The sequence below is a fragment of the Schistocerca americana genome, unplaced genomic scaffold (assembly GCF_021461395.2).
Source record: "Schistocerca americana isolate TAMUIC-IGC-003095 unplaced genomic scaffold, iqSchAmer2.1 HiC_scaffold_378, whole genome shotgun sequence".
Lineage (NCBI taxonomy): Eukaryota > Metazoa > Arthropoda > Insecta > Orthoptera > Acrididae > Schistocerca > Schistocerca americana.
Genome location: NW_025726102.1, coordinates 33,702 through 104,880, shown reverse-complemented (window position 1 = coordinate 104,880; position 71,179 = coordinate 33,702). Strand labels below are relative to the sequence as shown.

At 52.4% G+C, this 71,179-nt stretch overlaps 5 protein-coding genes across 5 annotated transcripts; all 5 read left to right on the top strand.

Annotated features, from left to right (window-relative positions):
• Positions 1–24,254: 24,254 nt before the first annotated feature.
• LOC124581874 (proteoglycan 4-like) lies at positions 24,255–26,545 on the top strand. The gene is made up of 3 exons (XM_047131298.1): positions 24,255–24,659; positions 24,742–25,559; positions 25,642–26,545. Exons 1-3 carry the CDS (start codon positions 24,255–24,257, stop codon positions 26,543–26,545), a joined length of 2,127 nt encoding a protein of 708 aa, XP_046987254.1.
• Positions 26,546–28,188: 1,643 nt separating this feature from the next.
• On the top strand, positions 28,189–37,649 carry LOC124581873 (mucin-5AC-like). Its single transcript, XM_047131297.1, has 10 exons — positions 28,189–28,939; positions 29,022–29,189; positions 29,245–29,538; positions 29,971–30,438; positions 30,669–31,452; positions 31,572–33,189; positions 33,372–34,702; positions 34,820–35,237; positions 35,320–36,484; positions 36,640–37,649. Exons 1-10 carry the CDS (start codon positions 28,189–28,191, stop codon positions 37,647–37,649), a joined length of 8,007 nt encoding a protein of 2,668 aa, XP_046987253.1.
• A 2,736-nt stretch (positions 37,650–40,385) lies between these two features.
• Positions 40,386–44,336, top strand: LOC124581872 (proteoglycan 4-like). The gene is made up of 5 exons (XM_047131296.1): positions 40,386–41,264; positions 41,447–41,764; positions 41,847–42,914; positions 43,004–43,816; positions 43,899–44,336. The coding sequence occupies exons 1-5, from the start codon at positions 40,386–40,388 to the stop codon at positions 44,334–44,336; spliced, it is 3,516 nt and encodes a 1,171-aa protein (XP_046987252.1).
• A 98-nt stretch (positions 44,337–44,434) lies between these two features.
• On the top strand, positions 44,435–47,082 carry LOC124581871 (mucin-6-like). The gene is made up of 3 exons (XM_047131295.1): positions 44,435–44,614; positions 44,670–45,013; positions 45,396–47,082. The coding sequence occupies exons 1-3, from the start codon at positions 44,435–44,437 to the stop codon at positions 47,080–47,082; spliced, it is 2,211 nt and encodes a 736-aa protein (XP_046987251.1).
• A 3,991-nt stretch (positions 47,083–51,073) lies between these two features.
• Positions 51,074–56,275, top strand: LOC124581870 (mucin-5AC-like). Its single transcript, XM_047131294.1, has 8 exons — positions 51,074–51,160; positions 51,285–51,660; positions 51,766–51,910; positions 52,142–53,074; positions 53,192–53,609; positions 53,834–54,509; positions 54,641–55,207; positions 55,290–56,275. Exons 1-8 carry the CDS (start codon positions 51,074–51,076, stop codon positions 56,273–56,275), a joined length of 4,188 nt encoding a protein of 1,395 aa, XP_046987250.1.
• Positions 56,276–71,179: the final 14,904 nt, after the last annotated feature.

Here is a 71,179-nt window from a genome sequence, read left to right as displayed (position 1 = left end):
TGTAATTATTTATATCATTCACATTCAGTGTAAGCTCCGAACAGATAAATTCCGTAACCTACCAATAATACAATTTGACTAATCTCTCAGTAAAATGGTGGTTCACTTATAACCATTCAGTAATTAACTGTGAATTTAAACTGCTAAATTTTGGACGTCAACAGTGCAGCGTCATGGCCCTGAATGATCATTCTAAATAAATTGAAAATTCTTACCTCAATAAGGTCGCCGGATAACGCATATATATATGCTCCTATAAGAAATTTTGTGGCACATCGCTATGCAATGCTGCCCGATAGATTTGTCGTGTATAAAAAGAAACAACTGACTTTTCTTTACAATAATCAGGATGTCCATGGATTGGAGAAATTAGTAAGTTCGTTAAATTGAGATGAATGATTATCAAAAGTTAATTTTTTATAAGGAAGATTATTATTAAGCGATTTTTTAAAAACATTTACATGGGGCTTGACATAACAATAGTAAATATGCACGAGGCTGCTTTTACCTTATACTACAACGCTCAGGCTCTGCCATCGATCCCCACGACCGGCCCAGCCAACTCCACACACACGACTGCTATCTACTACTTACTACTACTGCCACACTGCTCCTACTGCATGCAACATTGCTCTCTGGTCTGAGATTCTCTTATAGTTTACATATCGCAGGAAGCGCGTGAGCAATCCATCAAATTACATCTGCTCGAGTGCGCCAGCAACAAATTCCTTAGTCGTGGACCTCTTACAACGTGTCTTCTCGGCAAAGCAGCGGAGCGGACGCGACGGCAGCTATGAATTACTCAACATCCGATTTTAAGAAAATTATTCCGTGAAAAAATTTGATTCTTCCGCAATCTATTGCATCATATCTTTAAACGATAAAGGTGTGATTAATTTTCGTTATTCTTCATAGTTACTGTGCTGCACGAAATTGAGTACGTGGCTGCACGAAACTCTTAAGAATTTGCAAATCGCATTGTTTAGACTTCCCGTATCGTTCATTTAAGGGCATACATTATTGCATATCAAATGTAACCAATATAACTAAATTGTATTTAAAGTTGAGACTGGAATGATATATCTCTTCATTCTTGAGATATTGGTTGTTATATCCGCGGACGGGTCGCTCGCGGCGCGTCCGAACCTTTCCTGCGCTTCGGGAATCAAGTGGTCGTAAAAATTGTCGTATTCCATAAAAGGTTCAAGATTTCGAATCGACGAATTTTGGAAATGTCAGCACGCAGAAAGGGCTACTTTATCATATGATTAACACTCGATACGTTTTTGTAAACACGTGAGCAGAGCGAAAACAAGACTTCCTATAACTTACACCATGACTTTTTGTCCAAATTTTCATAGCCAAACAAAGGGAGGGGAACAGGTAAACGGGGTATCAAAGTCACCAGCATGAGGTCTAGTTTTGCATGAAAATATTTAACTGCTTGAAAGTAATCAAGGCAATTAACGAAAACTTAATTAAGAAGCTGAGGAAAAATTGGAATATTTGACGGAAAGCTGCTGTAAATAAAGTGTCAAAATTTTCATCTGTTCAAGACCTACCTATTTTGCACTTAAAAAGATACTTTGGTGCGGTATTTAAAAGTAAAAAAGGCTTCCTTCGAATCAAATGCGTTAGGAAGGTAAACGAGGAGTCAGTAAGATCATGCTTACAGAATAAAACTTGAAATTAAAAAATGAAAGAAATCAGTCAAATATTTTATGAAATGATTTGTATAAAAGAAGTAAGTAGATCAGAGAAACGGTCTATGTGCCTTCAAAGACTTTAAATCGTGAACAGAAAATGAGGTGCACCAAACGTTTCCCTAATATTTTTTATTTCATACTTTTAGATAAATCATTACAAAAAACGTTTGACTTTCTTTTAAAAAATTTTCTAAGCTTTACTTTTACAAACCATTTACAGTAATTGAAATGCTTGGCCTTCACATTGACTGCTGATGAATTACGTTCGCAACATCGAATATCAGTAACATTTCATGGTTAATTGTAATTTATTAGGAATTGAGTGTGTGTGATATACTGGGATAGCTGTGAAGATCAAGTTCTTTGGCAAGACTTTAAAAATATACTTAGCGATGCAGTGTAAACAGTATACATAAAACTTAATATGCAGAATTGTAATTGAGTCAGTAAAAATATGAGAACTCCTCGAAATCGAACCCAGGACCTCTGGCTGATACTTAATCATCAACTGCATACGCTACTCCTACATCACATCTAGATTTTGCTCAGAGGTATCAATCTGTGTACTTATGGTTGTATTTAGCGTTGTTAGCCATGTAGTAGTCATTCCTCCGCATTTATTGGCTGTTAAAAGTTGTTGATCATCTAAAAAACATTTGTATTTAATTAATTGAAGAGATAGTCGAATGCTCCTCTGCTCATTCATGTGTATTCAAAGAATTTGTCTGGTGATCTTCGTAGTTGATGATATTTATGAAATTTTCCATGGAGATTCCTCCCTTTGTAAATTTCATGCACTGCATTCCTTTTTGCTTTATTTTCTTAAGTAAACCTAATTTTGTCGCCTTACTCTCCAACTACAGTATTCTACAGGTCAGGGACGCCGTTTTATAGAAACAACTGATTGGCTCAAAGCAGCCATCTTGTAGCACGACATGGTCGTTCACACGCAGGACGTGCAAGCTTTTCGCCCGATGCTGCCACATGTCGCTGGAGTGTTGGGTATCCAGAAGTCCCTCACTGTCGCTCGCTTCTGTCGCTCATGTAGGACACGGCCTAAGGCTCATATCATCATTTGTCACAGACACCATCGGTGTGTAACGGATGGGATTCAGTCTCTTGAAACTAGATTTGAGCTTGCGGCACAAGTCACTGGCATAGAGTTTTGATCCCACCCATTATATGCTGTAGAGCAGTGTACATTATTTCCATGTGCAATTTGCTTTAACCTGGTTTCAAGAGTTTAAATCCCGTCCGTTACTTACCATAGATCGGCTTTTGCTACCAACATATGTTGTAAGCACTATTCTGGTTTCAAGAGATTCAGCCCCATCCATTTCTTACCGTAGCATTGTGTTTGTGGATATGAAATGTAGACTGGCAATAGCAATAAAATTTTCCCGAAGAAAGAGAGAATTATTTTAACATCGAATATAAAGTGAATCTTACAGAGTATCGTTTTACATGGTGTTACAACGTGGATGATAAACATTAGAAACAGGGCACAGACAAGAGTAAAACTGTAATGCATGACTATCTGGGAGACACCGAGGGGTAGGCTGAGCTGCCTGATTGGGAAATCTTTGCTCCCTTCACATGCATTGGCAACTTTCTTTCGCGAAGTGTGGAACTTGTGTGTTAAGTGTGTCTCTCGAATATAGGTGGTATGGTTTTAAAATATGTGTGTATGTAGCATTGGATCATATTTGTGTTGTATGACGACGTGTCAAAGCCTACCAAAAGCGGTTTGAGGCGCCATGTCACGGATTGTGCAGCCCCTCCTACTGAAGGTTTGATTCATCCGTTGGGCATGGGTGTGTGTGTTGTTCTTAGTATAAGTTTGTTTAAATAGTGTGTAAGGCTGGGGACCGATGACCTCAGCAGTTTGGCCCCTTAGGAATTCACACACACACAATGCCCCCATGAGACACACAGATCCCCATGAAGAGCATCACGTGCCCTTACTTCATGAGACACTGGAAATAGGTTTGCAATTTAATTCACAACACCGGCGAAAAACCTGGTCCTCAAGAACTGTACGACAACACCGGTCCTCTCTGTGCCATTGAAAACTCTTTCCGCCTAAATTTAGTACACAATGGTGCAAGGAAAAGGATGTTGGTAGATGTCCTAAATTCATATGATCCGATGCAGACTGTGTTTTTTCCAGCTGGGGTGCAGGGGAACAGTAGCACTGCCATAGACAATATTTCTATTCATTCATCATTACTAGATGGGCTTTTTGTTAGTAAAAGCCTGAATGGCCTTTCAGACTATGATGCACAAATTGTAACACTAAAAAGCTTTTGTACTCAAACCAATGTCATATTTAATTACAAACTATGTAGTAAAGTTAATCCAACAGCAACAGAAAATCTTTTAAACCTTTTCAAGGAACAAGAGTGGCAGGTTGTTTACAGTGCCGATAACATCGATGGTAAATACAATGCTTTAAAAAATGGTTCAAATGGCTCTGAGCACTATGGGACTCAACTGCTGAGGTCATTAGTCCCCAAGAACTTAGAACTAGTTAAACCTAACTAACCTAAGGACATCACAAACATCCATGCCCAAGGCAGGATTCGAACCTGCGACCGTAGCGGTCTTGCGGTTCCAGACTGCAGCGCCTTTAACCGCACGGCCACTTCGGCCGGCTACAATGCTTTCCTTACACATTTCTCATGCTTTTTCAGAGTTGCTTTCCATTAGAACATTCTAAATGGGGTACTAGCAGTAATAGGAAGCCTGGGTGGTTGACTAGTGGGATAAGGATATCTTGTAGAACAAAGCAGGAATTATATCAAAATGTTAGAAGTAGTCATAATCAAGCTACAATAGCCCATTACAAACAGTACTGTAAGGTGCTTAAAAATGTTATTAGGAAAGTAAAGAGTATGTGGTATGCAAATAGAATAGCTAATTGACAGGATAAAATTAAAACCATGTGGTAAGTTGTTGAAGGAAGTGTCTGGTTAGCAGCAGAAGGTCAGTTTGCAGGAAAAATATTTCTGCTACTGATAAATCAGATATATGTACAGTATTTAAAAATCATTTTCTGAATATTGCTGGTGAATTAAATAAAAATTCAGTTTCTACAGGAAATCATATAATTTTCTTGGCAAATGCCTTTCCGAGATTGAGGTCTGAAACACTCCTCAGTGATACGCACAGGACGGAGATTGAGTCAATAATTAAATCACTGAAGCCTAAGGACTCTCATGGTTATGATGGGGTGTCTAGCAGAATATTAAAGTACTGTGCTGCAAATGTTAGCCCTGTATTTAGCCATGTTTGTAATTTTTCCTTTAGGAAGGATCAGTTTCCTGAGTGATTTAAGTGCTCAGTAGTAAAGCTGCTTTATAAAAAGGGACAAAGGGATGATGTAAATAATTTTAGACTTATTTCTATGCCATCAGTGTTTGCAAAAGTTATTGAAAAGGCTGTGTATGTAAGGATAACTGATCATTTTAGATCACACGATTTGCTATCAAATGTACAGTTCAGCTTCAGAAGTCGTTTAACAACTGAAAATTCTATATTCTCTTTTCTCTGTGAGGTAATGGATGGGCTAAACAAAAGGTTTCGAGTGCTTGGCATAATTTTTTTATTTAACTAAGGCATTTGATTGTGTTATCACAAAATATTGCTCCAGAAGTTGGACCATTATTGAATACGGGGAGTAGCTCACAACTGGCTCACCTCTTACTTTAGCAACAGGCAGCAAAAGGTCATTATTCCCAATGTTGATAACAGCTATGATGTGGGGTCTGAGTGGGATACTGTCAAGTGGGTGTTGCCCCTGGGATCAGTGTTGGAGCCACTCCTGTTCCTTATTTATATAAATGATGTGCCCTCTAGTATTACAGGTAACTCTAAAATATTTCTGTTTGCTGATGAGACTAGCTTGGTAGTAAAGGATGGTGTATGCAACATTGGCTCGGTTTCAGATAGTGCAGCACATGGCTTAAGTTCATGGCTTGTAGAAAATAAACTAACGCTAAGTCACAGAAAGACTCAGTTTTTACAATTTCTGACACACAATTCAACAAAACCTGACGTTTTAATTTCACAGAACGGGTATATGATTAGTGAAACGGAACAGTTCAAATTTCTAGGTTTTCAGATAGATAGTAAGCTGTCATGGAAAGCACAAATTCAGGATTTTGTGCAAAGACTTAATACTGCCATTTTTACTATTCGAATAGTATCAGAAATGAGTGATCGTTTTCCATTTGCTTCTGTCGTATGGTATTATATTTTGGGGTAACTCTTCCCATTCTAAAAGGTTATTTTGAGCTCAGAAACAGGTAGTTCGGGCAATAAGTGGTGTAAGTTCATGAACACCTTGTCGACCCTTTCATTAGTCTGGGTATTTTGACATTGGCCTCTCAATATACATATTCCTTACTGTCATTTCTTGTTAACAATATTAGCTAATTCCCAAGAATATGCAGCTTTCACTCAGTTAATCCTCGGCAGAAATCAAACCTGGATTTGGATCCGACTTCCTTAACTCTTGCACAAAAAGGTTTGCAGAATACTGCTGCATCCATTTTCAATTAGTTACCACTCGAATTCAAAAATCTTAGCAGTAATCCACGCACTTTCACATCGAAACTGAAGAGGTTCCTCATGGGTCACTCCTTCTATTCTGTCGAGTAGTTTCTTGAAAAAGTTAGCTGATCCTTATTGTATTGCTGATTGCGTTTAGTTAAACTTATTGTCTGACGTTTTTGCGTTCATAAACATCTATTTTTTATCTGTTATTTCTTTTATGTTGTAATTTCATGACCTTGGAGATTTGCTCCTCTATTTGGCCCTACGGAACTTGACGTGTAAATAACTAAATAAATAAATGGTAACCATCCAAGGTTGAACACTACCGCACAGGAGTGCATAAGCGACTCAATCCACGTAGGCGAGCTGGGAGAACAGTTGACCCTGTAACATGCTGGTACAGATTACAGAAGTTTCGAGGAGTTACTTATTAATGTGTTTATGAATCGAATTGTGAGGACAGGGCTGCAGCATCAGATCTGTGACATCGGGTAAACAGTTAATCTGATAATGGAACATAGAGATGAAGGTTAGAAATAGTAGACCAACACCGCGAATTGAGTACAGTAAATTGGTTCAAATTAATGTTGAAGTAGATAAGAAATGAACTGCAGAACGTAGACTAGGTTACAGTGTAATGTCAAAGCAGTCTCGGGATCGCTGCTCACAAAAACAATGGTTTCGTTAGTTTTACTGTATATCAGTAAAATACAGATTTTTATAAGTGTAGAACTCCCATGTATAAAACAGCATCAACGTTTTTAATTACTTTACAAGTTAGTTGATGTGCTCATTATTAGGCTTTAAGCATATGAGCGAGAGAAAGTTTAGAAAATGTTTGGAATTATGTTTAAAGATGGTTGGGTGTCGCTGAGTGCTCTCATTATCAGACACTGCAAGAGTATAGTCTGGGTAATTTGCGCTCCATTTGAAGGATAAACCAGTTTTCCTCGCATCTCAGTGTTTCTCACGTGATTTCTCCTGAGCTGTGCGCCGCAAAGTGATATAATTGTGGAGCTACATTCAGTCGTATATGTGGATACTGTCTGCAAATAGAGTTTGTAGTAAATACGTAATGAACTAAAACGTCATGCCTGATGCGTCAGTCTTACAACACGAACAGCAAAAATGCAATGAGTGATAAATTTTTCTCCTGCCGTTGTTTGTGGTGGGCTCAGCCAAAATTAATTCCGCAAATGTTTGAAGTGCTGTGGTAATTGTATTGGAACGTGCCAAGTGCGTTCATGCTCATATACTGAATGAATCTATTATTGGTATTTGCTCGCGATCTGTTATGCCATCCCAAGACGAATACACTCATGTTCATAAATTAGGGATAATGCTGCTACATGGTGAAACAACAGTCTGGTGGGCAGTTTGCAATTTTAAATCACCTCGCAAATTGACCATGTGGTGAATTTGACCTGCAGTCTGAGGGGTGTTGGCTGGAAATTTTTCTGTTGTTGCCGTTCACAACACAGGCTCTCTAACTACAATGTTGGCAACCAGAAAGTGATTAGCAAAAACGTGATGCCTATAATTAAAGTTCACTGTTCCCACTCTGATGGAGAAATAGAGTTATTTGATTATTGAAGTTCATTACGCAGAGGATATAGGATTATGGCTGAGATTCATTGAAAATGCAGTTTACTATAATAATTTTTACTATACTCTGAAATCGATAAAGCATTAAGTTCCAGACAAAGGTTTACCCAACCAATGCTACTGTCGGCTCTTATAGTATCAGAGCTGTTCAGAGTCTATTGCGTGGGTCCTATTATTCCTAGACAATGAAACTGTTCAATAATCGTTATCAATGTAAATGTCCAAAGTGAATGCTCACCAAAATTTGATGTTAATAGTCATCAAACGCCACGCTAGTAATGATAGAAGGTCTATACAACATACACAAACTGAGAATAAGTAACTGAAGTCGTTCCACAATTAACACCTTACCACAATGCGAACTCATTGTTATGTGCATACCGAGAGGGCTGTTCCTTGCAACAGCACAGACGCGACGTGGCTTCCAACATGGAGTGCCCGTTGGTACGAATCTAGAAGAGAACTGGGGCCTGACTCTAGCTCGCACCGCTCTTATTTATACAGCCACGGTGCGGACCGCCGGAGGCGTAGCCGACAAAATTTGCCTTCCTGACTAGCCGCTGGGGCTAGTAGAGCACCACTTCAAGTTACTAAATAATTAATTGCCTCATTCGCTGAAGGCCAATGGAGCTCTCAATTTAATTGTGCAATCAGCACACAGGTAAGTATCTATAATAAAATTCTGATGAGGCTAGGTGAAATACTTTTGGCGAGATAATTATTTTAGTTGCACTGCATGCAATAGGTGAGCTCTGAACTTGCCCTTTGGAAAGACATATATACAGCTATAATTTTATAGCTACCTTTTGGAAACTTCTCACATCTTCGTTATTATAGCGTATCTACATTCAACATAAATCGAAACATCCTAGCCTTGTCTAATCACTTAATCTATCTTGCTTCCGTACTTTTAGGACACTAAAACAGAAAATCATGAATTTCAACCAAAATGTTATTTTGTGAGATCCAGCATGGTGTTTCCGTTAAATTACAATAAAAAAGGAATCCCAATATAAATTTTGAAGTTTCTAGCTCCTTCCTGTTGCACTGATGTTTTTTACGTAAAACATCCAAATTTCGAAATCTGTTAAAGTTACTAAACTGAAACTTAACACATTATCATTTTAGCATCACTTCTGACATGCTATTAACTTTTCAGATTATTTACTTTACTTTTAAGGTTTTGCACAGCATTTTTGACACCATAGTTAGTTACAGCGGACTTGGCTGGCACACAATGGAAATCATATGAATTCTACATGACATGGGTGGACTGCTTCCCTACAGGTCGTCGCACAGTCGCACAGTGGCACTGGGAGCAGTCCACATACGCTGAGGTGTGCTGGTGCATGCCAGAGTACGGTGCAGTGAGTATTTGTACAGAAGTTTTCAGACATGCTCATGGTGACTGTGTGTTGAAAATGGCTCAAAGAACACATATTGATGACGTTATGTGGGTTAAAATACTAGGACGACTCAAGGCTGGTCAAACAAAGCGGGTCATAGCACGAGTCCTCCGTGTGCCACAAAGTGTGATCTCAAGATTATGCCAACGATTCCAGCAGACATGAAACGTTTCCAGGCGCTACAGTACGGGATGTCCACAGTGTAGAACACCACAAGAAAACCGATATCTCACCACGAGTGCCCGCAGACGGCGACCGAGTACTGCAGGTAGCCTTGTTAGGGACCTTACTGCAGGCACTTGAACAGCTGTCTCCAGACACACAGGCTACAGACGACTGAACAGACACCTGGAGACCTACAAGGTGCATTCCACTGATTCCTGGTCACATGAGAGCCCGTAAAGCCTGGTGTCAAGAACACAGTGACATGGTCACTGGAACAGTGGTCCCAGGTTATGTTCATGGACGAGTCCAGGTATAGTCTGAAAAGTGATTCTCGCCCGGTTTTCATCTGGCGTGAACCAGGAACCAGATACCAACCCCTTAATGTCCTTGAAAGGGACCTGTATGGAGGTCGTGGTTTGATGGTGTGGGGTGGGATTATGATTGGTGCACGTACACCCCAGCATGTCTTTGACAGAGGAACTGTAGCAAGTCAGGTGTATCTGGATGTCATTTTGCACCAGTATGCCTGCCTTTTCAGAGGTGCAGTGCGTCCCACGTTCCTCCTGATGGATAATAACGCGCGGGCCCACCCAACTGCCATCGTGGAGGAGTACCTCGAAACAAAAGGTACCAGACAAATGGAGTGGCCTGCCTATTCTCCAGACCTAAACCCCATCGAGCACGTCTGGGATACTCCTGGTCGATGTATTTCTGCACGTCTTCAAACCCTTACGACACTTGAGGAGCTCCGAGAGGCACTGGTGCGAGAATGGGAGGCTATAACCCAGCAGCTGCACGATCACCTGATCCAGAGTATGCCACCCCGTTGTGCGGCCTGTGTACGTGTGCATGGTGATCATATCCCGTACTGACGTGGGGGTACATGCGCAGGAAACAGTGGTGCCTTGTAGCACATGTGTTCCGGGACGGTTTTCTCAACTTATCACCAATATTGTGGACTTACCAATCTGTGTCGTGTGTGTTGCCTTTGTGCCTATGCTATTAGCACCAGTATTTTGCTGTGCCACGTTGTGCAATTATCCTTAATTTATGAGTATGAGTGTACTTGTCTTACTGTGTTTGACCTGCAACGTAAGATTATACGTCATGACGACAAATTGTGACAACATTCAAAATTTTTAATTTCCGTCAATAATTGTATGAAACATTGAAAATCAAATTTTTGTTGGCCGTGGAAACCGTTTAATAGGATGCTTGAAACTGGGGCCGGTTTACCGTGCCCCGTGTTTGTCGATTGGTATTATACAGTACAACCGAATCAAAGGAGGGGAAGACGTTTTGGGTAACAGTTTCTTTGGTTAGCCCATGAACCTCTAAGATGTACTGCAGTACTTTGTATTGCAATTACAGTAAGTACATTTAAAAAGCTTTGAAGGTGAAACGAATTCAAAAATCTCTTTGTAGGCTATACTTATGATCTTTATGAAAGTAAGAATTACCTTTTTAGGATTACATTACATTCGTATACAATACGCTGTACGTAATACAGTAGTTTGTTGCATGCGAATCAATCATTCAAAACAGTCGGTAATTTTTGCTTGTTTCTTGGGTCTCTGCCACGTTTTCGAGCAGCAATGTCCCGCCATCGTTTCATTAGAAGGACAACAGCTGGCGTTGACACAATGCATTGTTCAACAAATCTTGGAGAAACCTGCACTAAAAACAAAACATATACCGTGATTTCTGTGTTATACTATAGCAAGTAGGTTTTTGAAAGATAAATTATTAATACAGACCTACCAGCAGTAGTCGAAAACCATCGCCGCTGTCAATCTGTCTTTCACATTATCTACTTCGCCTTTTCGATCGCGTCAGTTGTTTCACTGGAACACCGTTTTCACAATTTCTTGGTCCGTTATTTCTTGTGAATCGTCCGTCACTACCCACTCATCTACATCGCAAGTATCCATGTCTCCTTAACCACGAATTCTCCTTACAATATCTGTCAAGTTCTCAAAATTTTACGAATAATTTTCTTCATGCCAATCATACAACTTTCTACAGCACCTATGAAGAATTTCTGCTTTGACATTATCAGGCCTGCATTCACCAATAAATTATGTATTTCATATTTACTTCCCTCATCGCATCATTCTCATTGTTGTTTTGCATGTCACTAATATGCAGGATCGTTCTCACAAACAGCCCCAGGTGGCGCCATTTAAATGCTGTTATGCCTTGAGCCAGGGACAGATACAGACGTAACACTTGGGGGAAGAAAATGCACAATATCGCAACATTTTAACTCGCAATGACATGTAGGCGCATTGAGAAATCATGCGATGTCTTTGTTAAGCAGACCTTTTTCGTTACAACTTATCAACTTTCGCTACGAACTGATCACTAAACCATCTGGCAATGAGTTCATAAGTTATCCAAAAATACCGTTGATCAAGAATACCTTCCCGAAACACATTAGGGGCAGTCTACGTGTGCCGGAAGCGTTTATTTTTTCATTTTGTGTCCTGAAGCAGACGTTTCATTTGAGGGAGCTCAAAGGTTTTGGAGACAACATCTTGAAAATAACTTCCGTTTCAGGCAATTGTAAAATATAAAATCGACGTTTAGTGTAGTCTTGGGTGTAATCTCCAAATTCTGTTTTGAAAACATATCGCGTCCGGGTCTGCAAATAACTTTAGTCCACACACATTCTATTGCGGAATGCCATATGTTTCTAAACCCGATTAACCACCCACTGCTTGAAGAAAAATCTTTTCTTTCTTCGCCTAGCAACAACCAATATTTTAGCTTCTTTTTGCAGTTTCAAGACGGAAAAGGCATCTCTTTTTCTCGGAAGTGTTCACTGTTTTTCCCATTAGATTTCCCACAGATTACTCTACAAATTTAGATCACGACTTCACCCATTCTGAATCCACAGAAGCACCAACTCTGTAGTTAGCTGCAACGTTTCCAGTAAAATTCCTTTCTCAACTTCATGGGTAGTAGCTAGCTGGTCAGCGAAAGTAATCACAACATGCTCCCGTTTAGTCGCCATAGCACAAAAATGCGTACGCAATGGAAAGAAACAGCCACTCGAATGCAATATTTTTGGCATCGTAGCTTTGCTTAGCCAGGTGAGTCAGTGGGTGGGATGACAACTCCATGTCAGCGTTCACCTCTCCCTGCTAACCGCGGCGGCCCAGCACACCCTCGCCTCGAATCTCCGTCCGGTACATATTCCTTTTCTCCTTATTATTTCAAATTTTTCGGTAGTTTGCAGAGGTTTTGGTCGACTAAGATTTTACTATAAATGGCTCGTCTAGACTCGCTTTTCCTTCACGTGATCTGCTCGCAGCCCATAACCGCTGTTGATTTGCTTTCAGAAGTCTGACGCCAAGGAATGAATAACCGAACGACCAGCGCTGACGCTCAGTTCTATGCCAGCTAAAGTAACCACTAAAGTAAACCTGACACCATTTACTGTTATTTTTATCGCTTTGCTGGTGCAGTAGGCGATACAGTGACACCGTACCGCTGGACCAGATACGCCCGATCCGTGACAGTGCCCAGTGTTCAGGGTATTTAGGGACAAGATCGGACACCTGACATGAGAACGGCAGAGGAGGTTTACTGAACTATATTTGCAATGTCAGCTCGCAGCTAAAAATAGTGAGGGACCTGACCCAGAAAATTTTTAGCCTCAGTTTAGATATGATGTAAAAAGAAACGAACGTGTATAAAACAGAATTTTCAGAAACTTGATAGAATCCTAAAAGAACAGAATCAAACATTTTTACTCACTTGAACCTTAATTGTTACAGTTCTAGTCTGATCTAAGCATTTAAATGTTTCTTCTTTTTTTTTAATTTGTGCGAAAATATGAAAAATTTGTTCCTTATTATCTGGATGATGACAGCTGAGAACAACTGAAAGAGCTTTAAGCGTATTTAGTCTTTTCGAATTCATGGTGATTTTTCGTAAACTTACTATTTTTTCAGCTTTGAAAATCAACATTCTGCCTCTCATGTAGTCACGGGACTGTTAACAACACTTTCTATAAGTTTCGTAATTTCACAAACAACATCTGTAATATTTGTGAATATCAGACCCACAATAGAACACTTTTTGATCAATTTCAAGCTTTTCTTTGTCATTCTAGAGATAAGTTCAGTGGTCAGTGCTACGTCTTCTATACGTTGTTCATTCTTGAATGAAGCATTCCTTGTTGAACAATTTAGCAGCTACTGTGTGCTCAGTGGAAGAGTATTTGTCCATTATCACACACTTCCCTTGCTTTTGGCATGGGTGTATTTGAAGGATTCTCACACAACTTCGACTTTCTTAATCCTAAAATGAAACTAAACTAAAATCTGCCCAAGCAGGCCATGAAGGTCCAACCGTACCGACCAGTCGCCGTGTCATCCTCAGCTCACAGGCGTCATTGGTTACGAATATGGAGGGGCACTGGGTCAGCACACCGCTCTCCCGGACGTATGTCACTTTGCGAGACCGGAGCCGCTACTTCTAATTCAAGTAGCTCCTCAGGGCTGAGTGCACCCAGCCTGCCAACAGCGTCAGGCAGACCGGATGGTCACCCATCCGAGTGCTAGCCCAGCCCGACAGCGCTTAACTTCGGTGATGTGGCAGGAACCGACGTTACCACTGCGGAAAGGCAGTCGGCAAATCCTAAAAAAACACTTATGAAATTTGTTATATGTGCTTTACCTTTAAATACACTAATTTATTGAGAGTGCATTTGGTTGCAAATTATTTCAGCATGAGGTATAATTTCATTAGAATAACCAAAACTTGAAATTAACATCATTCAGGTATTTTAAATTACTGTTACCTCTGCAGAGGTTTGATCTGAATCTGTTACTGATGAATGACTTTTTAAAGGTTACAAATTTTCGTGAACCCTATGGTTTATAGTCACAGACATTATTTCTTGGGGATAGAGGGCCACGGTTCAAGTTTTCTTTCTCACAAAAGAATTGAAAGAAAAGTAATCGGAAAGAACAGCTGGAAACAGAGTTATAATCTCATTCTACAATTGATCACATTCAGTAAAATGAAACACCGTTTTTAAGCACAACACAGCTGGGTTAAAAAATAAGACTGCCCGTCTCCCAGCAGCAGTCACCTCGCCAGATTCGGCACTGCAGAAGCGACAGTGTTGTCTCTCCCTCTCCCCCGGGGCACCCACTCTGACAGCTTCCTGTGCGCGCATGCGCTCAACAACCGAAAACCACGCTGCTGGAAGTGTGAAGCGGAATTCCACGCAAAGTTTTTTGTATCTTTTTCAAAAATTGATGGATGTCTTCTGACATTAAGCATAATGATTACACTCTGAAGGAGAAAATATCGCAACACCAAAAAGTAATTAATGTAAAGAAATGAAATTTCGGGAATGTTTTTGTCTAGGGTAGACATTTAAGTGATCCACATTGCAAGACCACAGGTTAATGTAATTTTGAAATGTTGGTACACTAATAAACGGTGTAACCACCACAATGTGGAATGCAAGCGTGCAAACGCGCATGCGCTGTGTTGTACACGTGCCGGCCATCAGTTTGTGGGTTGGAGTCCCACGCCTGTTGCTGTCGGTCGGTCAGTACAGGAGCGGTTAATACTGTTTGTGGAAGACGCTGGAGTCGTCGCCCGATGATGTGCCACGTGTGCCGGATTGGAGACAGATCTGGTGATCGAGAAGGTCAAAGCAACGCGTCGAGACTCTGTAGAGCATGTTGGGTTGTGGGCTAGCGTTATCCTGCTGGAAACCACCAATGGAGTGCTGTACAGGAATGGCAGTACAACAACGACTCGTTGTCACAATACTGACACATGAATTTGCAGTCAGGGCGCACGGGGTAACCACAAGAGTGCTCCTGCTGTCACACGAAACCGCACCCCAGACCACAGCTCCAGGTGTAGGTCAGGTGTGTCCAGCATGCAAACAGGTTGGCTACAGGCCGTCAACTGGCTTTCCTCTAACCAACAATTGGCCGACAGTGGTTCCGAGACAGAACCAGCTTTCGTCAGGAATCACAACAGACCTCCAGCTGCCCTCCAGTGAGCTCTCGCTCGGCACCACTGGAGCCGCGAATGGCGGTGGTTTGTGGTCAGCGGGAAGGGCGCTGCAGGGCGTCCGGCTCGGAGCTGCCCTCGACGTAACTGACTCGTTACAGCTGGCTGCGTCGCTGTGGAGCCAACTGCTGCTCAGACTGCTGCTGCAGACGCAGTTCGACGCTCCAGAACGATACGCCGGGAACGCCGGTCTCCCCTCTGGGTACTGCCACGCGGTCGGCCGGAGTCCGGTCTCGTTGCGCCAGCAGTCGTTTTCAGTGGCCGCAGCCCTCGTGCAGCACTGTAGGAGGAACATCCTGCTTCTCGTGGCCTTATTACAGGACCTAGTTCACACTCAGTGCCTTTGTCGCCTAAAAGGCATTCGTGACCAACATGAGCTCACCACGTCCAGTCTGAGAGATAATTATCGCTCACCGCCGTTACGACGTGTATTTAAAGTAAAACTGATTTGCATCCTCACAGTGGAGCTACCAGCGACTCTCTTCTGCGACCGCCGCGACATCAGAGCGGACACAATCTTCCAGATGCACCAACACGCCTACCAGCTTTCGTTTACATCTGACAACTCCTTCTTGCTGTTGCAAGTTTTGCTGTCTGTGTACATTGTACAAATGTAAATAAAGAATTCGTTGTATTAAACACTATTGATTATATAAAGTGGAAGAAAATAGCAGGTGCTACATTTCCACAGTGCCTACACGCAAGCCGCCACTGAATGCCTGCAGAGTTGCTGTTGACTATGTGTCAAACTGATACTCTGCCAGTTTGTAAGTACATCATGATTCTTAGACAAAGAAGCCCAGTGAACGAAATACGAAGCAGGCAGTCCATACCAAGTTCACCTCAGATCGTTGCCGGTGGCTTGATGTGAATTGCCTTTATGTAAATGTTTAATACGGTTATGCTAACTATCACTTACCGCAGAAATTTATTTGCATTTTATGTTTGAGTATTCTCAATGACAACAATTAAAAATCACAAATACCCGTTTTCCCATTTTCACAATTTCGTTCCAATTTCGGGCGAGCTGGCTGCACTGATGTATGTGTTCTACATTCGTATAGGTAATGACTACAACAATCTTAAAGAAAAAGGATCATAAAGAGTGCGCATTTGATGAACTGGAAAGAGATACGTTGGTGTGACGATGTATGAATGTGATGCTGATGGTAATTTAGAGGCGTAATGCTGATGATGTTACTGACACTGAAGCTGCTGTAGCTCGACTGGAGATCAACGACAAGCTCGGGCTAAGAAATTCCGATGGAAAGGGAATGAACCGTAGGAAAAGATAATGTACAAGTTGTATTCCTGTCAGAGGCGCACAGCTGGATTGGGAGTGTGGGTTGAAGAAGTAAATGTTTCAGTAAGGCATTGCAAGAACTGTGCTTGTGATGGGTTATGACTACACAACGATAGCTGATATCGTGCAGGTTGGGGTGGGGCTGGAATTAGACCAGGGTATATGCCACAAGGTTACGCATTTCCAGTTTGTTTGTAAATGAGAAATACTAGAATGTAATATCACAAACAAACAAATTACCTGTATAATTATGTTACTTCTTTCACATTTCTATCCTACAAATCACGAATGTAAATAGCACTTGTAGCTGAAGAGAATTTCCTGATTTCGGTTGCTTCATAAACCACACAAATCTAGGAACTGTCGCTGCAACTAAATACCTAGGATTATAGTTACGAACAACTTAACATGGAACGATCAAGTAGCAAATGTTGTGCGGAAGACGAACAAAAAATTGCGCTGTATTAGCAAAACACATGGAAAATACGACAGATCTATTAAAGAAACAGCCTAACAACACTTCTCAGTCTTCTTCTACCTGGTATGGCCACACATAATACCATTGCTGATGACGGACATCACCTCCAAACGGAGTCTTAGTTTAATCATTCAATGGCCGTTATGTGACGAACATCTCCACAAAGTGTGATTCATGTCGACTGTTGCTTCAAGGAGCTAGACTTCCCATTTTCGTCACCGTGTTTGGTACGTAGTTCAGCGGTTATGTATATACAAGACAGGAAACATGACGAGTTACACATCCAGTGCTGGTGTCATTCCGTGTCGCCGCCAGCTTGCGTTCGCTGCAGGTAACTGTTATTGATGGCTGATCGCATTTAACGGAAATCAGGCGGCGAAATGACGTTCGCTTAGCGACGGATGGCGACTGCCGATGAGAGAGCGGGATTTATCGGCACGCAGACCCGCGAGCGTCAGACAAGCCGGCCGACCGCACACGCCTCCCTGCGGATTCGCTTGTTATATTAGGCGCATACGTAGAAATAATTATGCAGTGAGTGCGCTTCTACGAACTGCCCATCGGCTACCCTCTCGTACAAAATGGTTGTGTAAATATCTCATGTTTGATTTGCCGTGCAGCCTTGGGTGGCCGTATTTTTACGAGGATCACTCCGAAAAGGATTGCATAATGTATTTTTTTTTTTTTGTCATGCATTTTACTTCCTTACCTCCAAAGCTTTTACATATCTTGACATACTCTTGGCAGACAAAATGTAATTTTGTGACGTAATCTCCGTCCGTTTCAGTCGCCTTATACCACTGTGGAACTAAGGCCTGTATAACCGCACGACTGAAGACAGGACCAGCGCCTTTGACCCACTGTTTAGCAGTTTACTGAAGAGGTGGTAATCACAGGGTGCCAGAGTAGGCCTGAGGGTGGTTGTTTCACAATCGCCCACCCAAGGATGAGTAGGGGCTACCTGTGACACTTCTGAAGGGTAATCGAAACAACATTGACGACCTGTGGTCAGCCATTATTCTGCAACAGAATTGCGCCGTGCGTCAAGATTCCTGGGCTTTTGGACTTGATCGAATGCTTCAATTTTTGCAAAACATCTTCATTTCCATGGGCATTAATTGTGACGTCGTGTTCCAGAAACTCAGTCAGCAGTGGGCTCCTGCTGTCAAAGGAAAAGGTTTATTGTGAGTTTCGCACAGTTGGCGTGCCTGCTGTTCCGACTACGCTGCAGAAGTTTCGCTGGGAAGCCCTCACACGTCTGTAACACAGTGTCTGTCTCTCCCCATATGTTTGGAGAGATAGCCCAACCGACCAGTTTTCCCGCCAAAATTTGAACTTCCCGCAGTGCCATCATCGCGATGTTGCCATATCTATCTCCGCCATCTTGGACCCGCCATCTTGAGCAAATTTGTCAACAATGCAGAGTGGGGTGACTCCTTGTTGCCCTACTACTCTTATCTTGCAATTGTCTCGTTTGTCTATGTTCAGTCTGTGAGCCAACACACTTGCGGCAAAGTGTGCGATGGAATCAAATATCACAATGTTGTAGGTCCTTACCGGCTTAATAGGTGATGTGTACTGAGTTGTGTCGAGTCTTGCTAGTTTGTGGATGATTTTGGGGGCTTTGTCAATTGTAACTTTGATATGATAGTTGAAAGTCTGTTTTTAGCCAATTGGCAGCCGTACATAATGTGTGGCTTGCTTCCTCTTGATGCTTGTATTGCCTAATTTTAGAATTGGATTCCTCTGTAATGTCGCTCTGAGCAATAAATATACATTTTTTATGGGAGCGACTTTTAATTTATAATCTTTGCACCAAGTGTTAATTTTCTAAACCAGTTGCGTGCCTGTTGTCTCTATTGCTGCTCTCAACTTGGCTGACACCACTATGAGCAGGTCATCTCCGTGTGCCACCACACCTCTTACCCTATTGTCACCACCCGGCATGTTCAACAAGGGTACAATTTCAATATCCTAGAATATTGGTCCACAAATCGAACCCTGTGGACATCCCTTCGTTATTCTCTTGACAACCTTGTGTGTACCAGCCCTCCACTATGCCACTCTGCCTCTGCAGTAGTCGAGGAGGCTATTGAGGAGGGAAGCTGATAGCCTCATTTCCCTTAACCTGGCGAAGAGGGTCGGCCACCACAGGTTCTCAGAGCCCTGGCTATGTCGATTTTTATGGCGGCCACGTATTTGTCACTGATGCTATTTGTAACTCTCAGTTCTTGGTTGACGGCGTCTTCTATTGATCTAGCTTCCTTGAAGCCGAATTGATGGGGCGTTTACCCAAGGAGATGTCTGTGCGGTTGTATGAGGTCAGACAGCAGCCTTCTCGGTTCCTTGGAGAGAGTGTTTAAGAGGCAGATTGGTCGGTACGTTTTGGAGTCTTTTGCTCTTTGTTTTGTGATTTCCTGATTATTACTACATTAGTACTTTTCCAAAAGTTTGGAATTCTGCCTGTTAGTAGTGCCTCGTTAGTAAGAAAAGGTGTGATTTGTGTTACCCTTTGTTTTAATGTATCTGAAAGTATACTGTCTGGGCCAGTTGCTTTTCGGTTTTTTAAGCCTGCTTGCCTCATGCTCTCTCTTAGGACAGCGTGGTGTCACTCGTCTTGTGTGGGATCGACATGTGGGAGTAGCCTGTTCAGAAAATATTCTGCTGTGCTTCTCCATCCTCTGATCATGGTGCCGTCAGCTTGTTTTAGTGTTGACAGAACTGTCGGTGTCTTAACTCGTTCTGTTTCTATCTTGAAAGGTTGTCCCCAAATGTCATTCTGTTGCTGGGTTTTGACGAAATTGGTCCTGTAGTCTAGCCTTATTGTCTTTAGTTGTTTCTGGTATTTCTTTTAGCGTCACAATACAGGTCAAGTCTAATCTGTCTTTCAGGAGCTGTTTTTGCTTGTTGGTAATACTTTCTTTTGTCCCGTGAATCCTTCCTTAATCTTGCCAGTTCTGTCGACCACGATTGTTTCTGTCCCCATACAGTTTTTTTCCCGTGGTATACCTGCTTCCTTTGCTCTTTGTTGGTCCTCTGTCAGTATATGCGTTTTGCAATCTATACTGCTTTGAACTGTGTGTAGTGACGACGCCTCAACAATACCTCTAACTTTTTTCCAGTCACCTATTCCTGTGAGTAAATACTGTTGTTCGTGGCCCATGTTATGTGTAATGACATATCTGTGCTTATGGTGATTGCGTTGTGGTCGCTGTGTGTGGCTCTATCCCATACCCTCCATGTGCTCACTAGTGGAAGAGATTTTGCGTTACCTAGAGAAAGGTCTACGTTACTTACACCACCAGAGTCTCCGCGGTAGGTAGGCGGCTGACCCTGCCTACTCAGTGTAAAGACGTTGCATTCATTTACCACGCCAACCAATGTTTATCCTCCGTTATCAGTTATGAGTTCCATAAGGGGGATTTCGCGTTGATATCGGTTAGAATGAGCAGCCTTTTTCTTTCTGAGTTCCGTGCAATGTCTTTTATTTTGTCTAATAAAGGTTCTATATCATACGAGTACTGAGCGTAAATGGACGACATGAGTCATACATCCTGCTGTGGCGATGTGTTCAGAGCAAAAGTGGGTGATCTGTGTTACTAGAGGTTTTTATGAACTACTATTATCGTCGTTTTCGGGTTCAGTGCACCTACTATTGTGTTTAATGCAAGGGGAGTCCTGAAATCTTCCTGCCTCGCAGAAAGGGTTCCTGAACCCGGGCAATGTCTGCTTTTGTTTCTTCCAGGAGCCTACCTAGTTACATGTTTACTAGGGTACTTCCCTGGCAGTTTAGTTGCATTACGTTCATAAGGGATGTCTAATCAAGGAAAATCACTTAGGTGTGGTTTCTTTAAAATTCAGAAACACCCGTACATGTTCTCTCACGAAGTCCTTCTATGCTTTCCATAGGTATAGGCCATCTCCCCTTCGTGCACATGCCTCCCCTAAAAGTCTACAGAGTTGTTTGGTGTTCGATTTTCAACTCTTAGGATCAGCCTATCAGTTCGTTCTGTTGTTGGGAAGCAGATTTTATCCCCATTTTCACGCTTGTTTCGTATTACGTAGCGAAGAGCTGTTTGAAATATATCCATGTTTTCTAGTCTGCTAAGCTGTAGGTTAGCTTCTAAGCTTTCGTAGTTTATGTGATAAACGGTATTCAGCTGGGGTCCTTGGTTGTGTCTGGCTGGTGTTCTTGACTGTTTGTTTGTTGCTCCAGTTTCGAGTAATGTTGCAGTGCTGCGTGTTCTTCTTCCTTTATGGTTTCTGGTAGTGTGGAATTTGATGTGTTTTTGCTGAGCATTTTCCCTGATAGTGACTTGTTCTTTTTGATGCCTTCCAGCGACTTATTTTCTGAATGGTGACTCTTGTATGTCCATTTCTGGGGTGGTTGGGTCCTGTGTTCGGTAGGTGAAGGATGTGTCTTCCTGTTCAACTACCTCACTGCTTTATTTTTCGTATTGACTGTGTGTACTAACCCTATAGGCAAAACGAACTGGTGTAATATAGGGTCTACATTTGGTTGTATTGCACTCTACTTGCTGTGCGGGTAGTGTACGATTGTCTTTGTCTGTGTTTGCTTATGGTGTTGGATTTCTTATGAACTCCGTGACATCTTTATCCTAAGGAGGTCCAAGGACGTCGATACATTTCTCTGAACTATATTGTGTGTATTTTGTCTTCCAGTTCGTCAACTCGCAAAAGGGGGCCAGCCTGGAAGAGGCCCTGTCAAACATGTGATGTTTCAGGTGCCTGGCAACTTCATATTCAATTGCACCCTGCATGCTCATATCTCCTATATAGTCGGTAATGCTTAAGTACCTAAATTGTATTCTCTCCCAGAACTGAGGTTCGACATCATTACTAGTATTGGCATATGGGGATTGCAGGAACCCCATGTTTTGCTGCAAGGCAATGGCTCGCCGCCAGCCTCTCATTCTAGTTGACGGCGATTTGTACCTTTGCCTGTTTATGTTACTAGTTACGTCTGTCCCTGCTTGTGTTAGGGGAGTGCTTTCTGACAGTTACGGTAGCACTCCTTATTATTGGACGTTGTCCAGAACATCATACGCGGTGCACTCTATTTGTCTTTCGTAGGGCTGTTTATATGTAGGACAGTCCCACCCCCTGCCTTATCGCATGTTTTATTTGTGGGTTTGATAGGTATACAGCTTACAGGATTCTCCTGCCTGCATGCTGACACTTTGTGTCACTGTTTTGCACGTCTCCCACATACTGGGTCCTTCTCGCAATGCTTCGATCGGTGACCGAATAGTAAGCCAACAGTTAAAACATTTTTGTACAGCAACAAAGTCACTGATAAACAAAGATTCAAACTGAATGAAAACCCTTTCATTCTGAAGCAGCGGTAACCGTATTCTTGGCGACACTTTTAAAATATTGTTTACTGTCCTTTTGCCCTTTGGTCCTGTTTTAAATTTTATTTTAACCTCACTATCGAACCCATCTTTAGTAATGTGTTCACTCAGGTTTTTTTCGAGGAGCGCTTCTAAGAATTCCTGGTCAGTTAAATATGTTGAGACATGGTGCACTGGCAGCAGGGGTCTGAACTTCTTGGGCTCATCACACCTAATGTCCTTAAGCTGTAATGTTTTTCAATTATCTTTTTCTTGTCTACAGATTGTATGCTCCAGTGTCCGCGTATACTCGCGGACGTGGAGCTTAACTTAGTCAAAAGCCAATGCACACTTACCAAATGCTTCAAAAAAGTGAGGCAAACAGAGCACGCAGCTGACGAAATTTGCCGTACAGCAGTCGATTCCCAAATTATGGATCTATTGCGCATGTAGTTCGCTTCTAAACTGAGTGCAACCAGTTTCATGAAGCGCAGTACGCTGTGTAGTTTGTCCTGCACCTTCACGCGCTGTTACTCGGTAACAACAGGAAACAGGAGCCACAGGCCAGTTGACGATACCTGCAGCCAGCTTTCCGTAGACGGCGTCTGTCAAGTCGGCCGCTGCTGTCTGGGACTCCTGACGCGATGAACAGCTGTGGCTCTCGCAGTCTGCAGCCGCACTCCACCCTGTCGGCACTGACCGTGACCGACGTCACACAGCACGCTTCAATCCGCACTGTCAGCACCATCCGCGTCCGACGTCACCACAGCCCGCTGCACTCCACGCTGTCAGCACGGTCTGCAACCGAAGTCACCACAGCCCGCTGCGCTCCACGCTGTCAGCACCGTCCGCATCTGACATCAACACAGCCCACTGCACTCCGTGCTGTCAGCACAATCTGCGTCCGACATCACCACAGCCCGCTGCACTCCATGCCGTCTGCACCGTCTGCAACAGACGTCCCCACAGCCCTCTGCACTCCACGCTGTGAACACCGTCTGCGGAAGACGTCAGCACAGCTCGCTGGACTCTGTGTTGTCAGCACCATCAGCGTCCGACACCACCACAGCATGCTGCACACCACGCTGTCAGCACCGTCCACGTCCGACGCCATCACAGCCCGCTGGAATCCACGCTGTCAGCACCGTCCGCGTCCGACATCACCACAGCCCGCTGCACTCCACGCTGTCAGCACAGTCCGGGTCCGACATCACCACAGCCCGCTGGACTCCACTCTGTCAGCACCATCCGAGTCCGATGTCACCACAGCCTGCTGCACTCCACGCTGTAAGCGCCGTCCGTGTCCAACGTCACCACAGCCCGCTGCACTCCATGCTGTGAGCAACGTACGCGGCCGACGTCACCACAGCCCGCTGGACTCCACGCTGTCAGCACCATCCGTGTCCAATGTCACCACAACCCGCTGCACTACACGCTGTCAGCACTGTCCGTGTCCGACGTCACCACAGAACACTGGACTCCACGCTGACAGCACCGTCCATGTCCGACGTCACCACAGCCTGCTGCACTCCACGCTGTGAGCACCATCCGCGTAAGACGTCACCACAGCACGCTGGACACCACGCTGTGAGCACCGTCAGTGTCCGACGTCACCACAGCCCCCTGCACTCCATGCTGTCAGCACCATTAAGGTCTGACGTCCCCACAGCCCGCTGCACTCCACGCTGTGAACACCGTCTGTGGAAGACGTCAGCACAGCCCATTGGACTCCGTGCTGTCAGGACCGTCCGCGTCCGACGTCAGCAGAGCCCGCTGGACATCGCGCTGTCACCACCATCCGCGTCCGAAATTACCACTGCCCGCTGCACACCACGCTGTCAGCACCGTCCGTCTCCTACGTCACCACAGCCTGCTGCACTCCTTGCTGTCAGCGCCGTCAGAGTCAGACATCACCACAGGCCGCTGCCCTCCACGCTGTCAGCACCGTCCGGGTCCGACGTCACCACAGAACGCTGGACTCCACGCTGTCAGCACCATCCGTGTCCGACGTCACCACAGCCTGCTCCACTCCTCGCTGTAAGCGCCGTCCGTGTCCAACGTCACCACAGCCCGCTGCACACCATGCTGTGAGCAACGTCTGCGGCTGACGTCACCACAGCCCGCTGCACTCCACGCTGTCAGCACCGTCTGCAACCGACGTCAATACAGCCCGCTGGACTCCACGCTGTCAGCACCGTCCGTGTCCAAAGTCACCACAGCCCGCTGCACTCCACGCTGTCAGCACCGTCCGTGTCCAACGTCACCACAGCCCCGTGGACTCAACGCTGTCAGCACCGTCCGTGTCCGACGTCACCACAGCTTGCTGCACCCAACACTTATAGCGCCGTCCGTGTCAGACGTCACCACAGCCCGCTGGACTCAACACTGCCAGCACCATCCACGTCCGAAATCACCACAGCCCGCTGCACTCCACGCTCTGAGCACCATCCGCGTAAGACGTCACCACAGCCCGCTGGACTCCACGCCGTCAGCACCGTCCGTGCCCGACGTCACCACAGCCCCCTGCACACCACGCTGTCAGCACCGTCCAGGTCTGACGTCACCACAGCCCGCTGCACTCCAAGCTGTCAGCACCATTCGCGTCCAACTTCCCCACAGCCTGCTGGATTCCGCGCCGTCAGCACCATCCGTGTGCGACGTCACCACAGCCCGCTGCACTCTACGCTGTGAGCACCGTATGCGTCCGACGTCACCACAGACCGCTGCACTCCACGCTGTGAGCACCGTCCGCGTCCGACGTCACCACAACCCGCTGGACTCAACGCCGTCAGCACCGTCCGTGTCCGACGTCACCAAAGCCAGCGGGACACCACGCTTTCAGCAGCGTCCGCAACTGACGTCATCACAGCCAGTTGCACTCAAAGCTGTCAGCACCGTACGCGTCGGACGTCACCACAGCCCTCTGGGCACCACGCCGTCAGCAACGTCCGTCTCCGACGTCACCTGAGCCTGCTGCACTCCACGCTGTCAGCGACGTCCGTGTCTGACGTCACCGCAGACCGCTGCATTCCACGCTGTGTACACCGTCCGCGTCCGACGTCACCACAGCTCGCTGTACTACACGCAGTCAGCACCGTCCGTGTCCGACGTCACCACAGCATGCTGTACTATGTGCTTTCAGTGCCGTCTGTGTCCGACGTCACCACAGCCCGCTGGACTCCACACTGTTAGCACCGTCTGCGTCCGACGTCACCAGAGCTCGCTGCACTCCACGCAGTCAGCGACGTCCGTGTCCAACGTCACCGCAGCCCGCTGCATTCCACGCTGTGTGCACCGTCCGCGTCCGACGTCACCACAGGTCGCTGTACTACACGCAGTCAGCACCGTCCGTGTCCGACGTCACCACAGCTTGCTGTACTATGTGCTTTCAGTGCCGTCTGCGTCCGACGACGCCACAGCCCGCTGGACTCCACACTGTTAGCACCGTCTGTGTCCGACGTCACCACAGCCCGCTGCACTCCACGCTGTCAGGACCATCCATGTCCGACATCACCACAGCCCGCTCCACTCCACACTGTCAGCACCGTCCACGTCCGACGTCACCACAGCCCGCTGCATTTCACGCTGTCAGCACCGTCCGGGTCCGACGTCACCACAGCCCGCTATACACCACACTGTTAGCACCGGCCGTGTCCGACTTCACCACAGCCCGCTGGACTCCTCGCTGTCATCACCGTCCATGTCCGACATCACCACAGGCCGCTGCAGTCCACGTCCGACGTCACCACAGCCCGCTGCACTCCACGCTGTCAGCACCGTCCACAACCGACGTGAACACAGCCCGCTTGCTTCCACATTGTCAGCACCGTTTGCGTCCGACGTCATCACAATCTGATGCACTCCACGCTGTCAGCACCATCCGTGTCCGACGTCACCACAGCCTACTGCACTCAACGCTGTAAGTGCCGGCTGTGTCCGACGTCACCACAGCCCGCTGCACTCCTCGCTGTGAGCACCGTCCACGTCGACGTCACCACAGCCCGCTGCACTCTACACCGTCAGCACCGTCCGCGACCGACGTCACCACAGCTCGCTGCACTCCACGCTGTCAGTGCTGTCTGTGTCCGACGTCACCACAGCCCGCTGCACACCACGCTGTGAGCACCGTCCGCGTCCGACGTCACCACAGCCCGCTGCACTCCACGCTGTCACCACCGTCAACGCCTGACGTCACCACAGCCTGCAGCACTCCACGGGGTGAGCACCGTCCGTGTACGACGTCACCACAGCCCGAAGCACCCCACGCTGTCAGCAATGTTCGCGTCCGACGTCACCACAGCCTGAAACAATCCACGATGTGTGCTCCGTCTGTGTCCGACGTCACCACAGCCCGCTGCACCCCACGCTGTAAGCACCGTCCACGTCCGACGTCACCATAGACCGCTGCACTCCACACTGTCATCACCGTCCGCGTCCGGCGTCACCACAGCCTGCAGCACTCCACGCTGTGAGCACTGTCAGTGTTCGACGTCATCACATCCCGCTGCACTCCATGCTGACAACACCGACTGATTCCGACGTCAACACAGCCCGCAGGACTCCATGCTGTGAGCACCGTCCGTGTCCGACGTCACCACAGCCCGCTGCACTCCACGCTGTTAGCAGCATGAGTGGCCGACGTCACCACTGCCCGCTGGACTCCACGCTGTCAGCTCCGTCCGTGGCCGACGTCACCACAGCTTGCTGTACTCTACGCTTTCAGTGCCGTCTGTGCCCGACGTCACCACAGCCCGCTGCACTTCACGCTGTCACCACCGTCCGCGTCCGACGTCCCCACAGCCCGCTGGACTCCACACTGTTAGCACCGTCCGTGTCCGACGTCACCACAGCCCGCTGGACTCCACGCTGTCAGCATCGTCCATGTCCGACATCACCACAGCCCGCTGCACTCCACACTGTCGGCACCGTCCACGTCCGACGTCACCACAGCCCACTGCACTCCACGCTGTGAGCACCGCCCGCGTCCGACGTCACCACAGCCTGCAGCACACCACGCTGTCAGCACCGTCCGGGTCTGACGTCACCACAGCCGGCTGGACTCCACGCTGTCAGCACCGTCCGTGTCCGACGTCACCACAGCTTGCTGTACTCCACGCTGTCAGTGCCGTCTGGGTCCGTCGTCACCACAGCCCGCTGCACTCCGCGCTGTTAGCACCACTTGCGTCCGACGTCACCACAGCCCGCTGGACTCCACACTGTCAGCACCGTCCGCGTCCGCCGTAACCACAGCCCGCTGCACTCCACGCTGTCAGGGCCGTACCTCTTTGACGTCACCAGAGCCTGCTGCAGTCCAAGCTGTGTGCACCGTCCGCGTCCGTCGACACCACAGCCCGCTGCACTCCACGTTGTCAGCACAGTCCGTGTCCGACGTCACCACAGCCCGCTGCACTCCACGCTGTCAGCACCGTCCTCAAACGACGTAACCCTAGCCCGCTGGACTCCACACTGTGAGCACCGTCCGTGTCCGACGTCACCACAGCCTGCTGCAATCCACTCTGTCATCACCGTCCGCTTTCGACGTCTCCACAGCCCCCTGGACTCCACGATGTCAGCACCGTCCGTGTCCGACGTCACCACAGCCCGCTGCAATCCACGCTGTCAGCACAGTCCGCGTCCGATGTCTCACAGCCCGTTGCACTCCACGCTGTCAGCATCGTGCATGTCCGACGTCAACACAGACCGCTGCAATCCACGCTGTCAGGACCGTCCGCGTCCGACGTCACCACAGCCAGCAGCACTACACGCTGTGAGCACCGTCAGTGTCCAACGTCACCACGGACCGCTGCACTGCACGCTGCCAGCGCCTTCCGTATCCGACGTCACCACAGCCCGCTGGACTCCAGGCAGTCAGCACCGTACAGGTCTCACATCACCACAGCCCGCTGCACTACTTGCTGTCAGCACCGTCTGCGTCCGACGTCACCACAGCCCGCTGGTCTCTACGCTGTCAGCACCGCCCGGGTCTGACTTCACTACAGCCCGCTGCACTCCACGCTGTCACCACCGTCAGCGTCCGACGTCACCACAGCCAGCTGCACTCCATGCTGCCAGCACCGTCCGCGTCCGACGTCACCACAGCGCGCCGCACTGCACGCTGTCAGCACCGTCTGTGTCCGACGTCACCGCAGCTTGCTGGACTCCACCGTGTCAGCGCCGTTTGTGTCCGACGTCATCACAGCCCGCTGCACTCCACGCTGTCAGCACCGTAAGCGTCCGACGTCTTCACAGCCCTCAGGACCCCACACTGTCAGCACCGTCCGCGTCCGACGTCACCACAGCCAGCAGCACTCCACGCTGTGAGCACCGTCCGTGACCGACGTCACCACAGCCCACTGCACTCCACACTGTGTGCACCATCCGCGTCCGACATCATAACAGCCCGCTGCACTCCACGCTGTCAGCACCGTACGGTTCTCACATCACCACAGCCCGCTGCACACCACGCTGTCAGCATCGCCTGCGTCCGACGTCACCACAGCCCGCTGGACTCCTCGCTGTCAGCACCGTCCGCGTCCGACGTCACCATAGCCGGCAGCACTCCACGCTGTGAGCACCGTCAGTGTCCGACTTCACCATAGCCCGCTGGACTCCACAATTTCAGCACCGTTAGCGTCCGACAGCACCACAGCCCGCTGCACTCGATGCTGTCAGCACCGTCCATGCCCGACGTCACCACAGCCCGTTGCACTCCACGCTGTCAGCACCGTCCGCGTCCGACGTCACCACAGCTCGCTGCACTCCACGCTGTCAGTGCTGTCTGTTCCGACGTCATCACAGCCCGCTACTCACCATGCTGTGAGCACCGTCCGCGTCCGACGTCACCACAGCCCGCTGCACTCCACGCTGTCACCACCGTCAACGCCGGACGTAACCACAGCCTGCAGCACTCCATGGGGTGAGCATCGTCCGTGTCCGACGTCACCACAGCCCGATGCACTCCACGCTGTCAGCAACGTTCGCATCCGACGTCACCACAGCCTGAAACACTCCACGATGTGTGCTCCGTCTGTGTCCGACGTCACCACAGCCCGATGCACTCCACGCTGTAAGCACCGTCCACGTCCGACGTCACCACAGACTGCTGCACTCCACGCTGTCATCACCGTCCGCGTCCGACGTCACCACAGCCTGCAGCACTCCACGCTGTGAGCACTGTCAGTGTTCGACGTCACCACATCCCGCTGCACTCCATGCTGTCAACACCGACCGATTCCGACGTCACCACAACCGGCAGGACTCCATGCTGTGAGCACCGTCCGTGTCCGACGTCACCACAGCCCGCTGCACTCCACGCTGTCTGCACCGTAAGGTTCTCACATCACCACAGCCCGCTGCACTCCACGCTGTCAGCACCGCCCGTGTCCGACGTCACCACAGCCCGCTGGACTCCACGCTCGCAGCACCGTCCGTGTCCGACGTCACCACAACCAGCTGCACTCCATGCTGCCAGCACCGTCCGCGTCCGACTTCACCACAGCCCGCTGCATTCCACGCTGTGAGCACCGCCCGCGACTGACGTCACCACAGCCCGCCACACTACACGCTGCCAGCACCGTCCGTGTCCGACGTCACCACAGCCCGCTGGACTCCATGCTGTCAGCACAGTCCGGGTCTGACATCACCACAGCCCGCTGCACTCCACGCAGTCACCACCGTGCGCGTCCGACGTCACCAAAGCCCGCTGGGCTCCACGCTGTCAGCACCGTCCATGTCCGACGTCACCACAGCACGCTGCACTCCACGCTGTCAGCACCATCTGCGTCCGACATCACCACAGCTTGCTTTACTACACACAGTCAGCACTGTCCTTGTCCGACGTCACCACAATCCACTGGAATCCACGCTTTCAGCACCGCCCTGGTCTAACATCACAACAGCCCGCTGAACTCCACGCTGTCAGCAGCATGAGTGGCCGACGTCACCACTGCCCGCTGGACTCCACACTGTCAGCACCGTCTGTGTCCGCCGTAACCGCAGCCCGCTGCACTCCACGCTGAAAGGGCCATACCTCTTTGACGTCACTAGAGCCCGCTGCAGTCCAAGCTGTGTGCACCGTCCGCGTCCGTCGAAACCACACACCCCGCTGCACTCCACGCTGTCAGCACCATCCGTGTCCGACGTCACCACAGCCAGCTGGACTCCACGCTATCAGCACAGTCCGTGTCCGACTTCACCACAGCCCGCTGCACTCCACGCTGCCAGCACCGTCCTCAAACGACGTAACCCCAGCCCGCTGGACTCCACCCTGTGAGCACCGTCCGTGTCCGACGTCACCACAGCCTGCTGCACTCCACTCTGTCATCACCGTCCGCTTCCGACGTCAATACAGCCCCCTTGACTCCCCGCTGTCAGCACCGTCCGTGTCCGACGTCACCACAGCCCGCTGCAATCCACGCTGTCAGCACAGTCCGCGTCCGATGTCTCACAGCAAGTTGCACTCCACGCTGTCAGCATCGTCCACGTCCGACGTCAACACAGACCGCTGCACTCCACGCTGTCAGGACCGTCCGCGTGTAACGTCACCACAGCCAGCAGCACTCCACGCTGTGAGCATCGTCAGTGTCCAACGTCACCACAGCCCGCTGCACCCCATGCTGTCAGCACCGTCCGCTTCCGACGCCACCACAGTCCGCTGGACTCCAATCTGTCACCAACGTCCGCTTCCGACGTCTTCACAGCCCGCTGCACTCCACGCTGTGAGCACCGCCCGCGTCCGACGTCACCACAGCCCGCCGCACTACACGCTGTCAGCACCGTCCGTGTCCGACGTCACCGCAGCTTGCCGGACTCCACCCTGTCAGTGCCGTCTGTGACCGACGCCACCACAGCCCACTGCACTCCACACTGTGTGCACCATCCGCGTCCGACATCATAGCAGCCCGCTGCACTCCATGCTCTCAGCACCGTACGGTTCTCACATCACCACAGCCCGCTGCACACCACGCTGTCAGCACCGCCTGCGTCCGACGTCACCACAGCCCGCTGCACTCCACGCTGTGAGCACCGTCAGTGTCCAACGTCACCACAGCCTGCTGCACCCCACGCTGTCAGCACCGTCAGCTTCCGACGTCACCACAGCCCGCTGGACTCCAATCTGTCACCAACGTCCGCTTCCGACGTCAACACAGCCCACTGGACTCCACGCTGTCAGCTCCGTCCACATCCGACGTCACCACAGACCGCTGAACTCCACGCTGTCAGCGCCGTCCGTATCCGACGTCACCACAGCCCGTTGGACTCCAGGCTGTCAGCACCGTCCTCGTTTGACGTCACCACAATCCGCTGCACTTTACACTGTGAGCACCGTCCGCGTCCAACGTCACAACAGCCCGTCGGACTCCATGCTGTGAGCAACATCCGTGTCCCATGTCACCACAGCCCGCTGCACTACACGCTGTCAGCACCGTCTGCGTCCGACGTCACCAGACGCCGCCGGACTCTACGCTGTCAGCACCGCCCGGGTCTGACTTCACCACAGCCCGCTGCACTCCACGCAGTGAGCACCGCCCGCGTCCGACGTCACCACAACCAGCTGGACTCCACGCTGTCAGCACCGTCCGTGTCCGACGTCACTGCAGCTTGCTGGACTCCACCCAGTCAGCGCCGTCGGTGTCCGACGTCACCACAGCCCGCCGCACTCCACGCTGTCAGCACCGCCCGCGTCCGACGTCTTCACAGACCACAGGACTCCACACTGTCAGCACCGTTTGCGTCCGACGTCACCACAGCCAGCCGCACTCCATGCTGCAATCACCGTCCGCGTACGAAGTCACCACAGCCCGCTGCACTCCACGCTGTGAGCGCCGTCGGTAACAGACGTCACCACAGCGCGCTGCTCTCCACGCTGTGTGCACCGTCCACGTCCGACGTGACCACAGCCTGCTGGACTCCACTCTGTCAGCTCCGTCCGTGTCCGACGTCACCGCAGCTTGCTGGACACCACCCTGTCAGTGCCGCCTGTGTCCGACGTCACCACAGCCTGCTGCACTCCACGGTGGCAGCGTCGTCCGTGTCCGTCGTCACCACAGCCCGTTGGACTCCACGCTGTCTGCACCGTCCGCGTCCGGCGTCACCACAGCACGCTGCACTCCACGCTGTGAGCACCGTCCACGTCCGACGTCACCACTGCCCGCTGGACTCCACGATGTCAGCACCGTCCGCGTCCGACGTCACCACAGCCCACTGGACTCCACACTGTCAGCACTGTCCGCGTCCGACGTTACCTCAGCACGCTGCACTTCGCGCTGTCAGCGCCGTCCGTGGCAGACGTCACCACAGCCCGCTGCACCCCATGCTGTGTGCACTGTTTGCGTCCGGCGCCACCACAGCCCGCTGCACTCTACGCTGTGTGCACCGTCCGCGTCCGACGACACCACAGCCCGCTGCACACAATGCTGTCAGCACCATCCGCGTCCGACGTCACCGCAGCCCGCTGGACTCCACGCTGTCAGCCCCGTCCGTGTCCGACGTCACTACAGCTTGCTGTACTCCACGCTGTCAGTGCCGTCTGTGTCCGACGTCACCACAGCCCGCTGCACTCCACGGTGTTAGCACTGTCCACGTCCGACGGCACCACAGCCCGCTGTCCTCCACACTGTCAGCACCGTCCGTGTCCGACGTCACCACAGCCCACTGGACTCCACAATGTCAGCACCGTCCGCGTCCGACGTCACCTCAGCCCGCTGCACACCGCGTTGTCAGCGCCGTCCGTGACCAACGTCACCACAGCCCGCTGCACTCCATGCTGAGTGCACCGTCCGCGTCCGACCACACCACAGCCCGCTGCACACAACGCTGTCAGCACCATCCGCGTTCGACGTCACCGCAGCCCGCTGCACTCCACGCTGTCATCACCGACCGCGTCCGACACACCACCGCCCACTGAACTCCACACTGTCAGCACCGTCCGCGTCCGAAGTCAGCACATGCCGCTGCACTCCATGCTGTGAGCACCGTCCTAGTCCGACGTCACCACAGCCCGCTGGACTCCTTTCTGCCAGCACCGTCCGTGTCCGACGTCACCACAGCCGGCTGCACTCCACCCTGTCAGTGCCGTCTGTGTCTGACATCACCACAGCTTTCTGCACTCCACGCTGCCAGCACCGTCCGCGTCCAACACACCACAGCCCACCGGACTCCACACTGTCAGCACCGTCCGCGTCCGACGTCAGCACATGCCGCTGCACTCCACTCTGTGAGCACCGTCCGCGTCCAACATCACCACAACCCGCTGGACTCCATGCTGTGAGCACCATCCGTGTCCAACATCACCAGAGCCCGCTGCGCTCCACGCAGTCAGCACCGTCCGGGTCTGACATCACCACAGCCCGCTGGACTCCACGCTGTCAGCACCGTCCGCGTCCGACGTCACGACAGCCTGCTGGACTCAACGCTGTCAGCACCGTTCGTGTCCGACGTCACCACAGCCCACTGGACTTTATACTGTCAGCACCGTCCGCGTCCGCCGTCACCAACGCCCACTGCAATCCTCGCTGCCAGCGCCGTCCGTGTCCGACGTCACCACAGCCCGCTGCTCTTTACGCTGTGTGCACCGTCCGCGTCCGACGTCACAACAGCCCGCTGCACTCCACGCTGTCAGCACCGTCCGTTTCCGAAGTCACCACAGCCTGCTGGACTCCACGCTGTCAGCAATGTCCGTGTCCGACGTCACCACAGCCCGCTGCACCCCACGCTGTCAGCACCGTCCGCTTCCGACGTCACCACAGCCCGCTGGACTCCAATCTGTCACCAACGTCCGCTTCCGACGTCAACACAGCCCACTGGACTCCACGCTGTCAGCACCGTCCACGTCCGACGTCACCACAGACCGCTGCACTCTACGGTGTCAGCGCCGTCCGTATCCGACGTCACCACAGCCCGCTGGACTCCAGGCTGTCAGCACCATCCTCGTTTGACGTCACCACAGCCCGCTGCACTCCACGCTGTGAGCACCGTCCGCGTCCATCGCCACAACAGCCCGTTGGACTCCATGCTGTGAGCACCATCCGTGTCCCATGTCACCACAGCCCGCTGCACTCCACGCTGTCAGCGTCGTACAGGTCTCACATCACCACAGCCCGCTGCACTACACGCTGTCAGCACCGTCTACGTCCGACGTCACCACAGCCCGCTGAAATCTACGCTGTCACCACCGCCCGGGTCTGACTTCACCACAGCCCGCTGCACACCACGCTGTCAGCACCGTCCGCGTCCGACGTCACCACAGCCCGCTGGACACCACGCTGTCAGCACCGTCCGCGTCCGATGTCTTCACAGCCCACAGGACTCCACACTGTCAGCACCGTCCGCGTCCGACGTCACCACAGCCAGCTGCACTCCATGCTGCCATCACCGTCCGCGTCCAACTTCACCACAGCCGGCTGCACTCCACGCTGTGAGCACCGCCCGCGTCCGACGTCACCACAGCCCGCCGCACTACACGCTGTCAGCACCGTCCGTGTCCGACGCCACCACAGCCCGCTGCACTCCACGCTGTCAGCACCATCCATGTCCGACGTCACCACAGCCCGCTACACTCCACGCTGTCAGTGCCGGCTGTGTCCGGCGTCACCCCCACCCGCTGCAATCCTCGCTGTGAGCACCGTCCGCGTATGACGTAACCACTGCCTGCAGCAGTCCACACTGTGAACATCGTCCATGTCCGACGTCACCACAGCCCGCTGCACTCCACGCTGTCAGCACCGCCCCGTCGACATCACCACAGCCTGCAGCACTCCACACTGTGAGAACCGTGCGTGTCCGACGTCACCACAGCCCGCTGCACCCCACTCTGTCATCACCGTCCGCCTCCCACGTCACCACAGCCCCCTGGACTCCACGCCGTCAGCACCGTCCGTGTCCGACGTCACCACAGCCCGCTGCAATCCACGCTGTCAGCACAGTCCGTGTCCGATTTCACCACAGCCCGCTGGACTCCATGCTGTCAGCACCGTCCGAGTCCGAAGGCACCGCAGCTTGCTGGACTCCACCCTGTCAGTGCCGCCTGTGTCCGACGTCACCACAGCCCGTGCACTCCACGCTGTCAGCACAGTCCGCGTCCGACGCCTTCAGAGCCCACAGGACTCCACACTGTCAGCACCGCCCTCGTCCGACGTTACCACAGCCCGCTGTACTCCACACTGTGAGCGCCATCGGTGACCGATGTCACCACAGCGCGCTTCTCTCCACGCTGTGTGCACCGTCAACGTCCGACGTCACCACAGCCCGCTGGACTCCACTCTGTCAGCTCCGTCCGTGTCCGACGTCACCACAGCCTGCTGCACTCCACGGTGTCAGCGTCTTCCGTGTCCGTCGTCACCACAGCCCGTTGGACTCCACGCTGTCAGCACTGTCCGCGTCCGACGTCACAACAGCACGCTGCACTCCACGCTGTGAGCACCGTCCGCGTCCGACGTCACCACTGCCCGCTGGACTCCACGCTGTCAGCACCGACCGTGTCCGACGTCTCCACAGCTTGCTGTACTCCACCGTATCAGTGCCGTCTGTGTCCGACGTCACCACAGCCCGCTGTGCTCCACGCAGTCAGCACCGTCCGGGTCTAACATCACCACAGCCCGCTGGGCTCCACGCTGTCAGCACCGTCCGCGTCCGACGTCACGACAGCCTGCTGGACACGCCGCTGTCAGCACCGCTCGTGTCCGACGTCTCCACAGCCCGCTGCTCTTTACGATGTGTGCACCGTCCGCGTCCGACGTCACCACAGCCCGCTGCATTCCACTCTGTCAGCACCGTCCATGTCCGAAGTCACCACAGCCTGCTGGACTCCACGCTGTCAGCAGCGTCCGTGTCCGACGTCACCACAGCCCGCTGCACCCCACGATGTCAGCACCTTCTGCGATAGACGTCACCACAGCCCGCTGGACTCCACACTGTCGGCACAGCCCGCGTCCAACGTCACCACAGCGCGCTGCACTCCACGCTGCCAGCTTCGTCCGTGTCCGACGTCACCACAGCCTGCTGAACTCCACGCTTTCAGTGCTGTCTGTGTCCGACGTCACTACAGCCCACTGCACTCCACGCTGTCAGCGCCGTCCGTGTCCGACGTCACCACAGCCCGCTGCTCTCCACGCTGTGTGCACCGTCCGCGTCCGACGTCACCACAGCCCGCAGCACTCCACGCTGTCAGCACAGTCCGTGTCCGACGTCACCACAGCCTGCTGGACTCCTCGCTGTCAGCACAATCCGGGTCTGACATCACCACAGCCCGCAGCACTCCACGCTGTCAGCAGCTTGAGCGTCCGACGTCACCAAATCCCGCTGGACTCCACGCTGTCAGCACCGTTTATGTCCGACATCACAACAGCCCGCTGCACTCCACGCTGTCAGCACCGTCCACGTCCGACGTCACCACAGCCCACTGCACTCCACGCTGTGAGCACCGCCCGCGTCCGACGTCGCCACAGCCTGGTGCACTCCACGCTGTCAGCACCGTCCGTGTCTGACGTCACCACAGCCGGCTCGATTCCACGCTGTCAGCACCGTCCGTGTCCAACGTCACCACTGAATGCAGCAGTCCACGCTGTGAGCATCGTTCATGTCCGACGTAACCACACCCCGCTGCACTCCATGCTGTCAGCACCGACCCCGTCCGACATCACCACAGCCTGCAGCACTCCACGCTGTGAGCACCGTCCGTGTCTGACGTCACCACAGCCCGCTGCACTCCACTCTGTCATCACCGTCCGCTTCCGACGTCACCACAGCCGCCTGGACTCCACGCTGTCAGCACCGTCCGTGTACGGCGTCACCACAGCCCGCTGCAATCCACGCTGCCAGCAAAGTCCGTGTTCGATTTCACCACAGCCCGTTGCACTCCACGCTGTCAGCACCGTCCACGTCCGACGTCAACACAGACCGCTGCACTCCACGCTGTCAGGACCGTCCGCTTCCGACGTCACCACAGCCCGCTGGACTCCAATCTGTCACCAACGTCCGACGTCAACACAACCCACTGGACTCCACGCTGTCAGCACCGTCCTCGTTTAACGTCACCACAGCCCGCTGTACTCTACGCTATGAGCACCGTCCGCGTCCAACGTCACAACAGCCCGTTGGACTCCATGCTGTGAGCACCATCCGTGTCCGATGTCACCACAGCCCGCTGCACTCCACGCTGTCAGCACCGTACAGGTCTCACATCACCACAGCCCCTCTGCACTACACGCTGTCAGCACCGTCTGCGTCCGACGTCACCACAGCCCGCTGGACTCTACGCTGTCAGCACCGCACGGGTCTGACTTCACCACAGCCGGCTGCACTCCACGCTGTCAGCACCGTCCGCCTCCGACGTCACCACAGCCCGCTGGACTCCACGCTGTCAGCACCGTCTGCGTCCGACGTCACCACAGCCCGCTGGACTCTACGCTGTCAGCACCGCACGGGTCTGACTTCACCACAGCCCGCTGCACTCCACGCCGTCAGCACCGTCCGCGTCTGACGTCACCACTGCCTGCAGCAGTCCACACTGTGAGCATCGTCCATGTCCGACGTCACCACAGCCCGCTGCACTCCACGGTGTCAGCACCGTCCCCGTTGACATCACCACAGCCTGCAGCACTCCACGCTGTGAGCACCGTCGTGTCCGACATCATCACAGCCCGCTGCACTCCACTCTGTCATCACCGTCCGCTTCCGACGTCAACACAGCCCCGTGGACTCCACGCTGTCAGCACCGTCCGTGTCCGACGTCACCACAGCCCGCTGCAATCCACGCTGTCAGCACAGTCCGCGTCCGATGTCACCACAGCCCGTTGCTCTCCACGCTGTCAGCACCGTCCATGTCCGACGTCAACACAGACCGCTGCACTCCACGCTGTGAGCACTGCCCGCGTCCGACGTCACCACAGCCCGCCGCACTACACGCTGTCAGCACCGTCCGTGTCCGACGTCACCGCAGCTTGCTGGACTCCACTCCGTCAGCGCCGTTTGTGTCCGACGTCACCACAGCCCGCTGCACTCCACGCTGTCAGCACCGTCCGCGTCCGACGTCTTCACAGCCCTCAGGACTCCACACTGTCAGCACCGTCCGCGTCCGACGTCACCACAGCCAGCAGCACTCCACGCTGTGAGCACCGTCTGTGACCGACGTCACCACAGCCCACTGCACTCCACACTGTGTGCACCGTCCGCGTCCGACATCATAACAGCCCGCTGCACTCCACGCTGTCAGCACCGTACGGTTCTCACATCACCACAGCCCGCTGCACACCACGCTGTCAGCACCGCCTGCGTCCGACGTCACCACAGCCCGGTGGACTCCTCGCTGTCAGCACCGTCCGCGTCCGACGTCACCATAGCCTGCAGCACTCCACGCTGTGAGCACCGTCAGTGTACGACTTCACCACAGCCCGCTGGACTAAACAATTTTTGCACCGTTAGTGTCCGACAGCACCACTGCCCGCTGCACTCGATGCTGTCAGCACCGTCCGTGCCCGACGTCACCACAGCCAGCAGCACTCCACGCTGTGAGCATTGTCAGTGTCCAACGTCACCACAGCCCGCTGCACCCCATGCTGTCAGCACCGTCCGCTTCCGACGCCACCACAGCCCGCTGGACTCCAATCTGTCACCAACGTCCGCTACCGACGTCAACACAGCCCACTGGACTCCACGCTGCCAGCACCGACCACGTCCGACGTCACCACAGACCGCTGCACTCTACGTAGTCAGCGCCTTCCGTATCCGACGTCACCACAGCCCGCTGGACTCCAGGCTGTCAGCACCGTCCTCGTTTGACGTCACCACAGCCCGCTGGTCTCTACGCTGTCAGCACCGCCCGGGTCTGACTGCACTACAGCCCGCTGCACTCCACGCTGTGAGCACCGCCCGCGTTCGACGTGACCACAGCCCGGCGCACTACACGCTGTCAGCACCGTCCGTGTCCGGCGTCACCGCAGCTTGCCGGACTCGACCCTGTCAGCGCCGACTGTGTCCGACGTCACCACAGCCCGCTGCACCCCATGCTGTCAGCACCGTCCGCTTCCGACGCCACCACAGCCCGCTGGACTCCAATCTGTCACCAACGTCCGCTTCCGACGTCAACACAGCCCACTGGACTCCACGCTGCCAGCACCGTCCACGTCCGACGTCACCACAGACCGCTGCACTCTACGTTGTCAGCGCCTTCCGTATCCGACGTCACCACAGCCCGCTGGACTCCAGGCTGTCAGCACCGTCCTCGTTTGACGTCACCACAGCCCGCTGGTCTCTACGCCCGGGTCTGACTGCACTACAGCCCACTGCACTCCACACTGTGTGCACCGTCCGTGTCTGACGTCACCACAGCCCGCTGCACTCCACTCTGTCAGCACCATCCGTTTCCGACGTCACCACAGCCGCCTGGACTCCACGCTGTCAGGACCGTCCGTGTCCGATGTCACCACAGCCAGCTGCAGTCCACGCTGTCAGCACGGTCCGCGTCCGATGTCACCACAGCCCGTTGCACTCCACGCTGTCAGTACCGTCCACGTCCGACGTCAACACAGCCCACTGGACTCCACGCTGTCAGCACCGTCCACGTCCGACGTCACCACAGACCGCTGCACTCCACGCTGTCAGTGCCATCCGTATCCGACGTCACCACAGCTCGCTGGACTCCTGGCTGTCTGCACCGTCCTCGTTTGACGTCACCACAGCGCGCTGCACTCCACGCTGTGAGCACCGTCCGCGTCCAACGTCACAACAGCCCGTTGGACTCCATGCTGTGAGCAACATCCGTGTCCGATGCCACCACAGCCCGCTGCACCACACGCTGTCAGCACCGTCTGCGTCCGACGTCACCACACGCCGCTGGACTCTACGCTGTCAGCACGCCCGGGTCTGACTTCACCACAGTCCGCTGCACTCCACACAGTGAGCACCGCCCGCGTCCGACGTCACCACAGCCCGCTGGACTCCACGCTGTCAGCACCGTCCGTGTCCGACGTCACCGCAGCTTGCTGGACTCCACCCTGTCAGCGCCGTCGGTGTCCGACGTCACCACAGCCCGCCGCACTCCACGCTGTGAGCACCGTCCGCGTCCGACGTCTTCACAGACCACAGGACTCCACACTGTCAGCACCGTCCGCGTCCGACGTCACCACAGCCAGCTGCACTCCATGCTGCCATCACCGTCCGCGTCCGACATCACCACAGCCCGCTGCATTCCACGCTGTGAGCACCGTCGGTGACAGACGTCACCTCAGCGCGCTGCTCTCCACGCTGTGTGCACCGTCCACGTCCGACGTCACCACAGCCCGCTGGACTCCACTCTGTCAGCTCCGTCCGTGTCCGACGTCACCGCAGCTTGCTAGACTCCACCCTCTCAGTGCCGCCTGTGTCCGACGTCACCACAGCCTGCTGCACTCCACGGTGGCAGCGTCGTCCGTGTCCGTCGTCACCACAGCCCGTTGGACTCCACGCTGTCTGCACCGTCCGCGTCCGGCGTCACCACAGAACGCTGCACTCCACGCTGTGAGCACCGTCCGCGTCCGACGTCACCACTGCCCGCTGGACTCCACGCTGTCAGCACCGTCCGTGTCCGACGTCACCGCAGCTTGCTGGACTCCACCCAGTCAGTGCCGCCTGTGTCCGACGTCACCACAGCCCGCTGCACTCCACGCTGTCAGCACCGACCGTGTCCGACGTCTCCAGAGCTTTCTGTACTCCACCCTGTCAGTGCCGTCTGCGTCCGACGTTACCACAGACCGCTGCATTCCACGCTGTCAGCACCGTCCGCGTCCGACGTCACCACAGCCCACTGGACTCCACACTGTCAGCACCGTCCGCGTCCGACGTCACCTCAGCCCGCTGCACTCCGCGCTGTCAGCGCCGTCCGTGACCAACGTCACCACAGCCCGCTGCACTCCATGCTGAGTGCTCTGTCCGCGTCCGACCACACCACAGCCCGCTGCACACAACGCTGTCAGCACCATCCGCGTCCGACGTCACCGCAGCCCGCTGCACTCCACGCTGTCAGCACCGACCGTGTCCGACATCTCCACAGCTCTCTGTACTCCACCCTGTCAGTGCCGTCCGCGTCCGAAGTCAGCACATGCCGCTGCACTCCATGCTGTGAGCACCGTCCTAGTCCGACGTCACCACAGCCCCCTGGACTCCATGCTGTGAGCACCATCCGTGTCCAACATCACCACAGCCCGCTGCGCTCCACGCAGTCAGCACTGTCCGGGTCTGACATCACCACAGCCCGCTGGACTCCACGCTGTCAGCACCGTCCGCGTCCGACGTCACGACAGCCTGCTGGACTCGACACTGTCAGCACCGTTCGTTTCCGACGTCACCACAGCCCACTGGACTTTATACTGTCAGCACCGTCTGCGTCCGCCGTCACCAAAGCCCACTGCACTCCACGCTGTCAGCGCCGTCCGTGTCCGACGTCACCACAGCCCGCTGCTCTTTACGCTGTGTGCACCGTCCGCGTCCGACGTCACCACAGCCCGCTTCACTCCACGCTGTCAGCACCGTCCATGTCCGAAGTCACCACAGCCTGCTGGACTCCACGCTGTCAGCAGCGTCCGTGTCCGACGTCACCACAGCCCGCTGCACTCCACGCTGTCAGCGCCGTCCGTATCCGACGTCACCACAGCCCGCTGCTCTTTACGCTGTGTGCACCGTCCGCGTCCGACGTCACCACAGCCCGCTGGACTCCAATCTGTCACCAACGTCCGCATCCGACGTCAACACAGCCCACTGGACTCCACGCTGTCAGCACCGTCCACGTCCGACGTCACCACAGACCGCTGCACTCCACGCTGTCAGCGCCGTCCGTATCCGACGTCACCACAGCCCGCTGGACTCCACGCTGTCAGCACCGTCCGTGTCCGACGTCACCACAGCCCACTGGACTCCACGCCGTCAGCACCGTCCGCGTCCGACGTCACCACAGCCCGCTGGACACCACGCTGTCAGCACCGTCGGCGTCCGATGTCTTCACAGCCCACAGGACTCCACACTGTCAGCACCGTCCGCGTCCGACGTCACCACAGCCAGCTGCACTCCATGCTGCCATCACCGTCCGCGTCCAACTTCACCACAGCACGCTGCACTCCACGCTGTGAGCATCGCCCGCGTCCGACGTCACCACAGCCCGCCGCACTACACGCTGTCAGCACCGTCCGTGTCCGACGCCACCACAGCACGGTGCACTTCACGCTGTCAGCACCATCCGTGTCCGACGTCACCACAGCCTGCTACGCTCCACGCTGTCAGTGCCGGCTGTGTCCGGCGTCATCCCCGCCCGCTGCAATCCTCGCTGTGAGCACCGTCCGCGTCTGACGTCACCACAGCCCGCTGCACTCCACGCCGTCAGCACCGTCCGCGTATGACGTCACCACTGCCTGCAGCAGTCCACACTTTGTAGCATCGTCCATGTCCGACGTCACCACAGCCCGCTGCACTCCACACTGTCAGCACTGTCCGCGTCCGACGTCTTCACAGCCCACAGGACTCCACACTGTCAGCACCGCCCTCGTCCGACGTCACCACTGCCCGCTGGACTCCACACTGTCAGCACCGACCGTGTCCGACGTCTCCACAGCTTGCTGTACTCCACTCTATCAGTGCCGTCTGTGTCCGACGTCACCACAGCCCGCTGTGCTCCACGCAGTCAGCACCGTCCGGGTCTGACATCACCACAGCCCGCTGGACTCCACGCTGTCAGCAAGCGTCCGCGTCTGACGTCACGACAGCCTGCTGGACTCGACGCTGTCAGCACCGTTCGTGTCCGACGTCACCACAGCCCGCAGCTCTTTACGATGTGTGCACCGTTCGCGTCCGACGTCACCACAGCCCGCTGCATTCCACGCTGTCAGCACCGTCTGTGTCCAAAGTCACCACAGCCTGCTGGACTCCACGCTGTCAGCAGCGTCCGTGTCCGACGTCACCACAGCCCGCTGCACCCCATGATGTCAGCACCGTCTGCGATAGACGTCACCACAGCCCGCTGGACTCCACACTGTCGGCACCGCATGCGTCCAACGTCACCACAGCCTGCTGCACTCCACGCTTTCAGTGCCGTCTGTGTCCGACGTAACTACAGCCCACTGCACTCCACGCTGTCAGCGCCGTCCGTGTCCGACGTCACCACAGCCCGCTGCTCTCCACGCTGTGTGCACCGTCCGCGTCCGACGTCACCACAGCCCGCAGCACTCCACTTTGTCAGCACAGTCCGTGTCCGACGTAACCGCAGCCTGCTGGACTCCTCGCTGTAAGCACAATCCGGGTCTGACATCACCACAGCCCGCTGCACTCCACGCAGTCAGCACCGTGCGCGTCCGACGTCACCAAATCCCGCTGGACTCCACGCTGTCAGCACCGTCCATGTCCGACGTCACCACAGCACGCTGCACTCCACGCTGTCAGCACCGTCCACGTCCGTCGTCACCACAGCCCACTGCACTCCACGCTGTGAGCACCGCCCGCGTCCGACGTCGCCACAGCCTGGTGCACTCCACGCTGTCAGCACCGTCCGTGTCTGACGTCACCACAGCCGGCTCGATTCCACGCTGTCAGCACCGTCCGTGTCCGACGTCACCACTGATGCAGCAGTCCACGCTGTCAGCACCGTCCACGTCCGACGTCACCACAGACCGCTGCACTCCACGCTGTCAGCGCCGTCCGTATCCGACGTCACCACAGCCCGCTGGACTCCAGGCTGTCAGCACCGTCCTCGTTTGACGTCACCACAGCCCGCTGCACTCCACGCTGTGAGCACCGTACGAGTCCAACGTCACAACAGCCCGTTGGACTCCATGCTGTGTCACCATCCGTGTCCGATGTCACCACAGCCCGCTGCACTCCACGCTGTCAGCACCGTACAGGTCTCACATCACCACAGCCCGCTGCACTACACGCTGTCAGCACCATCCGTATCCGACGTCACCACAGCCTGCTACACTCCACGCTGTCAGTGCCGGCTGTGTCCGGCGTCACCCCCGCCTGCTGCAATCCTCGCTGTGAGCATCGTCCGCGTCTGACGTCACCACAGCCCGCTGCACTTCACGCCGTCAGCACCGTCCGCGTCTGACGTCACCACTGCCCCCTGCAGTCCACAGTGTGAGCATCGTCATGTCCGACGTCAACACAGACCGCTGTACTCCACGCTGTCAGCACCGTCCGCGTCCGACGTCACCACAGCAGGAAGCACTCCACGCTGTGAGCACCGTCCGTGACCGACGTCACCACAGCCCACTGCACTCCACACTCTGTGCACCGTCCGCGTCCGACGTCACCACAGCCCGCTGGACTCCACGCCGTCAGCACCATCCGTGTCCGACGTCACCGCAGCTTGCTGGACTCCACCCTGTCAGCGCCGTCGGTGTCCGACGTCACCACAGCCCGCCGCACTCCACGCTGTGAGCACCGTCCGCGTCCGACGTCTTCACAGACTACAGGACTCAACACTGTCAGCACCGTCCGCGTCCGACGTCACCGCAGCTTGCTAGACTCCACCCTGTCAGTGCCGCCTGTGTCCGACGTCACCACAGCCTGCTGCACTCCACGGTGGCAGCGTCGTCCGTGTCCGTCGTCACCACAGCCCGTTTGACTCCACGCTGTCTGCACCGTCCGCGTCCGTCGTCACCACAGCACGCTGCACTCCACGCTGTGAGAACCGTCCGCGTCCGACGTCACCACTGCCCGCTGGACTCCACGCTGTCAGCACCGTCCGTGTCCGACGTCACCGCAGCTTGCTGGACTCCACCCTGTCAGTGCCGCCTGTGTCTGACGTCACCACAGCCCGCTGCACTCCACGCTGTCAGCACCGAACGTGTCCGACGTCTCCACAGCTTTCTGTACTCCACCCTGTCAGTGCCGTCTGCGTCCGACGTCACCACAGCCCGCTGCACCCCTTGCTGTGTGCACTGTTTGCGTCCGGCGCCACCACAGCCCGCTGCACTCCACGCTGTGTGCACCGTGCGCGTCCGACGACACCACAGCCCGCTGCACACAACGCTGTCAGCACCATCCGCGTCTGACGTCACCGCAGCCCGCTGGACTCCACGCTGTCAGCCCCGTCCGTGTCCGACGTCACTACAGCTTGCTGGACTCCACCCTGTCAGTGCCGCCTGTGTCTGACGTCACCGCAGCCCACTGGACTCCACACTGTCAGCACCGTCCGCGTCCGACGTCACCTCAGCCCGCTGCACTCCGCGCTGTCAGTGCCGTCCGTGACCAACGTCACCACAGCCCGCTGCACTCCATGCTGAGTGCTCCGTCCGCGTCCGACCACACCACAGCCCGCTGCACACAACGCTGTCAGCACCATCCGCGTCCGACGTCACCGCAGCCCGCTGCATTCCACGCTGTCAGCACCGACCGTGTCCGACGTCTCCACGGCTTTCTGTACTCCACCCTGTCAGTGCCGTCTGCGTCCGACGTCACCACAGACCGCTGCACTCCACGCTGTCATCACCGACCGCGTCCGACACACCACCGCCCACTGGACTCCACACTGTCGGCACCGTCCGCGTCCGAAGTCAGCACATGCCGCTGCACTCCATGTTGTGAGCACCGTCCTAGTCCGACGTCACCACAGCCCGCTGGACTCCTTTCTGTCAGCACCGTCCGTGTCCGACGTCATCACAGCCGGCTGCACTCCACCCTGTCAGTGCCGTCTGTGTCTGATGTCACCACAGCTCGCTGCACTCCACGCTGCCAGCACCGTCCGCGTCCAACACACCACAGCCCACCGGACTCCACACTGTCAGCACCGTCCACGTCCGACGTCAGCACATGCCGCTGCACTCAACTCTGTGGGCACCGTCCGCGTCCAACATCACCACAGCCCGTTGGACTCCAAGCTGTGAGCACCATCCGAGTCCAACATCACCACAGCCCGCTGCGCTCCACGCAGTCAGCACTGTCCGGGTCTGACATCACCACAGCCCGCTGGACTCCACGCTGTCAGCACCGTCCGCGTCCGACGTCACGACAGCCTGCTGGACTCGACGCTGTCAGCACCGTTCGTTTCCGACGTCACCACAGCCCACTGGACTTTATACTGTCAGCACCGTCCGCGTCCGCCGTCACCAAAGGCCACTGCACTCCACGCTGTCAGCGCCGTCCGTGTCCGACGTCACCACAGCCCGCTGCACTCCACGCTGTCAGCACCGTCCGTGTCCGAAGTCACCACAGCCTGCTGGACTCCACGCTGTCAGCAGCGTCCGTGTCCGACGTCACCACAGCCCGCTGCACCATACGCTGTCAGCACCGTTCGCTTTCGACGTCACCACAGCCCGCTGGACTCCAATCTGTCACCAACGTCCGCTTCCGACGTCAACACAGCACACTGTACTCCACGCTGTCAGCACCGTCCACGTCCGTTGTCACCACAGACCGCTGCACTCCACGCTGTCAGCGCCGTCCGTATCCGACGTCACCACAGGCCGCTGGACTCCAGGCTGTCAGCACCATTCTCGTTTGACGTCACCACAGCCCGCAGCACTCCACGCTGTGAGCACCGTCCGCGTCCAACACACAACAGCCCGTTGGACTCCATGCTGTGAGCACCATCCGTGTCCGATGTCACCACAACCCGCTGCACTCCACGCTGTCAGCACCGTACAGGTCTCACATCACCACAGCCTGCTGCACTACACGCTGTCAGCACCGTCTGCATCCGACGTCACCACAGCCCGCTGGAATCTACGTTGTCAGCACCGCCCGGGTCTGACTTCACCACAGCCCGCTGCACTCCACGCTGTCAGCACCATCCGCGTCCGACGTCACCACAGCCCGCTGGACACCACGCTGTCAGCACCGTCCGCGTCCGATGTCTTCACAGCCCACAGGACTCCACACTGTCAGCACCATCCGCGTCCGACGTCACCACAGCCAGCTGCACTCCATGCTGCCATCACCGTCCGCGTCCAACTTCACCACAGCACGCTGCACTCCACGCTGTGAGCACCGCCCGCGTCCGACGTCACCACAGCCCGCCGCACTACACGCTGTCAGCACCGTCCGTGTCCGACGCCACCACAGCACGCTGCACTCCACGCTGTCAGCACCATCCGTGACCGACGTCACCACAGCCTGCTACACTCCACGCTGTCAGTGCCGGCTGTGTCCGGCGTCATCCCCGCCCGCTGCAATCCTCGCTGTGAGCACCGTCCGCGTCTGACGTCACCACAGCCCGCTGCACTCCACGCCGTCAGCACAGTCCGCGTATGACGTCACCACTGCCTGCAGCAGTCCACACTGTAAGCATCGTCCATGTCCGACGTCACCACAGCCCGCTGCAATCCACGCTCTCAGCACAGTCCGTGTCCGATTTCACCACAGCCCGCTGGACTCCATGCTGTCAGCACCGTCCGTGTCCGACTTCACCGCAGCTTGCTGGACTCCACCCTGTCAGTGCCGCCTGTGTCTGAAGTCACCACAGCCCGCTGCACTCCACGCTGTCAGCACTGTCCGCGTCCGACGTCTTCACAGCCCACAGGACTCCACACTGTCAGCACCGCCCTCGTCCGACGTTACCACAGCCCGCTGCACTCCAAGCTGTGAGCGCCATCGGTGACCGACGTCACAACAGCACGCTGCGCTCCACGCGGTGAGCACCGTCCGCGTCCGACGTTACCACAGCCCGCTGCACTCCACGCTGTGAGCGCCATCGGTGACCGACGTCACAACAGCACGATGCGCTCCACGCGGTGAGCACCGTCCGCGTCCGACGTCACCACTGCCCGCTGGACTCCAAGCTGTCAGCACCGACCGTGTCCGACGTCTCCACAGCTTGCTGTACTCCACTCTATCAGTGCCGTCTATGTCCGACGTCACCACAGCCCGCTGCTGTTTACGATGTGTGCACCGTTCGCGTCCGACGTCACCACAGCCCGCTGCATTCCACGCTGTCAGCACCGTCCGTGTCCGAAGTCACCACAGCCTGCTGGACTCCACGCTGTCAGCAGCGTCCGTGTCCGACGTCACCACAGCCTGCTGCACTCCACGCTTTCAGTGCCGTCTGTGTCCGACGTCACTACAGCCCACTGCACTCCACGCTGTCAGCGCCGTCCGTGTCCGACGTCACCACAGCCCGCTGCTCTCCTCGCTGTGTGCACCGTCCGCGTCTAACGTCACCACAGCCCGCAGCACTCCACGCTGTCAGCACAGTCCGTGTCCGACGTAACCACAGCCTGCTGGACTCCTCGCTGTCAGCACCTTCCGGGTCTGACATCACCACAGCCCGCTGCACTCCACGCAGTCAGCACCGTGCGCGTCCGACGTCACCAAATCCCGCTGGACTCCACGCTGTCAGCACCGTCCATGTCCGACGTCACCACAGCACGCTGCACTTCACGCTGTCAGCACCGTCCACGTCTGACGTCACAACAGCCCACTGCACTCCACGCTGTGAGCATTGCCCGCGTACAACGTCGCCACAGCCTGGTGCACTCCACGCTGTCAGCACCGTCCGTGTCTGACGTCACCACAGCCGGCTCGATTCCACGCTGTCAGCACCGTCCGTGTCCGACGTCACCACTGAATGCAGCAGTCCACGCTGTGAGCATCGTTCATGTCCGACGTCACCACACCCCGCTGCACTCCATGCTGTCAGCACCGACTCCGTCCGACATCACCACAGCCTGCAGCACTCCACGCTGTGAGCACCGTCCGTGTCCGAGGTTCCCACAGCCCGCTGCACTCCACTCTGTCATCACCGTCCGCTTCCGACGTCACCACAGCCGCCTGGACTCCACGCTGTCAGCACCGTCCATGTCCGACGTCACCACAGCCCGCTGCAATCCACGCTGTGAGCGCCATCGGTGACCGACGTCACAACAGCACGATGCGCTCCACGCGGTGAGCACCGTCCGCGTCCGACGTCACCACTGCCCGCTGGACTCCAAGCTGTCAGCACCGACCGTGTCCGACGTCTCCACAGCTTGCTGTACTCCACTCTATCAGTGCCGTCTATGTCCGACGTCACCACAGCCCGCTGCTGTTTACGATGTGTGCACCGTTCGCGTCCGACGTCACCACAGCCCGCTGCATTCCACGCTGTCAGCACCGTCCGTGTCCGAAGTCACCACAGCCTGCTGGACTCCACGCTGTCAGCAGCGTCCGTGTCCGACGTCACCACAGCCTGCTGCACTCCACGCTTTCAGTGCCGTCTGTGTCCGACGTCACTACAGCCCACTGCACTCCACGCTGTCAGCGCCGTCCGTGTCCGACGTCACCACAGCCCGCTGCTCTCCTCGCTGTGTGCACCGTCCGCGTCTAACGTCACCACAGCCCGCAGCACTCCACGCTGTCAGCACAGTCCGTGTCCGACGTAACCACAGCCTGCTGGACTCCTCGCTGTCAGCACCTTCCGGGTCTGACATCACCACAGCCCGCTGCACTCCACGCAGTCAGCACCGTGCGCGTCCGACGTCACCAAATCCCGCTGGACTCCACGCTGTCAGCACCGTCCATGTCCGACGTCACCACAGCACGCTGCACTTCACGCTGTCAGCACCGTCCACGTCTGACGTCACAACAGCCCACTGCACTCCACGCTGTGAGCATTGCCCGCGTACAACGTCGCCACAGCCTGGTGCACTCCACGCTGTCAGCACCGTCCGTGTCTGACGTCACCACAGCCGGCTCGATTCCACGCTGTCAGCACCGTCCGTGTCCGACGTCACCACTGAATGCAGCAGTCCACGCTGTGAGCATCGTTCATGTCCGACGTCACCACACCCCGCTGCACTCCATGCTGTCAGCACCGACTCCGTCCGACATCACCACAGCCTGCAGCACTCCACGCTGTGAGCACCGTCCGTGTCCGAGGTTCCCACAGCCCGCTGCACTCCACTCTGTCATCACCGTCCGCTTCCGACGTCACCACAGCCGCCTGGACTCCACGCTGTCAGCACCGTCCATGTCCGACGTCACCACAGCCCGCTGCAATCCACGCTGTCAGCACAGTCCGTGTCCGACGTCACCACAGCCCGTTGCACTCCACGCTGTCAGCACCGTCCACGTCCGACGTCACCACATCCCGCCGCACTACACGCTGTGAGCACCGTACGTGTCCAACGTCACAACAGCCCGTTGGACTCCATTCTGTGAGCACCATCCGAGTCCGATGTCACCACAGCCCGTTTCACTCCACGCTGTCAGCACCGTCCACATCCGACGTCACCACAGCAAGAAGCACTCCACGCTGTGAGCACCGTCCGTGTCCGACGCCACCACAGCCCGCTGCACTCCAAGCTGTCAGCACCATCCGTGTCCGACGTCATCACAGCCTGCTACACTCCATGCTGTCATTGCCGGCTGTGTCCGGCGTCAGCCCCGCCTGCTGCAATCCTCGCTGTGAGCATCGTCCGCGTCTGACGTCACCACAGCCCGCTGCACTCCACGCCGTCTGCACCGTCCGCGTCTGACGTCACCACTACCTGCTGCAGTCCACACTGTGAGCATCGTCCATGTCCGACGTCAACACAGACCGCTGCACTCCACGCTGTCAGCACCGTCCGCGTCCGACGTCACCACAGCAAGAAGCACTCCACGCTGTGAGCACCGTCCGTGACCGACGTCACCACAGCCCACTGCACTCCACACTGTGTGCAGCGTCCGCGTCCGACGTCACCACAGCCCGCTGCACTCCACGCTGTTAGCATTGTCCGCGTCCGGCAGCACCACAGCCTGCTGGACTCGACACTGTCAGCACCGTCCGCGTCCGACGTCACCACACCCCGCTGCACTCCACGCTGTCAGCGCCGTACCACTTTGACGTCACCACAGCCTGCTGCACTCAACACTGCGTGCACCGTCCGCGTCCGACGACACCACAACCCGCTGCACACAACGCTGTCAGCACCGTCCACGTCCGACGTCAACACAGACCGCTGCACTCCACGCTGTCAGGACCGTCCGCGTCCGACACCACCACAGCCCACTGCGCTCCACGCTGTGAGCACCGCCCGCGTCCGACGTCGCCACAGCCTGGTGCACTCCACGCTGACAGCACCGTCTGTGTCTGACGTCACCACAGCCCGCTGCACTCCACGCTGTGAGCGCCATCGGTGACCGACGTCACCACAGCGCGCTTCTCTCCACGCTGTGTGCACCGTCAAAGTCCGACGTCACCACAGCCCGCTGGACTCCACTCTGTCAGCTCCGTCCGTGTCCGACGTCACCACAGCCTGCTGCACTCCACAGTGTCAGCGTCGTCCGTGTCCGTCGTCACCACAGACTGTTGGACTCCACGCTGTCAGCACTGTCCGCGTCCGACGTCACAACAGCACGCTGCACGCCACGCTGTGAGCACCGTCCGCGTCCGACGTCACCACTGCCCGCTGGACTCCACGCTGTCAGCACCGACCGTGTCCGACGTCTCCACAGCTTGCTGTACTCCACCTTGTCATTGCGTCTGTGTCCGACGTCACCACAGCCCGTTGCACTCCACGCTGTTAGCACCGTCCGCGTCCGACGTCACCACAGCCCGCTGCAATCCACGCTGTCAGCACAGTCCGTGTCCGATTTCACCACAGCCCGTTGCACTCCACGCTGTCAGCACCGTCCACGTCCGACGTCAACACAGACCGCTGCACTCCACGCTGTCAGGACCGTCCGCGTCCGACATCACCACAGCCCACTGCGCTCCACGCTGTGAGCACCGCCCGCGTCCGACGTCGCCACAGCCTGGTGCACTCCACGCTGTCAGCACCATCTGTGTCTGACGTCACCACAGCCGGCTCGATTCCACGCTGTCAGCACCGTCCGTGTCCGACGTCACCACTGAATGCAGCAGTCAACGCTGTGAGAATCGTACATGTCCGACGACACCACACCCCGCTGCACTCCATGCTGTCAGCACCGACCCCGTCCGACATCACCACAGCCTGCAGCACTCCACGCTGTGAGCACCGTCCGTGTCCGACGTCACCACAGCCCGCTGCACTCCACTCTGTCATCACCGTCCGCTTCCGACGTCACCACAGCCGCCTGGACTCCACGCTGTCAGCACCGTCCGTGTCCGACGTCACCACAGCCCGCTGCAATCCACGCTGTCAGCACAGTCCGTGTCCGATTTCACCACAGCCCGTTGCACTCCACGCTGTCAGCACCGTCCACGTCCGACGTCAATACAGACCGCTGCACTCCACGCTGTCAGGACCGTCCGCGTCCGACGTCACCACGGCCAGCAGCACTCCACGCTGTGAGCACCATCAGTGTCCAACGTCACCACAGCCCGCTGCACCCCACGCTGTCAGCTCCGTCCGTATCCGACGTCACCACAGCCCGCTGGACTCCAGTCTGTCAGCACCGTCCTCGTTTGACGTCACCACAGCCCGCTGCACTCCACGCTGTGAGCACCGTCCGCGTCCAACGTCACAACAGCCCGTTGGACTCCATGCTGTGAGCACCATCTGTGTCCGATGTCACCACAGCCCGCTACACTCCACGCTGTCAGCACCGTACAGGTCTCACATCACCACAGCCCACTGCACTACACGCTGTCAGCACCGTCTGCGTCCGACGTCACCACAGCCCGCTGGACTCTACGCTGTCAGCACCGCCCGGGTCTGACTTCACCACAGCCCGCTGCACTCCACGCTGTCAGCACCGTCCGCGTCCGACGTCACCACAGCCCGCTGGATTCCACGCTGTCAGCACCGTCCGCGTCCGATGTCTTCACAGCCCACAGGACTCCACACTGTCAGCACCGTCCGCGTCCGATGTCACCACAGCCAGCTGCACTCCATGCTGCCATCACCGTCCGCGTCCAACTTCACCACAGCCTGCTGCACTCCACGCTGTGAGCACCGCCCGCGTCCGACGTCACCACAGCCCGCCGCACTACACGCTGTCAGCACCGTCCATGTCCGACGCCACCACAGCCCGCTGCACTCCACGCTGTCAGCACCATCCGTGTCCGACGTCACCACAGCCTGCTACACTCCACGCTGCCAGTGCCGGCTGTGTCCGGCGTCACCTCCGCCTGCTGCAATCCTCGCTGTGAGCATCGTCCGCGTCTGACGTCACCACAGCCCGCTGCACTCCACGCCGTCAGCACCGTCCGCGTCCGACGTCACCACAGCAAGAAGCACTCCACGCTGTGAGCACCGTCCGTGACCGACGTCACCACAGCCCACTGCACTCCACACTGTGTGCACCGTCCGCGTCCGACGTCACCACAGCCCGCTGCACTCCACGCTGTTAGCACTGTCCGCGTCTGACAGCACCACAGCCTGCTGGACTCGACACTGTCAGCAACGTCCGCGTCCGACGTCATCACACCCCGCTGCACTCCACGCTGTCAGCGCCGTACCTCTTTGACGTCACCACAGCCTGCTGCACTCAACGCTGTGTGCACCGTCCGCGTCCGACGACACCACAACCCGCTGCACACAACGCTGTCAGCACCGTCCGCGTCCGACGTCACCACAGCCCGCTGGACTCCATGCTGTCAGCACCGTAAGTGTCCGACGTCACCGCAGCTTGCTGGACTCCACCCTGTCAGTGCCGCCTGTGTCCGACGTCACCGTAGCCCGCTGCACTCCAGGCTGTCAGCACCGTCCGCGTACAACGTCTTCACATCCCACAGGACTCCACACTGTCAGCACCGCCCTCGTCCGACGTCACCACAGCCCCTTGCATTCCACGCTGTGATCGCCATCGGTGACCGACGTCACCACAGCGCGCTTCTCTCCACGCTGTGTGCACCGTCAACGTCCGACGTCACCACAGCCCGCTGGACTCCACTCTGTCAGCTCCGTCCGTGTCCGACGTCACCACAGCCTGCTGCACTCCACAGTGTCAGCGTCGTCCGTGTCCGTCGTCACCACAGCCTGTTGGACTCCACGCTGTCAGCACTGTCCGCGTCCGACGTCACAACAGCACGCTGCACTCCATGCTGTGAGCACCGTCCGCGTCCGACGTCACCACTGCCCACTGGACTCCACGCTGTCAGCACCGACCGTGTCCGACGTCTCCACAGCTTGCTGTACTCCACCCTGTCATTGCGTCTGTGTCCGACGTCACCACAGCCCGCTGCACTCCACGCTGTCAGCACCGTCCGCGTCCGACGTCCCCACAGCCCACTGGGCTCCACACTGTCAGCACCGTCCGCGTCCGACGTCACCTCAGCCCGCTGCACTTCGCGCTGTCAGCGCCGTCCGTGACCGACGTCACCACAGCCCGCTGCACTCCATGCTGTGTGCACTGTCCGCGTCCGACGTCACCACAGCCCGCTGCACTACACGCTGTGAGCACCGCCCGCGTCCGTCGTCACCACAGCCTGTTAGACTCCACGCTGTCAGCACTGTCCGCGTCCGACGTCACAACAGCACGCTGCACTCCATGCTGTGAGCACCGTCCGCGTCCGACGACACCACAGCCCGCTGCACACAACGCTGTCAGCACCATCCGCGTCCGACGTCACCGCAGCCCGCTGCACACAACGCTGTCAGCACCATCCGCGTCCGACGTCACCGCAGCCCGCTGCACACCACGCTGTCAGCACCGTCTGCGTCCGACACACCACAGCCCACTGGACTCCACACTGTCAGCACCGTCCGCGTCCGACGTCAGCACATGCCGCTGCACTCCAAGCTGTGAGCACCGTCCGCGTCCAACATCACCACAGCCCGCTGGACTCCATGCTGTGAGCACCATCCGTGTCCAACATCACCACAGCCCGCTGCACTCCACGCAGTCAGCACCGTCCGGGTCTGACATTACCACGGCCTGCTGGACTCCACGCTGTCAGCACCGTCCGCGTCCGACGTCACGACAGCCTGCTGGACTCGACGCTGTCAGCACCGTTCTTGTCCGACGTCACCACAGCCCACTGGACTTTATACTGTCAGCACCGTCCGCGTCCGACGTCACCAAAGGCCACTGCACTGCACGCTGTCAGCGCCGTCCGTGTCCGTCGTCAACACAGCCCGCTGCACTCCACTCTGTCATCACCGTCCGCTTCCGACGTCACCACAGCCGCCTGGACTCCACGCTGTCAGCACCGTCCGTGTCCGACGTCACCACAGCCCGCTGCAATCCACGCTGTGTGCACCGTCCGCGTCCGATGTCACCACACCCCGCTGCACTCCACGCTGTCAGCACCATCCGTGTCCGACGTCACCACAGCCTCCTGGACTCCACGCTGTCAGCAGCGTCCGTGTCCGACGTCACCACAGCCCGCTGCACCCCACGCTGTCAGCACCGTCTGCGTTAGACGTCACCACAGCCCGCTGGACTCCACACTGCCGGCACCGTCCGCGTCCGACGTCACCACAGCCCGCTGCACTCCACGCTGGCAGCACCGTCCGTGTCCGACGTCATCACAGCCTGCTGCACTCCACGCTTTCAGTGCCGTCTGTGTCCGATGTCATCACAGCCCATTGCACTCCACGCTGTCAGCGTCGTGCGTGTCCGACGTCACCACAGCCCGCTGCTCTGCACGCTGTGTTCACCGTCCGCGTCCGACGTCACCACAGCCCGCAGCACTCCACGCTGTCAGCACCGTCCATGTCCGACGTCACCACAGCCTGCTGCACTCCACGCTTTCAGTGCTGTCTGTGTCCGACGTCACCACAGCCCACTGCACTCCACGCTGTGAGCACCGTCCGCTTCTGACGTCACCACAGCCCCCTGCACTCCACGCTGACACCACCGTGGCCTGACGCTCCGCCTACGAAACTCGCCACGCGGCACGCAAGATTACATTCACTTTTACGAATAAAAAAGACCTCTCAGGGCCAAACTACAGTCTTAGAACTACTCTTTAATGCTTAACGTGACATATTACAGCTTTAGTTGCCGCTGCAGTCCCGCACGCCCGTGTACAAGGCCGCCATGCCAGCTACCGCCTGCGATATTTTCTGATGAGGAATATCTCCAGAATTATTATTGGATTTTAATTTGGGATAGTGTGTATCCCTCTTTATAACGAACTGAACTCCGCTGGGGACACTTTCATTCTGGTATCTGAATTTCGGAAGAAATGACAATCCATTCTTCCGCAAGAGCCACAGTCGGAGATGGTATACTGTGTTATTCACAAGAATGAAACTGATGTAAAGATTACACCATGTATTCTTCCGCGTTTACTGGAATCTCACTGGATTTTATTTCACATGGAGCAGGAGCCAACAAGTCTCGAGTACAGTCAAGTACCATAATAGTAAAAAGTTTATTCTGTGCGTTACGCGCACATCGGTAGGAATCGTACATTCAAACAGCTGTACCGGCGCATTTAACTCGGACAGCACTGGCCAGATAGCTGGTCAACCTCACCTGCTGTTGTACAGCAACAAGGCAGTAAACGGTTAGGATTTTTAAAGTCCCAGAGCGAAGCCATCTCGCTAGCATTACGGTGGAGTCGACAGGAGGCAGGAGCGAAGAATAACATTTCTGCACCGAGAGCGGGTCGGGGGAAAACACAACACCAGCGCTTCTGGATGGTCAGACAGCGGACCTCAGAGAAATTTAGTGCGGCAAAGCCGCAGGACAGGATCACGTCGCACACTAGAAAAATCTCTTTAACCTAGCACGGCACAGCGAGATCCGCTGATACCTCCGTAACAGCAAGACCTATGCGGTGTGTCGTCAGGTAAACATGAGCCACCACTTCGCTCCATACGTACCCCAGCATTGTAGCTCGTAAGGCAGGCGGTCAGACGGATCGATGACGTACATGACCTTCGCAATTGATTGCTGTTTACAGTAAAGCGACGCCTGGCACACGCTACTGAGCAACGGCAGCCGTTATTGGTTGAGACGGCTACCTCGCCGTAATTACCAGTCTTTGAGTGTAACACCACAACCTGCCACTGTTGCACATGGGTGGATCCAGAAGTCTTCACTATAGTCCAGGGACAGGGCACCAGCGTTGCTGATTCTTCGTCGGACTGACCGGGGTAGGGTGACCAGAAGTCCCATATTTTATGTGATCGTCCCTTATTTAGCTGCACTGTCCCTATGCACCGACAACATACTGGTGGGGATAACATCGACTAATCACGCAGTCAATCAGATGAATAAAATCAGTCAAGGCTACAGTTAGAAATAGCAGTAAAATAAGTAAATTTGACGAGTAAAATATTCACAGATCTAATAGTTTTGCAGTTTCAAGGAATGTACTAAATCTTGCAATTTCCGACAGAATTGAGGACAGGGAAACTGATCCAGAAGACGCAACATAGTTAAAATCAGCACGTAGCGAAATATGCCGCGGAGTTTTCCACAACACAAAACGCAATCCTTTTTCATAAAATCGGGAACGTTCCAAAGCCGTCCGGAACTGGACGGTGCACAAATAGAATCAAGGTCTGGCGCAGAAAAAAGGTATACTCTATTTCTCTATCATTACCAAGGACTTCGACCCCTTCAATGGCAAGCTCCTTCATAACAAAAATAGGCAGTGCCGTCGAACATCCAGGAGCCATGTTAAACGCAGAGCAAAAAAGGAGAGAGAGGACAAATAGTGAACTGAAGTCCTTGTAAGAATACGACATGCACACAGGAGTCATATATAAATTGACGCAACGAGCAGCATTGAAAGAAAGTACTTTCACAACAAGAAACAAAAGCATGCCCCTGAGTGGCCGCTCCGTTTGACGCGCCATGTCACGGATTGCGCGGCCGGCCGGAGATTCGAGTCCTCTCTCGGGCATGGCTGTGTGTGCGTGTGTGTGTGTTGTCCTTAGCCTAAGTTAGTCTAAGTAGTGTGTATGTCTAGGGGCCGATGGGCTCAGCAGTTTGGTCTCTTAGGAATTTACACATACTTGAAGAAGATACAAAACTCGATTTGCTGACCTACTTCATTACGTCATCAATAAATAAAAGATACACATAGCGCAAACTACAGACCTACTCGAGTGCTTTAGGAAGATTTGCAATGGTCCAATTCTTAAGAGAAGTGTTAACCATTAAAAAAAATTAAGACACACCCCCAAAATGAGCTTTCAACCCACCTTCCCCAAATTCCTGTATTTTGCTTTGAAAATGTTAAAGTCTCTGTGCGTTACCATAATAAAATCTTACAATTACTTTCCGTAAAATTCTTAAGCCATCAACCATTCTAGGAGAAAAGACAACTATTTGAGACACACCCCCAAAATGTGCCGCTTTGGAAATGCGTATAAACTGCTTTACGTAACTGTTGATTCAGTGAGCCGTTTGCAGAACTGTCGTCCGTCGCTTGTCGCAGCTCCGAGCGTCCTTCCACCCCATCAGGCCCGCGTCGTCTTCCGCAAGGCGAGGCCCTCACGCTGCCAAACTACCACTCACTAAGACATGTGTTAACGGTCGGTTCCATACCACTTGTCCAGAAAGAGTTTTAATAAATACATAAGGGAAGGGAATACAAGTCCAGTACAAAATAGAACAGAGCCTTTTTGAAACCAGAGTCAATATGGAAGCACTGAGCTAACAGGGGCGCAAAATGCAGTATACAGAAATCAAGGCCGGCAACGCCACGTGGCCACATTGAACGACATCGCAAGAGAGACGTTACAGACATCCAGAACAACTCAAAGAGGTGGCTAACAGACGGAAGGTTAAACCAAACAGACGCCCAATTTAGGTCAACTCCGGAGAGGACAGCAACTTGCACTATTTAAGGGTGGGATGTAAGCATACACACACACACACACACACACACACACACACACACACACACACACACACTGCATCGAAGATGTCAGGAAATATCTACACCATTGGGCGGGCCATTAGAGTAATAGAATAAAAATGAATCAACTGCCGCCAAGGCGCACTATTCAGGCTCATTCTTTCGGAATTTCACGTAAGCGAACAGCCAAGCCATCAGTCAGAGTTTTATAACGAGGCTCAAAATTCGTGTCCAGGATCACATGGTGAACGGGCCTGAGAGAGCATAGTGCCATCTCTCGGACATCAGTGCATGGTGCAGTCCAGCGAATCGGTTGGCATATAGGCGCACAATGCTTTGCAGTCAGTGCGAAAGACATTTAACAGTGTAATTACTTATGGTGAGTTATGTTGATGATATCCTTTGTGTGATTGAAAAAAAAGCGATCTATTCAATTACGTCTTTTTTATTTATTTTACAAGACATGCATCTTCCAATATGGCAGAGAATAATGAGCAACAGAAATACAACTCCTCCAAATTGAATTTTATAAATAAACAGCATATCCTCTGCTTTGTAATTGAATTTCTTGCTATGAGATCCTTCCTCCCCAGCATGTAGTCGTCAATAGCCAGGTGTGGAAAGGGAGGGGCCGAGGGAATTTGCCAGAGGGGGAGAGGTTAATTAATTTATTGATTTAATTAATTAGTCACTCAAACTAATGGAGAGGGAGGGGGCCTGAAACTGTGCCTATATTGGCGAGGGGGAGGGGGGAAGGTTGAAGGTTTTCAGAGAGGTGGCGGAGGATAGGGGGATGATGGGTCAGAGGGGAGGGCTGGAGATTTCTCAGTAGGGGAAGGGAGTAATTAATATATCAATTTAATTAATTAGTCAATTAATTTGATATCAAAAGTGTACTTGTATCAACGAAGTGTTTCCCAGAGCGGCAGGGGTAGGGGAGGGGGGAGGGTTGAGGGGGCTTTATCAGAAGGACGTATTATCCCCAGGTGGTCATACATAAATTAACAGAGCAATTTGTTAAGGGCAAGGGGAGGGGTCATAAATCAATCAAGTTTTTCCCTGAATGTTTGCAACCTGCACTAAAAAATTGTCTCAGAACACATGTTTTCCCTCTACTCAAAGTCGTTACATCTTTCACCACCAGAGCATTCCTGAAGCATATTATTATGTAAATATTGCTTAATATCATGCTAAGAGACACAAGAACACGTTGGTTACTGAGCTCAGTCTTTGTACAAAGGGAAAGTAAGCAGTGTGAAAATGGCAAACCTATAGGTAAAAGCATTCATGTTCTTAAAATCATGCACCGGGTATTAATTTGCTCAAAGTTTTGAGTTGTAACGAAACTCTGTTCAGTGGCAGGATGGATGGAAAACTAAAATTGTCAAACTTTATTCTATGTTTCCTGTTTGACCTTTATTATTTTTCTAAAAATAAGTACCAGTGTACTCTAACAACACCAAATACTTTTTATATGCACCTGTATACACTCTCCTGTTTCTTTCTTGTAGTAGGCTCTGAGTCACAAAAAGTCCCACTTACCCCTCGCAATACCAAGGGGGGGAGGCAGTACTTCATGCCCGCCTTTCGAAAAAGCTGTAATTTAGTCAGTTAATTTTTTATTTTAAAATTCTGAAAAATGTTTGTTGGTTCTAATGAATTCTTCTGCCAGACTTCATGTACCTTTAAAAATTTCCAGTTAAACACTACCCACAAATTTAAGTCTCTGTAACAGTTTTCACTTTCCCCGCTAAGTGTGTTATTCAGTGGTTCGTGGTTCAGGGCCGTATTTACACACCAGTATTTCTTAAAAAGTATGTTGAAAATAAAAGTCAATAACAATGAACGAAGTTTGCATTTTTCCAATTTTTTTTTTGGCGGTCATGAAGTCAGTGGTATACATTATTGAAAGTGTGTTGATATTGCAAAGAACGTGATAAAACGTGATTTGAGTCTCTAGATCATTCTTACAAATCAACAACTCTTTAAAAAGTGTGTTGTTTATATAAATCAACAACAATTAACGAATTTTTGTTTCTTTTGATTTTTTTCGGGAGGGCACAAAGTACGCTCTCACCCCCTCACCCCTTGGTAACGTGCGTTGTGAAAAATCCCCTTGGTGTCATCATAGAGGTGGAGCATTACATAAGGTAAATGTTGAACGAAAATCAAAATCAAAGCAATCGCTTTTAACAAAGAAATCTGAAGAATCCATCAGAAAGAACCATTTCAGCGGTGACTTGTGTCATGCTATTGTGGCATCAAACATCCCTTTTCGAAATCTAAAAAATCCTAATTTCAAAGGTTTTCTTGAAAAGTACTGCAATCAGTCGGTTCCGGCAAAGGCAAAGTTGCGTAAAAATTACGTGGATTCAGTTTCCACTGACGCACTGCGTAGAACCCGAGAGAATATTACGGAATCTTGCACATGGATTTATGTTGATCAAAATACTGACAGTCTTGTCCGGTACACTGTAAATCTGATTGTTGGCACGTCGGACCCAGATGCCACTTCTAGGACTTAGCTGATTTGTTCAAAACAGCTCCCAAAGAGTAACTAGCAAACAATTGCACACTTTGAATGTGCTGAATCCAAAAGGCCTGGATAGAAACGAGGTGCTTCTGTCTTCCAGATGCCGCTGCATATATGATTGTAGCGTTTCAGTTGCTTCAAATTTTCTACCCTTTCATACTGCATGTACATGGCACCAACCGTATAGCAGAGCAAGTATGGCTAGAATTCCCTAACGTAAATTAATTATCTCTATAGTAAAGAATTTTCTTTCCCAGCCACATAAACATGTTAATCGCTGGAGCAGGTGGTTAGCGGCAGTGGGCTACAATAAGCACCTGCCAGGACCGCAGAAGGTAACTGGAAATCTAATGTACGATGTCGCCTCTGTAACTTTTGCAAAGCACGTGCTCCAAAATTCTTCAATCCAGCGGGACATGGCATATATTAGAGCCCACTACACATTTGTAGCGAGGACCATTTCCGAATTAGAAGGCTCGGGAGACCGACCAACGAGAGCATATCCTTACTGAAGGAAGTGAAAAAGAAAGTTAATGAAGCGCCGAGTGAAGTGGGAGGAAAAGCATGAGCGAAAACGGCTGAATTACTATACAACAGCATACATAAGTAACGGAAAATCCTCGTCCCTTGATTGCAGTATTCATGTCTAACATGAGACGAAAGTAAAACTCACCCCTGTCACATCTGTTGAGGAAGAACTTTTTTTCCGGCTTATAGATCAATACTGACTGACAAGCACCTTAGCTTTACTCTGGAAAACGTAGATAAGGTTTTAGTTATTTAGCGCGAGGCCAGCTATGGTCTGAACGTATGAAACCACTGGTTTATCAGCAATTAATTACATTACATATTACACTATTTCAACGTATGGCTGTATGGGTTTTATACTATATTTTTACCTTAGGAAAACTGAGGAGGTTTGAGATCAGTTTGAGCATGAAAGTGGTATAGCATCTGCTGTGTAGAGTTGTTGTGCATATTTATATTTTCCTTTTTTTTATGAGTAACAATATGCTCATATGTCAAGAATGTTTACTTTACATTGTAGTTAGTTCTACTACATAATACTTTTTAGGGCCTATTTCAGGTTTTATATAGCCAAAATGAAGATCTAAAAGAGCATATTTTAGGTGCCAAAAATGTACTTTCACGACCTAAAAAATGCGTGGTCTAGCAATAATCAGTTGCACAAACGCGTATACATAACAACATATAATATGCCTTTTGATTTATCATCTTATAAGAAGTTTTGTCGTCGTTTATAATGTGTGCCTTCAGTGACATATTATGATAACAAGTGGGACATAATAACTCATTTTTAACGAAATGAAGCCTAAGACAGACATCCAGCTACGTCCATGAAAAGAAATGCTAATGTAGACCAATTATCTGTTAGAAGATAAACAAAATAAAGGTGACTGACACAGATAACAGTTTTAATTTTTCTTTTATATCATAAATGGTTTCAATCTACACATCAAAATCCAACATGATAGAAGTAACGTAACTACAGGATAGAGTCGTGGACCTGAAATGCCATCTGACGTTTTAAAGAAGAAAAAGACAGGGAATTGTAAGAGTTTTTTATTCCCTTATCAGTTAGTATGTACTGCCAAATAACAATTAACCAACAGATGAACAAGATCATATTAGACAGGCCTTACATACTGCAAAAACCACGATATGCTGAAAAGACAACTTGCAGACATTATAATGTCTGTAATGAATTACAGCCAAATTACAGAAATATGTCAAAAATAATCAGAAATGCCGAGATGTACGGATCTGAAGCAACCATGTTGGGCAAGGGAGTCTGCATACATCTGGCGAATAAGGGTCTGAAAATTTGAAGAGACATTTGGCGAACGGAAAAACAGGGTGAATTTTGGATATATGGATATATGGATATATGGATTTAAGCATGTTACAGAAGAGAAGATTGAGATTTTCAAGCACATCATGATTGTGAACGGTAAGAATTTGACTCAAAAGATGTGGAACGAAACAGATTTAACGGGGAAGAACTGAGTGAAAGAAGTCGGAAAATAATGGGAAGCAACTGCGATATTGGAAAAGATTGATGCACAGAAACACAAGATAGATTGTGGCACAGGAAAAAAGTGGGATATCCTAGCTGGACTAGTACCGGGCTCAAAAACAAGACGAAAATAGGGAGAAACAAGAGGAACGAGAGGTATTGTTTAGAAGGATGAAGTGAAGAACAACTCATTCGAAAATCCAAACTCTAAGGCGCTGCAGTCATGGACTGTGTGACTGGTCCCGGCGGAGGTTCGAGTCCTCCCTCGGGCATGGGTGTGTGTGTTTGTCCTTAGGACAATTCAGGTTAAGTAGTGTGTAAGCTTAGGGACTGATGACCTTAGCAGTTAAGTCCCATAAGATTTCACACACATTCGAACATTTTTGAGAATCCAAATGATCGATACGAACAAAGAAGTAAGTAAACTGCCACTGACAGACAGTTTAGGGCAAAAAATATCTTATTTCATTCGCTAACTTTTTTTAAAATTTGTGTAAACTACTAGAATTTTTTTCAAATTATTTACTTTTGCCTTGCTTTGCAGAAGATCCCTTAGTATTTCGCTTAAGCTGGGAAGAATGAAATTAGATCCAGAACAAAAAAAGACAATTAAAAACATAAAGAAAGAGATGAGACATAGCGCTTATACTTTTTTTTCTCCAATCCCTTAACTGCATCACGTTCTATAGAGCGTGCACCACATGAACTGCATACATAAACGTGGAAAAATAACCTGTCGAGACTGTGATGTAATGATATCACTAAAAACACGTTGCGTATCATTCCTAGCGCTAACGAGTTGATGAAGGAAAACAATATCAAAGAAAGAAAAGTCAAGCTTGAGTTCAAAATTTTATTCAAGATGCAATAAAAATTTTTAGCCCTATAAGTTCATCATTAAGTGCTTAGCATGCAGGGTATTCCCAAATTCCCGTTATAGATTTCTAGGACTTTTAGAGTGGAGTGAATAATAATTTGTTTAGAAACCCATTTTCGGAAACGTCACCCAACGACGCTACAGACCGACAAAGTTACATGCGCCGGTGTCTGTAAATGTAAGTATATGCTGGATGATTCCGTGATGATGTTACAACATTCTAAGACGATGGAGAAGGATAAATGTATCAATTTGGAGTAAAGTCCTTGTACGGCAACGAACGATCGAATGTTATAAGCGAAAACCATTTTGATACCTCTGACAGTGGAATACATGTACTGGTACTGTTGTTGCTAAGATTTTAGGGCAAGCAACTTCCGGATGTGCTAGTAGGGACCAAAACAAGAAAAAACGTTCCGTAAACTAGGGCTCTAAAACACATACCTGAGGCGCTACGAGCACTTGTTTATCTATGCTGCTGTGAAACATCTCCTCTACTGAACAAGTGTTCATAGCTCTTAAGGTATACATTTTAAAGCCCACGTTTGCTAAATGTCTTTTCTTGTTTTGGGTGAATACTTCTACCTCCGAAAGTTGCCTACCCTACAATTTCAGCAACAACAGTAGCGGTACATGTATTCCGCTACCAGAGATATAAGAACGACTTTCTCTTGCAACCTTAGTCCTTCGTCTCCGGACCAGGGACCCTTACCTCAAATTGATACATTTATCTTCCTGCTTTCATCCAAGAAAGTTTGTAACATCATTAAGGAATCATATGCACCGGCGCCTGTAAATGTATGTGTGCACAGTATAACTTTGAGGCTCTGCAGCGACGCTGGATGACGTTTCTAGACATGTGTTCCTGCTCAAAGTGTTACGTACTCACTCCTCTCTACAAGTCATAGAAGTTTGTAACGGGAATTTACGAACACCCTGTACGGTCCGTCATTGTTTCTACGTAGCAATTTAGAACCTGTTCTTTCAGTAGAGGTTGTATAAGGTTGAAGCAGAGATCATTTACGTTTAGTAGCAGATTTCTTCACATTGCAGTTTCCTTGATAATGACCACATTTCAGTTATCTACGTTATAGGAAACTAGTACGAACTTTCGATCGAGCGTCTACGAATGTAACGAGAGACAGGTTTCTACGCAACAGACAGTCCTGAGAAGATACCGTATACGAATACATCTTTACGTAAGTAAAGCCGCATGATATGTGCGTGATCTACCAAATAACTTCAGAGCGTTCGCCAACTATGTCAGAAACCAAGGCAGCGAGCTTCGCCTTGGAGACCTGGGCTCTGTGTTAAAGGCACTCAGTACGTGTCAGCTACGTCATTGGTGGCTACATTAACAAGTTGAGGCTGTCACCGTTCCGGAGGCTGATCTGAATACCCCTATGCGTTGCTGAGCGTGTTCCTACAGAATGTGGTACGCCCTTGTCTTCCTCCGACCCTTGAACTTACCCACACAACCAACCTCAAGGGGACCAACAGCTCAATGGGAACCAGAATCACGATGCAACAAGACATTTTTACATTAAAAAATCAATGCCGGCGATGAAACAAGAAACTTACCGAGAAACTTTGTAGTGCTAACTGTAGAGCATCAGTAGAAAGGCTTCGAACTTCCGCAGTTGAGTGTTGTGCTCCGGTGTGCTTGGACAGCCGGCACGTAAATAGGACAAACACTCAGCTCAATAAAACCACAAGGATCATCTCTGGGTGGAGATAACTGCTCCCCTATACCGGCTTCCAATACTCAGCCATATAGTCCCTCCTATGGTAAGAAGACAAGAAGCACTTTTGAAAGAATATTCCAAAATGATGAATAGTCTTCAAGTTCCCACCATGAAGATATTCCTGGGTTGACAACAAACCGAGCTGGTTACAGATTCCCAACCCTGCGACTGGCGAAACGACTTGCTGATAGCAGCTTCACCATTAACACTAATGGAGTGAATCCAGGACTATGAGTGACCCACCCAAAGTGCGGCATATTCAGTACCCTCTGCAGAAACGAAGGGTTCTGAACTCCCATACGTAATGAAGACAAGAAGACCTAGGCCGCAAGGTTCGCAGGAGAGCTTCTGTAAAGTTTGGAAGGCAGGAGACGAGGTACTGGCAGAAGTGAAGCTGTGAGTACCGGGCGTGAGTCGTGCTTCGGTAGCTAAGTTGGTAGAGCACTTGCCCGCGAAAGGCAAAGGTCCCGAGTTCGATTCTCGGTCGGGCACACAGTTTTAATCTGCCAGGAAGTTTCATATCAGCGCACACTCCGCTGCAGAGTGAAAATCTCATTCTGGAAACATCCCCCAGGGTGTGGCTAAGCCATGTCTCCGCAAAATCCTTTCTTTCAGGAGTGCTAGTTCTGCAAGGTTCGCAGGAGAGCTTCTGTAAAGTTTGGAAGATAGGAGACGAGGTACTGGCAGAAGTGAAGCTGTGAGTACCGGGCGTGAGTCATGCTTCGGTAGCTCAGTTGGTAGAGCACTTGCCCGCGAAAGGCAAAGGTCCCGAGTTCGAGTCTCGGTCGGGCACACAGTTTTAATCTGCCGCGAAGTTTCATATCAGCGCACACTCCGCTGCAGAGTGAAAATCTCATTCTGCAAATATCCCCCAGGCTGTGGCTAAGCCATGTCTCCACAATATCCTTTCTTTCAGGAGTGCTAGTTCTGCAAGGTTCGCAGGAGAGCTTCTGTAAAATTTGGAAGGTAGGAGACGAGGTACTGGCAGAAGTGAAGCTGTGAGTACCGGGCGTGCGTCTTGCTTCGGTAGCTCAGTTGGTAGAGCACTTGCCCGCGAAAGGCAAAGGTCCCGAGTTCGAGTCTCGGTCGGGCACACAGTTTTAATCTGCCAGGAAGTTTCATATCAGCGCACACTCCGCTGCAGAGTGAAAATCTCATCCTAATTACTGGTAGCTTAAATCATCAGAATGTCTTACAAAATTGAGGATACTAATGGTCTTTTGAAAATAATTGTTTCGTGACCGAAACAGAATTGAATGATTCAGTTTTTATCCCTCAGAAAATGTAATTTTACCCACAGGCTGGGGTAGACTTAGACTTAGAATACGTTTGATGGCCAATAGAACATGTAACAGTTCAAAGACCCCTACACACGCTTCAGGATTTGGGCCAACCGACCGCCCTGTTTCGTGGCAGCGTTCAGCCACGTCTCGACAGACTGCACTCGGCGATTACAGCGCCGGTGTGTTGTGATTTGCTAACCTTAACTTCATTGAGTTTGTTCTGAAAGTTGCTCCTTGGTTTTGTACAGAAACAAGGAGGGTTTTCCTTGGCTGTTCTAGACGTAACAAAGCAAAAAAAAAAAAAAAAAAAATGAAAGCTGTGGGCAAAAAAGCAACTAATGCAAGGAAATAAATTCCCCAGGTTCCGCTACTTACTCAACTGGGAGCCGATGGTTTTCTTAATTGTGTAGCAATGGATGAATCGTGTTTCAGACCTACTGAAATCAAATTCTTAACGAAAACGGGTAGTCACGAGAGGCTGTTGCCTACATAGATTTCTGCCCCATAGCAGAAGTTAGAGGATCTCAAATTCAGTGCTGATGTATCCCCACAATTATTAATTACAGTGGTTTGTGAAACAGTAAACGTGATTTATAGTTTACTACAGAAACACATCATGGTAATGCAAAATTTGATTTATGTAACGCACTGACAAGTAAATATAAAAAATTCTAAATTCGAAGGCAGTCTAAACATGGCGGTTCGCACACTACGTAATAAATGCCACAGGTACATAAGAAATGAACCATTTAGCAACTGTTAAAACAGTAAAAAAATCACTTCACTTTTCTCATGTAAAATCTGGGAAGGTGCTATGGCATGGAAGGTAAGTGAAGAGCCGAATATGATCTTAGCGCTGAATTTATGAAGTTTCAGTGACATAAGCTGCTGACAGTGAGTGCTTTGATTTTTCTTGAAACTAAAAAAATTGTCGAAAATTGTCATCCTTACGTGCCATTATAAGAAATTCAAACATTTCTTTGCTTGTAGTCTTACCAGGAAATCAGTCTGGACATGTAAGTCTTCCATGTACTGCTTAAGCGTTAGCTTAGCAAAATAAAAAACGGATGTTGTTACTGAGTCAGTCTTAAATACTGTGGTATTTAATTTCGGTGCGAATGTTTACCTCACACTGAAACAATATATATCGTTCGTAGCTAGGTGCTGTGATTTTACGGTCTAAGATCTGTTGCTTAACCTGACGCGTGTGTCGGCAACATTTCCACAATCACCGTTTCCAGGCTGTTACCATTAGAATTTGCTCTAAGCGCGCAGCCATTGGTATCGAGTTTTCTGTTCCAATGGTGAGATTCAGCTTCACAGCTACGTATTTACCATTGCAGTACAGTTTGTCACTATCGCGGATTCGAAAAAGTTACTGTAGCGCAGGTGAGATGATTTGCCTTTAGTCTCGCATTGTGTATATTAACGGAAGCGCCAGTCAAATCTGTAGCATGTAGAAAATAAAATCTTAATTTGATGATGGGTTAGCCCCTGAAGTTTGAGAAATTTTATTAAACTGATATCTTACGAAGAATTATTCTAATCAACCGAAATGTTTGACAACAGCCAGAAAACTTCACACATGCTAGAGAAATGATTTACTCGGAAATCGAAAGAGTAGGTGCTGTTGGTGTGTAGTATCTTATAGTAATGGAAAAAGTGCAGTGTTTTGCCAAAGGAGGAAATGCGTTAGCATACGTCTTACGGCTTTGGAATTACTTACCTCCCACGTTCACTAACGTGGTGTACGGCGTGAACGGACAGTTGGTCACGTCTAGTGGTGAGAGGAAATGGAGTCACCAACTCGCTTCTCTCGTTAGCATAAACTCGTTTCATGTGAAACATGTTACATTTTAGGTGCGGTGTAGGTCTGTAGGGTAGGCATGCACTTCATCTATAGAGGTCGTGAGAAACAATCGCAATAGATTGTAAGGGGTGTGCCACGGTAGGTTGTGTTGAAAAGACAAGAAAACAACATACCTTGCACTGTTTAGAGTTAATTAACATTGAAGTTAAGTCAGGCTGTTGCGTGGGAAAATTAAAGTGCCCTCCACATACAACTGTCAGTTATCATGGTGTAGATGATGGCGCACGAGGTTGCTCAGTGTTTGGCTCGGGTTCGATCCCTACTACCGTCACACTCCAAATTTTTTAATCTCCTGTTTGATTTTAGGAAAAACCGAAGGACACGTTTGGCGACAGTCTCTTTCCGACGCTTGAATTTCCGCGCTGATCAAACTGATAGGCTAACGTTAATGCTAATGAACTCGGAAACTCTAACGTATCGAATTGTTTCCTTTCAGTTAATTGTCAGTACAAGTCACCGTGCAACACCCTTAAAAGCCTTTCACACTGTTTTTAACCACCCTGTACGTCAGTCTAACAAAGTAATGACATAGATGTGCTTTTTATGAAAAAAATTTCAACACACTCTTTGATTTCGCAATACGATCTGTGAGTTACACTGAGGGCTCCTACTTACGCATCAACATGTCGGCCAACCGACCAATTTCGTGGCAGCCAAAACACGTCCCGACCTTACCTAAAGTTCATTGTTTGTCCTAAGAGATACAGATTTGTTTCACACGGAATCAAACAGGGGATCGCATAAACTGTCTTAGAGGTAACGAGGCCAAAGAGCTGAGAGCTATGGACTAAAGTGAGTAATGCGAGCAAAGAAATTCACCCACGTTCTGTTACTTCAGCAGCTGGCCCCGATAATTTTCACAATTACCTGATAAGGGGCGAATTATTCATTTCAGAGTTGCTGAACATCAAACAATTCTTAACGAAAACGAATGAGGCTGTTAACAACTTTACGATTTCTAGCGACTGGTAGAAGTCAGGAGTACCTCAAATTCAGTGCTGTTGTATCCCACGGTTATCAGTTAATATAATTCGTGAAACGTGCAACCTGATTTATAGTTGCGAGGTAATAAATCACGCTAAAGCCAAAAAAGACGGTTTACAGTAACATTACGCACGTAGCATAAAATGACTTCAAAGTTTAAGAAGCTTATTTTAAATCCGAACACGAAAGACTACACGTGGTGATAGTGTACGTAATCTAATAAATACTACAGATACATCAGAAATTAAGTACTTGGCAACTAAGACCTGTAAAAAAATTCTATCGTCCTTCTTCGTAGAAGTTTGGATATAGGCTGGACTTTGAACGTTTATAACCATGAAGCAAGTATGTTGTTGTTGTTGTTGGGGTCTTCTGTCCTGAGACTAGTTTGATGCGGCTTTCCACGCAACTCTCTCCTGTGCAAGCTTCATCTCCCAGTACCTACTGCAGCCTACATCCTTCTGAATCTGCTTAGTGTAATCATCTGTTGGTCTCCCTCCACGATTTTTACCCTCCACGCTGCCCTCCAATGCTAAATTGGTGATCTCTCGATGTCTCAGAACATGTCCTACCAACCGATCCCTTCTTCTAGTCAAGTTGTGCCACAAGCTGCTCCTTATCCC

Bases quoted from the DNA above. Each gene is read 5' to 3' on its own strand.
- LOC124581874 (XM_047131298.1), top strand. From the start codon at position 24,255: ATGCTGTCAGCACCATTAAGGTCTGACGTCCCCACAGCCCGCTGCACT. The intron at 24,660-24,741 runs GTAAGCGCCGTC...ACGTCACCACAG, and splicing joins AGCCTGCTCCACTCCTCGCT to CCCGCTGCACTCCACGCTGT. The intron at 25,560-25,641 runs GTCAGCAACGTC...ACGTCACCGCAG, and splicing joins AGCCCTCTGGGCACCACGCC to ACCGCTGCATTCCACGCTGT.
- LOC124581873 (XM_047131297.1), top strand. From the start codon at position 28,189: ATGTCAGCACCGTCCGTGTCCGACGTCACCACAGCCCGCTGCAATCCA. The intron at 28,940-29,021 runs GTGAGCACCGTC...ACATCATAACAG, and splicing joins AGCCAGCAGCACTCCACGCT to CCCGCTGCACTCCACGCTGT. The intron at 29,539-29,970 runs GTGAGCATCGTC...ACATCACCACAG, and splicing joins AGCCTGCAGCACTCCATGGG to CCCGCTGCACTCCACGCTGT.
- LOC124581872 (XM_047131296.1), top strand. From the start codon at position 40,386: ATGCCACCACAGCCCGCTGCACCACACGCTGTCAGCACCGTCTGCGTC. The intron at 41,265-41,446 runs GTCAGCACCGAC...ACGTCACCTCAG, and splicing joins AGCCCGCTGCACTCCACGCT to CCCGCTGCACTCCGCGCTGT. The intron at 42,915-43,003 runs GTGAGCACCGTC...CACTGCCTGCAG, and splicing joins CGCCCGCTGCAATCCTCGCT to CAGTCCACACTTTGTAGCAT.
- LOC124581871 (XM_047131295.1), top strand. From the start codon at position 44,435: ATGTCACCACAGCCCGCTGCACTCCACGCTGTCAGCACCGTACAGGTC. The intron at 44,615-44,669 runs GTGAGCATCGTC...TCACGCCGTCAG, and splicing joins CGCCTGCTGCAATCCTCGCT to CACCGTCCGCGTCTGACGTC. The intron at 45,014-45,395 runs GTGAGCACCGTC...ACGTCACCACAG, and splicing joins AGCCCGCCGCACTCCACGCT to CCCGCTGCACTCCACGCTGT.
- LOC124581870 (XM_047131294.1), top strand. From the start codon at position 51,074: ATGTCCGACGTCAACACAGACCGCTGCACTCCACGCTGTCAGCACCGT. The intron at 51,161-51,284 runs GTGAGCACCGTC...CGCGTCCGGCAG, and splicing joins AGCAAGAAGCACTCCACGCT to CACCACAGCCTGCTGGACTC. The intron at 53,610-53,833 runs GTGAGCATCGTC...CGCGTCTGACAG, and splicing joins CGCCTGCTGCAATCCTCGCT to CACCACAGCCTGCTGGACTC.